At 40.6% G+C, this 72089-nt stretch overlaps 1 protein-coding gene and 1 long non-coding RNA gene across 2 annotated transcripts; both read right to left on the bottom strand.

Moving 5' to 3' along the window:
- Positions 1–32951: 32951 nt before the first annotated feature.
- Positions 32952–35296, bottom strand: LOC146306383 (uncharacterized). Its single transcript, XR_014768969.1, has 3 exons — positions 35167–35296; positions 34556–34656; positions 32952–33506 (listed from the first exon to the last, which is right to left on the bottom strand). It is a non-coding gene; the product is annotated as an uncharacterized LOC146306383 (long non-coding RNA).
- Positions 35297–39929: 4633 nt separating this feature from the next.
- dera (deoxyribose-phosphate aldolase (putative)) lies at positions 39930–56646 on the bottom strand. The gene is made up of 9 exons (XM_084710796.1): positions 56488–56646; positions 53444–53541; positions 51559–51706; positions 50101–50196; positions 49877–50011; positions 47410–47538; positions 42820–42932; positions 41162–41311; positions 39930–41043 (listed from the first exon to the last, which is right to left on the bottom strand). Exons 1-9 carry the CDS (start codon positions 56516–56518, stop codon positions 40987–40989), a joined length of 957 nt encoding a protein of 318 aa, XP_084566922.1. The 5' UTR covers positions 56519–56646; the 3' UTR covers positions 39930–40986.
- Between the last annotated feature and the right edge of the window lie 15443 nt (positions 56647–72089).

Genomic DNA, 72089 nt, shown 5'->3' with positions numbered 1-72089 from the left:
TCACACTGAGGGATCCTTTCATGTAAAGACGTCCTTATTTATAACTTCATCTACTGATTACCTGATACACAAATTCCTACAGACTTGTAGCACTTCTTCTGCAGACACTCTTTTCCAAGCATTCACACCAAACTGTTATCTGATTTCTGCACTAGTTTCACTTTAGCTCAGTTGAGTTGAGCATGGGGCTACAACTTTAGCTAAAAACGTTAGATCAGTGATAGGTGGAGTTCTCTTATAAAACTACTCTTATAAAAAGATGCTCAAAGAAAGGTAAAACTTCATTTGGCAACCCTCCCAGAGTAAAAGTATAAAAGTACTTGATCAATAAAACTATTCTAATATTGTTTAGTGTGAGTAGGCCAGAGATCGTCATAAGAAGTGCATGGAAGTACATGACAAGTTTTGAGTCTTTGAGCTCCAGTCCAAGTCAAGTCTTGGACCAAGTGTTAGCAACTGGTTAATCCTGAGGAATGGTTTACATGTTGATTATCTCTAATTTAGCTTTTCTGTTTCATACAATTATTTTACTTCTTTTTGTTTTATCTACTCAGACATCAATAAGATCACTTTAAAATATGCTATCACGCTGACTGCCTAGCCTGCTATTGTTACATGTATCTAATGTAATCTTGATATAGACATGTGGCCAACCAAATCACTTGCTTTTATATGAAATTTGCTGCATATGATTTCTCCAATTAGCACCAGTACCCAATATGAATTATTATTAAGCATCTATGAACATATTTTTTTATAACTTAAAGAATTATTGTGGCAATAACACAGAGCAGCTCATTGCTGAATGCAGTAGGATAAGCCTATACTGAGGGAGACATGAGTCACATGTTCAGCCCTGGACTGTTCTATCCTCATATATCTGCTCTCTCCCTTTGCTTCACAAGGCTCATTTATGCAAAACATTAGATACACATATCTGTCTGTGCTGTCTGTTCAAGTTGTTGGGTGCTTTTCATTCGGTAGGATTTCATTCGTATCCTTGCCTCTTCCACTCACTTCCTCCTCTCACATCTTAGCTCCTCCCAGAGAGGATGTGAGAGAGCAATACGAGGAAGAGAAACGAGGACAGAGGAGATGAAGATGCAGAATGAAAAATCTGTGGTTCCCTTTAGCGTCAGTGTAAAGCGATGACAGTTACTGATGAAGATATTTAGCTGTATCAGCTGTCATACTGACTGGTACGAATGTCCACAGAAACACTTATTTAAGAATGATTTCAATGCCTGATAGCATTCATTTAGATCTGTAAACTGTTTAAAATAGCTGATTGTTGTCTTCTTTCTGATGTTGATTTTAATCATCATTAAATATGCTTTTTATACGTATCTTATAATTAATATAGGTTACAGATCAGTGTTTGTTTATTTAGGCTTTGTTTACTTGCATTATTGTTATCTGCACAGTAACACACAACACAGCTGTGTGAGAGTATGTGTGGGTCGATTTTATATTATTGTGAAATAAAATGTGCGATGTCACAACTCTTTGCAATGAAATCATCCTGTTATAAAAGTTTTAAACACCGACACACAAGATGACAGCACATCATATCGCAAAAAAAGCAAAAATACAATAAGATGGAAAATTGGCATGTCAAGCAAATTCAGTAATCTGGGAAAACTGAACTGTAGCTATAAACAATCCATCCTGCACTCAGTTTAAATACGTTTGTAATATTTGGGGGATCTATGAGCAAAATATAGCAGAAATGGAATATAATATTCATAGATATGCTTTCATTAGTTGTGTTTGTTGTTGTGTTTGCATTACCTTAGCGTTAGCCTTTTTTTCTCCAAGCCCCCCCAGTCCACATACATACACACCAAAAGAAAAAGTGATTCATTCTTTATTGTCAAAGATTAACATCAAATGACCCTTCACTAGGCACTGCTCTTCTTAATTACTGCTGCTAAGCCTACCAAACATTCTATTCTCGCACTGCACTTATGCAGTTTACGCTGGAAACGGTGGCAGATTTAACATTGAAATTGGGAGTAATTGTTGAAACACGAGGTCTGTGATTCCTTCGAGATGTAAACAAAGGCAGATTCTCATTTCTAGCTGACAGCAGTGGATTTTGTCTGCTAAAATTAATACTCAAGCAGATTTCATAAGTGTAGCTGGCTGATGTAAGCTAATGCTAACTCAACTATTGAGTCAGCTGAGAACTCTGTTGATGTTTTACTGTTTCCATCTGACATGTTTTGAAACAAGAACCCTGTGAAAGTGTAAATATAAAGTTATTTACAGCTGCATAGCATTAATGCTAAAAGACTGAGGAAAAAAGACTAGCGTACATCTCGGCAAACATTGGTCTCATGGCGAAATACAGCAGATAGATCTATATGATAGATGACAGAAATACACTCATTAACATGGGAAAAGGAAGCGCAGGGACTCGATTAGTGCAGCAGACCTTGAGACAGGTCACCCAGCCAAATCAGCCAGACCACAGTCATCACAGGAAGAGAGCTGGGATAAGAGCTAAACTAACCTGGCTTAGACCAGAGGGCTGTACCATGAAGGAAGCTCCACACAGCCAAGCTTTCATTGCATGAGTTCAATCGACAAAACCTAAAAAACCCAATCAGCGATAATGGGTATCATAACAGCGTTTATCGACTTGCTTGGTTAACACAGGCTTTCGTCTTCAGACTCTGTGCGCGCTCACATAAAAAGGGGCGTTGGTTGCATCATTTGACTCTTCTTCTGCATGAAATGAAGTGATTGCAAGCCACTAACTTAAGTCAAAATAATCAAGTTGTTATAATTAGGAGCTGTGGAAAAATATATAAAATACATTACGGCAAAAAGCAACATTTTTGCTGCAAATAAAGCAGGAGAAGAAGTATGCTGTTTGATTACTGATCAACTGAATGTGGTCTTAGTGCTGCCGTTTATTATAACATGACAAAACTGCTTTTTTCCCCCTTTAAACTATAGCTGTATTCACATAGGGTTCCTAACATAAATAATGCTCAACATATTCTCAAAGGGGCTAATATTTGTATGACAAAACTGCCAGTGACCTCTGATGATCTTTTCACCTTCAGCTTCAGAGTGTAGCTAACAAAAAGTAGCTCACATTAATGTAGATATCTGATATCAATGTAACCACATTTCCTTCACAAACAGAGATAATTGCCAACGGCATGCCATACTGAGCGGTCAAGGTGTATTCATCAGCAGCCGTTCTCCCCTCCTCACCGCTGTTTGGCAGAACAAAAGCAATGCACTCTGGGTGATCAGGCCAGGCAAGGATCCTGCACAGCGGGAGGGGCGGCGGCGCCTCATTAGGGCGCTATTTTAACAAAGCACTTTCTCTCTGTGCTGCAGAGAGGCATGTAACCGCAGCTCAACATTCCACGCTTTCCCTCTCAGCCCTCACAAAGGGATATAAATCTCCTTTGGGCAGGATAATTACCAAGATAATTTTATCCATAATGATGCTTGTCAGTCAGGAGTGCTGATGAAATTAAAGAACTTCTTCTCTGTGAAATTTCTCCCCCAGATTTCTCCCCAGATTTATGTGTCAGGGGAAGAAGAAAAGGAAAAGAGAAGCTGAAAGTCGGAGAAACTTTTCCATCTATAATAGGCAGACTCCATAAATCCCTGCAGTGTTAATGGTGCGTACATCGCTCACCTGGCCTAGAGCCAGGAGTCAAGCTCTCATCAGTTTGAAACAAAGGTTACAGGTGAACAAGTGGTCAGTGTTGAGACTGTATTTACATTATTCACACTGACAAAGCCGCTGCAGTACTGTGGCAGAACATTATGTACTCATTGTGTGGCTCCCATCATCACAGAACATCACTCAACTTGACACTTAATTTGCTGTTCACACACATGCTGGTAAATATGCAGACATGTGTGTTGTGGGCAGATCTTGGGAATCAGGACAGGCCTTTTAACAAAACAGTCTACTTGATCATCGTGTACCGTCGGAGAGGAGCTGGAGAAGTCAGCCCTCGCGCACTGGAGAGAAACGGCAAACTTTGATCTTGAATCTGAATTCTTCCGACTTGTCTTAGTGTTTTTTTAAAAAAGGGCTACTTAAATTATTTCTGAGATGCTGTTATGAGGCTCAGTGGCAAAGGTAAAGGCCTCCTGTGGATAAGAGGAGATAAAAGGGAAAAAACAAAAGACATCAATGCCTGAATCTTATAATATTTAGCATAAGCAGTGCCAAACATTTCTTCAAGGAATACATGTCTAGTGCTTTCTTTTAAAAAATTAACGTGGAGGAATTGGGACCCTGTTACCCGTTGTATCACTCAACAAAAGCGACTGAACAATCGCTTATGTCAAAGTTTGACAATGACAGAATTAGAGCAGGGTTTTCTCAGCTCCCTGTCCCCCACAGGGAACCTGGCACACACAACTCAGAAAAGAAGTTTACTTTCATTGTCATTTGAAATTACATTCATTTGCATTTTCTGGGAGAATGGGGCCACATGAAAAACAACGATGCCACCAAGCGGGGTGTAAAGAGATGCGACGCAGCTTTGAAATGGAACCTTGGAGCACTTCAATAGGATGAGCTGTCTGGTGATCACCCCTGCAGGGTTTTAAAGAAGATGGAATTCAAGAGAAGGAGAAACTTCTCCAGATGGCTTCTAGACTTCTGCCTTCTTTCACTGCTTCACTAACACTGGTGGGGGGGGGGGGGTGAGACCATCAGATTGTGTTCTTGTCTGTCCCGTCATTGTATTTAGATGCACATCATGTTCCTCAGCAATTTGGGAGTTACCATTACTCATCTCCTGTCTGTGGCTTCTCTACACTAGTAGGTTTTCAATTTAAAAAAAAGACATGAGTTTAAGTAGTTTCAGAAATAATTTCTATCTATACTAACATATGTGAAAATGCCAATTGAGAGTACAAGGATTCAAGGACATTTATTATCATTATACAACACAGTTACCACAGTTGCACGATCACGCAAAAATCCATCTATCTACGCTTCAACTTATCTGTCTCCGTCTCAAACCAATCAGAGTCCTAGGAGGGACGACTGGCAGCTACAGGTGTGGTTTTGGGTGTGACAACAGGCAGAAGCATGACTCATCTCAAAGCTCCTGAAGAGGTTAGCAGATGTCGCCGGATGGCTTCTCCCTCCTGGCCACTGCATGGCACTGTGCCAAGTTTACCAGCGCCGTGGCTGCAGGGCGGCACCTGGTGCTGGTGCATCTATACATACAGGTGGACGGCCTCACCTCTTTCTCTTTCCTTCCTCTCAGAGATCTCCTCGTGGAGGTGGCTGCAACCTGGTGGAGCAGGTCTGTGGCCTGGCAGTATTTGTCTACACTGCATAAACCACTTGAACAGCTGATTGCTGAGACGCCAAGAGACGGGTCGCTCTGCCCGGCTTGCTGTGGGTTGTGTCTGGTGCCTGCATGTGTATTGTCCTGCGGCTTTTGGTGGCTCTCCTTGACCTGCATGTTGCCACACTGCGTTTCACATAAACAGCTGCAGTCGGGTGTGTGGCCTGTCATAAGCCACCGCTCCCCTCGGATGAACTGCTGCAGTATTGTTAGACTACTGGGCTCTCTGTTCGGTTGTGTTTTGGTTCCGGCTCTACTCGGCTCTGCTAGGCTCTCCCCCTCTTCCGGGGCCTTGGTGTGAATCACAGCAATTTAACTCTGGTTGTTGTCAGACCCGTGAAGGCAGAACCATAGCTGCCAGCTTGTTAAGGCCACAAACTGCAGCCAATATTGGAGCCGATTATTGTATTTTAAGGTGTATTTTTGATTGTTTGAGATAATTAATGAAACTAATGTTCATTTGTATTTCTGTTGAGTAGATTATTATATATTTCATTTGGATTTGGTTTTCTTTTGTAATTTGGTTTCTGTTTTGAGTTATGGTCCAGAGTGAGTGTGTGAGTGAATGAGTTTTATGCATGACCATATTTTAGCTGTCTGGTCACCAGACACTGCTAGCTCCTCATCAGCAGGAGTACTAATTGTTTTATTTGTTTCCCCCAGGTATGGCAAACCTTGGCGGCAGTCCAATCCCCTGGTGGTGGTGTTTCACAAGTCCCTTTTTGGTTGGTGTGCTGTGTCCCGGGTGTAGGATTAATTTAGGACTCTTTCCCTTTTGTTTGTCCCCTGCTGCCATTGGTAAGCCAGCCTGTACCTGCCTTCACCCTTAAGCCCTGGTGGCCTAGACATTTTAATCATTATTGTTTTCTTTTTTGTGATTAAATAAAATTATTGTATTATTGGAATATGTCTCCTGCCATTGTGATATTGAACCTGTGTGCCTTAATAATTGTTGGATGAATCATTAGATAATTTATATACCAGTACTTACAATTTCCCAGGGGTGAAATTCCCCTGGGTGGCGTTATTGCAACACCCTTCGATCCTTCCGCGTCCCCCGCACTGCCACACAGATACTATAATAGCATCACTTATATCAGAAATGGAGAGTATTTCTTCATTTAAAGAACAAAGAATGACACTGAAGGCTTTTCACCATGGAAAAGAGGTTTTCACTTTTCTCCTGACTGACAAGTGTGTGATTTCCAGTGGCATCTAGCGTTCAAACCTTAGATTGCAACTAAGAGGATTTACCCCGACACCGCCCCTCTCTCACCACGAGTACGGTGGCCGTCAGCGGACAAAATGGCGAGCGAAAGCTATCTCACAACAAACTACAATTATGTATGTAGGATGAATTACCTGTCCAGCAGAAAACAGGCAACCTCGGGGTCACTGTGAAAACGTTTGTCCTCCATCAGCGATTTCCTTCGTGTAAATGCTATGCCGATGTTGATTCGTGTTTTTGCCGTTTCCTGTCATGCTTGTGTTTACTTTCTTCGCGTCTCCACTTCTTGGATGACGGGGATTCACTGTCCGCTGCTTTTTGTTCTGGTACAGTGTATGTATGATCCTCCATTTGTCAAAACTGTGCCAGTCAAGGTTCACAACACTAAATGGTCTGCCAGCAATCACCTGCGTCTATCCTCCCCGTCTACTTCCGTGTTTACGCTGCGGCGTCTACGTAAGGTTGCCATGGGCTTCCCAAGACTCACTGTTAGTGCAGTTTGTCCGCTCTGCGCTGCCGTAGACGGCGCAGGATGATGATCTCCGTAAGTCGACCCGACAGTATGTAACTATAAATGGCTATTTCTAAAGTAACGGGAATATATAGATTATGAGTTTACGTTGATTGATAATAATAAATAACATACTTATATATAATATATCTCATTTATGTCCATAAATTCCTGTAATTATTACACACTGGTCCTTTAAGGCTGGTTCACACTACACACTGAAGCAGTGTCTGATGGCACCGTTGTTGAACTGCTGTGGCTCACACACTCTGTGGTGTCCAACCCGGCTGTGTTTCTGCTGTGAGGCAGCTGGTGAAAGTTCCACAGAAAATAGCTGTTTTCAATCAGTGATTTCCCCCTTGTTCAGGGATGAATGGATAGAGGGAGATAAAAAAAGAGAAAAAATAAAAAACACTGCCCTGCACCTGATTTTTTGTCTGTAACATACTGCACAGATGTAGACAATGAAACTGTAGTAAGAGGTGTCCTGTTGCTGATATAATGTCCATATGACTGTCAGATCATTTTTAATGTGTATTATGGTCTGTAGGTGAAGAAGGGCGAGAGCAGCGCCTGACACGCATGAGTCACGCTGCTCAAGCAGGCCGTGTGGACACTCTAACCAGTTAATATGGGTATTGAAATGAAAACCAGCAGGTAATGCCACACACATGCGCGGCTTCATCTTGTAGTGAAAACTAGCTGTTAGCCTGTGTTAGACGTGATAGACAGATGGTTCATCCAATCACCTGCCAAGTGTCTTTTGACAGTGCCTGTCCTTTTCAGAATAGTTTCTAAGGACAACTTCCCAGATGGTTCTGTTAAACCATTAACCATTCTGTTAACAACATAGGGTTGTACAATGAAATTAGTTGAGTTGTTCCTTTATAATGCACAAACAATGCAACATATATACAGACAAAATTCAGAATGGAATAGGGTGACAGTATAACACAAAATAACACCCAGTAAATAATTCTGTAGAGCATTGTTAAATTTGCATTAGGTTGAATATAAACAGCAGCAACAAGTTGTTGATGATCATATGGATGACATTCTCCCAGAAAAAAGTTCCACATCTGGGAAACTGTCCAGCAACTCAGATTGAGTTTGAGCACATCTTGCACTCTCACATGACCATTCACATACATTGGGCGTGTGCATGGTGGTGTAAACAGAAAGGAGAAGAAAAATGATGAAGCAGAGACACACAACAGCTCTTCACAGAATTTATCTGGATATAACAACCCATTCTCATCCCTGCTCATCCAATATGACACTGTTTCATCACAGCCCTCAGCGGCTTATACTGATGCACAAAGTGTATGAGACTGTGCCAGAAAGATGGTTTAGGTTCAGTTAAGTATGTGACAGACATTACATGTGATATGAAGCAAGCTGCAAGTCACATGATGCATGTAACACTATGTTCAATAATATTCTGGTTTTCACATGGGACACAAACCATCTCCAGGACCTCCATTGTAGCTCTTTATATTGTTGTAAACCTGCTGTATCTCATACAGCTGCTAAAGGGTACCTTGTGTGTCTGTCACACAGTGTGACAGAAAATGCTATTTGACTACTTGGAAATGAGAACCAGCTGGATATAATTCTATTTTGATCAAAAATGTCCAACAAAATTGTGTTTTGTCTCTCTTTTCCATCATTGTATTATCAATATGAATATACACAATATAACATCCACTCTGTGTACAAACTCAAATACTCCACAATATCATAACAAATACTCTGAGTTCATACTTGCTAATGATGAATATAGCCTACATAACTTTATTAACACACTATTTTAGTTGGGCTACTCTTTAAACTTCATTTGGATTGTATTTGATTTAATGTATTCTACTATACCATTTTTTGTACGTAACTGCACCATTAAACACCAACAGAAAGACAGTAATTTAGCTAGTGAGGCTAATGCTAAATAACGCCTGCAAAACGGCTGAACGCAGTAACAGCAGGCTAAACAAAGCCATCATACCAGCAAACTTTGATAAATCAAATTCAGCCAATGCTCCCAAGCATTGTTGCATTCTGGTAGAAGTTGATCACAAGGTTCTTCACTTCAGGTTCTGTACTCTGTGGCCCAATTCCAATCCTGCTCCTACACTCTCCTCTCAGCCACTCTCACTCACTTTGTGAGTTCACATAGACAGTTCTCCACATGATTGTTGTTCCAAACCAGTCAGCCTTAAAGGCATGTGGGTCATAAAGTCCTCCATCGATGCAGACTTACAAACCACACTTCTCTCAGGTGCAGCACCTCTTTTGTCTCCAGGACAGAGGAAATGCCATGAAAGTTAGTTCCATGTGAGGTGCAGTTATTTTCAAAGGATAAATAATTAGTTACTTTATCTCTCAACTCAGCTTTATTTATATAGCACATTTTATACACAGGGCAACACAATGTGCTTTACATTAAGGAACAATACACATAACAGGTAAAGCAAATACACGATAAATATGCACATAAGACAGTGTGCAGTTTCACAAAAGTAAGAGCAAAATTTCAATATATATGTACAAACATTATGAACATACAAAATATGTCCTAACATGTACACATGTCAAAAATATACACATGCGCACCTACATGAACATGTTAAAGATAAACAAAACACACACATGCACGAGGAACTTAGCCAAAGGCTGTTTTGAAAAGTAAGGTTTTTAACCTGGATTTAAAAATGCTCAGTGTAGGAGCCTCTCTTAGGTCCTGAAGGAGAGTTTTCAATCAACTTGGGGCATAGAAACAAAAGGCCGCCTTCACTGCTTTAGTGTTTATACGAGGAATGGTTAAAAGATCTTTTTTATTTCTTGCTGGTATGTTTGTAATTAGCATGTCTTTAATGTAGTGACGTGCAAGGCCATTTAAGGCTTTATATACCAGTAACAGAATCTTTAAGTCAATTCCGTTTTTCACTGGGAGCAAGTGCAGAGTTTTAAGAACAGGTGAACTGTGTTTGTACTTTTTTGTTCTAGTGAGCACATGTGCAGCGGCACTTTGGATCAGCTGTAGTTGCCGCAAAGATGATTTTGGGAGGCCAGTGAAAAGTCCATGTCAGTAATCTAATCTACTTGTTATAAATGGATGAATCAGTTTTTCAGAGTATGATTTTGAGAGAAAGCTCCTTAGTTTGGTGATAAGAAGCTGGTCTTGAGAAATTATTTATATGACCTCTAAAATTCAAATCACAGTCTATACACAGTCTTATCACACTCAGACTTCTGGCCTGACTTTTGCACGTCATGGACAGAGAGCTGAGATGAGCTGCAACTTTCTGTCTATGAGCCTTTGCACCAAAGATAAGTATTTCTGTTTTATCATTGTTTAGTTGTAAAAAGTTCTGGGACATCCATAAATTAATATCTGCAATGCAATGAATTGCGGAGTGCATGGGATCGAGGTTATCGTACCACACTTAGGTATAAACATATAATTACCAAAAATGTTTTTAAATTTCTAATCTATTTGGCAAGACCAGTGCCTCCAAGGTCCACTAGATGGTGCTCTGAAGCTCTGAGTTATGTGTCAGAACTATTTCTTGGCAAACCACAGATGAGCACAGTGACTAAGCACAGTGACTAAGCACAGTTTTGATCCGTCTTGTCATCACAGTAAGATGGCCAGGTTTGATACAGTCATGCCGGAGACCAAGGGGCCTGTTTGAATGATCTATAGTGTATGGTCTGAACTGTATTGTGCATACAACTCTACCTTTGCTATTAAAACAATGCATAGTCTGGCATCAATGTAAGGTGCAAGGCACAAAGGGGTTATTGTTTGTCCCTTAATTAATCATAGCTGTGTTTTGGGCATAACATGATTTAAGCCATCAAATTGTCAAATCTCCCATTCCATTTAAGCGCCAGATGCTCCTGCCTCTGGTGCAGCGCTATTGGAGTAGTGGATTTGGCAAGTTGCAGAAGTGAATGGGTACACTGAAATGAGCCACTGGTAGTGATATGCAGAACACAGTTCAAAACCTCAGGCACTGTAGCTAATCTGTGGATCAGGTGGGTTGGGTCATAAAAATTAACATTATGATTAATAGCGGATGGGTTGCAGATGAATGAAATATAATGAAGCATTTCCCCGTTAAGAGAGATGCTATGCACATTTACACACGAGGCAGAGCATAATTTCATTGATTATTTAAATCTCCTGACAGGATCAAGGGCACTGCAGGTAATTTGCTGCATTGCCATCGGTTATAACTGAGATCTGCGCATAACAAGCAGATTTGTACACACACAGTGTAAATCCACCTATGTAGGTGCATCTTACTATCTAAATAATGCATTATTTAATTAGCAGGGAAATACCACGTCATTGACGTTGCACCAGGTTTTGGTTGGCCAATGACACAATCACCCTCTGCTGCCTGCAACTCATTTTAAGACCAACACACCCATGGACGCACAGATGGGCACTACATTTGCTACCCAATGCAACATCGGCACTGGGTGTGAAAATGATGGTTCAGTCAGAAACTAGCATTGACAGTGGCACTGCACTGTGCATCACGTCACGCCAGGAGTCAGAAAGAACTCTAAAACCTGTGTGCATGAATAATGCCTTCACTACACCTGGAGACACTGCACATGCAAATGGATACACTGTTCAATATCATGGAGAAAACATAACCGCAGCTTGTTCAGTGGCAACATCTTCCCTAGTGCTACACTCTTATGGCAAACATTATTTGTAGGGAAGTGGCTGAGTTGGATGGTGTGTGTACAAGGCACACAACTGTCCATCTTTCACGTGTGGTTATGTTTAGGCTAATTAAACACAGTTATGGTTTAGGAAAAAAAAGCGTTCTTTTGTTAAATGTAGAAAAAGTCAGTATGAACTGAATATTTACGCAATCACTGTGCACAACATGCACATCTTTCTTGTCCACATGCTGTCTCCAAAAATTGTATAATGATTTCTGCTTCCCAATGATTGGCAACACTGTACACTGTGCCTTTCATTTCAATTTGTACTTTATAACATTTACTTTGTTTTTTATGTATGACTTTATTTAGAGAAAGTAGGTTTGAAGTCTCACTTTGCTTTTGTCATTATCTGTGATAGCTCTTTCACTTTTTAAATCAATCATCATTTAACCATCACTACAATCTTTTCCCAACCTGAACCAGAATTACTTTAAGTTGCCAAAACAAAACCACAAAAACATGAATCATGATTCAGCTGCCTCAAGTTACGTACATCAGCAATGAATGTTCTGTAAATGAATGAGTCAACATTTTGCATATAGTGTACAGTCATTAAAAATGTTTCCACATTTATATTCATGAAAAAAACATATTTGCAGTTGCAAATGAATAGTAGATAAACTTAGTGAATGTCTAGGAGACAAAGTTGGAACGTGTTGTAATGTAGCATAACGTACAGCAATGCTGTCACTGTTGGTTTCCTGAGCTGAAGATTTGAGTAAAATCACAGAGCTGTGGTGAAGCTGCAGAACTCTCCTCAGTGTGGATAACCTTTGAACAGAAGAACATTTTAAAGAAGGGAAATGAAAGAAAAATCAATGAGGGAGGATTTTTGTTTGAGCAGGCCAGTGTGAAAAATACAGCTGAGCATTTCACATGCTGCTGAGCCCAACGCTGACCTCCATACAGCCGGCAGATCAATGGATAGGACGGAGGCCACCGGGGTATTGATTGATTAATCAAAGCTAATGTTCTTTTGATCAGAAGGGCTGCCCTATTAACCAGCTAAGGCAAAGGAAAGCAGCATGTTTTATTTACTCGTTTTAGACTCCCTTGCTGACTCCTGCTGCAGACTTCAAACATGCTGTGACAATTCTGTCATCACTGTGATTGATAGAAAAAGTTTCCTTGTATTCCCAACAGACTGATTCAGCTGCATGCTTTTGTTTCATCGTAAGCAGTTTGCTTTTTCTTAATAAATCTACCTATTTCCTTCATGCCACATTTTTTCTCCTTTTTAATATGTTCTGTTTTGTATTCTCCATACACCTACAAAAACTCATTTGATAGCATTCCCTTTAACCCATTTTCACAAAGTAACAACATATTATGGGCCATTACCAAAAGCACCAAAAAAGGGATACTGTTTCAGGAAAAACAGGTTGGTGCTACAACTCCTTAAAGCCCAGATTCAGCCCTGAACACACCACATTATTTTTGCCAAACCAGTGAGATCATTCCAAATCTTCTCTGTGCAGTTTCTCTAGAGTCCAAAAGACTGGGTCCTGACCCACAGGAGGGTCAGAGGAGATTTTATTTGGGTCCCCTACAAAATAAGACTATGGAAGGAATTCTGCAAAATTTAAGATTTACTATATCTGCCATACATCTTATAGCATTTCAAATTTGTATATTGTTTTACTTATGAGAGGGGAAAAGACCCTATTAATTCTGCCTAAATGCACTTACTTTGTCTCATTTATGAAGTAGGCAAAAATGTCCTATACTGTAAAAATGAAAAAGTTGAGAGAATTCAAAAAATGAAGGCAACCTGTTTTGAGCCCAACTCACTCTTTTTTTAAAGTTTTACCAGCTAATAGTATTTTGTTGAGATAATTTACTTTTCTTCTGCCTAAATGCATTTATTTTATTTATTAAGTATTTAACATGGACATGCATGTGTCAAGTTAATGTGTGGCGATGTGGAAATGGCAGTAACAATATCTAGGAATGGTCATTAATGCCCAAATTAACTCCTAAATGAACTAGAGTTATTAATAAGGCCTGTGGTGAACTGGGTTGTGATGGTTTGTCATTTTTAAAAAGTGGGTCCAAAGATAAAAAGTTTGGGAAACACTGTATTACAACATTTATGACCTGCTCTCTGAAGGTCAGCTGAAGTGAGAAGGCCACACCTGTGTAGTGTTACTTTAACACTGCAAATATCATATGAATCATATTAAGACACTGATTTTCTCCTCTGTCTGTCAGTAATGCCTCTGTTCCCAGATTGGCTACATTGTCTTTCACTGCCAGTCCCTGTCTGTCATTCAAGTGCAAATATGGAGAAAAGAAGAACAGAAAGTGCTCTTTTTTTTCTTTTTTTTACCACAAGTGACTGTTGTTGTCTGTTGTATACTGTAAGCATTTCTAAAAGAGGTCTGGGTGAATTAGAGACAGATTTGTCACATTGCATTCTGGGCTGTGGCTAAATAACAGAACTAGTTTCAGAGAGAACTGAAATTCAGTATGTGCTGCTTAAGCCCAGTCCAGTCTTAATCAGCCTCCCAAATGTTGCTCCCAGCATGCACAGGGAGACAGAGCAGGCTTCTGACCACAACAAGGCAATCAGCACCACACATGATGTGCTACACGCTGTGGGGGGACCTCAGGCATCAAAGCATTTGATAACAAACTCAAGGTTTTTAATGTTTTCCACAGTCTTTTTTCTTTTGTCACATTGTGCTTTATAAGGGGGCCTCTGTGTTGCTGTGTCACTGTGCTGTATTGAAGAGAATGACAAGGTCCTCTGCTGAATCCCTGCAGTTCACACCACCTCACTCTCCTGCTCTGCAAGTTGTTTGCAACTTGTTTCATTTTTAATGATCTCCACAAGTGTGCATATTCAGCACCCCTCCCTCTCCCGTACCTCAGCTTCTTCTCACTAACTTGACGAAAGCGCTGCTTATAATTTCTGAGCTGAGCTCCATGTTTCTTCATTTGAGAGGCCCCTCATTCCCTCCCCGCCCTTGAGTTTCTCCAATGTCAGCGCTGACTTCAAAAGCCTCAGAATGAGCTCTGAGGACTCCATTGAGATTTCCCATTGCAAACAATTATTCTGTCCATGGTTCTTTGACAGAGATTTCTCTAGATTTATATTACTAGACCATGAATCAAATATCTCTGTGTCTCAGTGGTGCCTCGTGTTCCATGGTTATGCTATTGACCCAAACCTTGAGCTGAATGTAGATTATTTTCTAAAGAGGGATCTAGGAACAAAATTTAATTCCAAACAGCTCAGTCAGGAGTGGGATTTGGAGGGCAGATTTAGGGGAAAGCTGAGAAAAAGAGTTTAGATGTGGGAGATTTTTCATCTTTGCTAGGCATCTTCACATTCAGAGTTTTAGTCTACTCACAACTACTATGTAACTTCTAACTCACTAGTTCTCCTTCCACCTTTCCCTTCTCTCCCTGAAATCCTCCCACCTCCATGGCCTCTGTACCTGGGTATCCACCTGGGCTGGGGGGGGGTCTTTCATGGTGTGTGGCTGCATCATCCAAAATAGATAAGAAAGGCTTTCTGTTGCCACAGGAAGGCATTGTGAAGTCTCCCCAGCAGTGGTCCCAGCAAAGGCCCCACACAAGCGAGTGGTGAGAACAAGGGCTGGTGCTTTAAAAGAAGCTTCAGTACAACACAGCACCCCTCCCTCAGGTAACCACCCACGCTGAGACACACACACAGACAGACGGACGCTGCAGCCATGTCCTGGAGGGGAAATGAATCGGAGTAAACATAACTGAATAAATAAATGCAACAACTTTCTTTATTCTGAATTTCAGATTATTGCTGGAGGACTCTCAGGTTAAGTCTGAAGCCAATCCAAGCCCACCTGAGATAGTTGTTGCTCAGGCAAGTAGGCTCATAAATCCATTTCTGTACTTATGAAAGCTGAGCTTATACCAGTCTTATATTATGATCAAATGCACAATAGTGTGTCTATTCTTTTTACTGCATTATTTTGTAGCTGTAGAATGTAACATTTCCACATTAAAAAATACTAGACATATGCAGTAGATTTTGTTGAGTTGTGTACTTAAATTATTCCAAATGTTTCCAACAAATTTTCAAACTAGAGAAATCTGTAATTTATTCAAGGTAACGGCACATTTATGTGATGTCGAATATCTCAGGCAGTGAGAAAGGAAGTCAAACAAATAAGACTAAATGTGACATGAATAAAAAATGCTTGTGATTTGCTCTAGATCCTTGTTCAGCACCTCGATTTAACTTTATTTAATTTTATTTTGAGAGCTGAATTCTCTTTACTTTTAAAATGACTTTGTTTTTTATTTCTATTTGTCAACTGTAGTCTTTCTTTATTGTCTGTCTGTTCAACTAAACTGCTGTGACTTTATTTGAGGGATTCTTGATTATATGTATCGTATATTGGTGACTCTTACTTTAATTTACACAAAGTGAATTTGTCATTGTACTTAAAGGCATAAAATATAACATTTTCCTTAAAAAAGGCAACAAAAAACAGTGTATCAATGTATCACTCACAAACATAATCTGTGTGTGTCTGCCTGTATTTCCCCATTTTTTCTGTGTTCAATACAGCAGATTTTGAGGTAGGCAAAAACATAGTGACCAACCATTACATTGCATTCTTTGTCTCTCTCCTCTGCTGAAAGCTGCAGAAACACACACTGCAGAAGAGACAAGGACACAGTAACAGAACGAAGGTTCACTTTGGCTGCATTCACACAATTAGAAAAAGTGTTTTATTTTACTTTGCTTTCTCTTCTGATTTACAGTATAAGTCTCTCACCCTACTTTGAATGGTGGGGAAAAAAAACAATGCTGCAGATTCCATCTTTAATCTTGTTTTAAATAAAGTTGGTTCTTTGCATGTAAATCTTCAAAGGCTACTTAAATGCAGTGAAACCAGCCAGGAAGGTGGAAAGTCTGTCTGAAAAGCTATGATCACATGCAACATCAGAAATTTAAAAATCAGCAGGTGCTGCAGGTCATGACAGGTCACATCAGCTACTGGACAAAAAGCTAAACAAAGGATGGAGAACGCAGGGGAGGGAGAAAGGAACACTCTCCAAAGGTGAAAGAGCTGTAATTACTTTGAGTTTGTTTGGTTCCTCCAGAGACAATATATGACTTGTTTCCACCATAGCCAACATGTAGACAACACGGACAACAACAGCTCACTGAATCAGCAGTGTTTGGACTGCAACAAGTTTTTGGATAATCTTGCAGCTACAAATATAGTAATTTTATTTAATCGTAGCTGTGCTGTTATCCACAGACACAACTATTAACTCACTGTCTGATTCCATTATATCAAGTACATGATTTATCATGAATTCATACATGAAAAAACAGAATTCATTCACGTAGGACCTCATGAACTATGTTTGGTGACTGGTCTGTCTTTAAAACACATGAATAACATGATTATTGCTGGCATAACTATGAAATCGCATGTATTAATCATTTGATGGTTTTGCATACATGATACATACAAGTTTTATTTTCCTAACAAATAATTGATGATTCAAATGAAGCCCAAAATATGAGCTAATTTGCATTTGTATTTCTACAGGATGACTAAATATAGAGAAGGGCTGACTTGATTTGCAGGGCCACATACATGATAAAGGAATGAAGGACTAATGCTGAGTCAATCATGATTACAAGACTTGGAATTTAACAGAATACATTAGCACTGCTGTGATCAGACTCATCTATGAAGAAGACATGGACATCATTAATAACTCAGAAATCATGATGATTGAAATCCTTTAGTTGTTGCATTATCTGACTTATTGTTCTGACATGACGTTATGTTTCAGATACTGTTAATTCCTTAATTCTTTTACATTCCTGATAGTTCAAGTCCTACATAATGAATTCATGCTTTTTCATGCATGAAATCATGTATGAATTTACGATCATTCATAGTACCTTTTTATATAGTGTTAACAAGCATTTGCAAGCACAGTTATTATTTCCAAATTCCCTATTATTTCCTTAATCAGGTCAGTCTCTGTCTGTTTTTCTTAATCTTGTACATTGTTAACATGTTTTAATCAGCCTCTCTGTGTGACCAGGACCTGCAACATTTTTCCAACACGGTACAGATCAGTTGATATAAGACTGCAACCCCTCCTTGGTTCTGTGTCCTCCATAATGTTGCCAAAAAGAGAGAAAGACAGCAGTACTTTGTACAGTTCTACTATGGAGGGAAAAATGGAAGGAAAAAAAGAGAAATATGGAGGCACAGATGTCTGGAAGTTGCAGACAATATGGTTTGTCTGTTCTGATCAGTTTTATATCACAGCACAGTTTGAGTCAAGACTGCAGTAACCACACGTGAAATACAACTCTAATAATCCAATAAAACAAGTTCCCTACAGTTTATCATTCATCTTTTGACAGCAGTAATGTTGGGAAATCAAACTGCATGACGTCCAGCTGCCAGTCAGGCAGAAATTCAGCTACATTCTGAAATTACAATTAGAGTTCAAATCAGACTGAATCTGGACAGTGTCTGTCCCACTTTACTGACACTTCATTCATAACTTATCTAATATATTTTGTAACACTTTCTATTATGTCCATGTCTATAATGCACTAAGTCTTACAATCACTAATGCATTAGAACATGGTTATAATGTATTACATGTTTTTTGGAGGGGAAACAATACATTAGTGAAATGTAAATGTCCATCATTTAGTTGTTCACCATCAGTACATTTTGTGTGTTATTCCTGTGTAAATTTACAACTTTTTTCACTTTGATAAAAGAAAACAGTGACCAGTTACAGTGACTTATAACCAGCTTGCTATGTATTATATTTGCCCGTGCTTCATTAATTACTTAAAGCACCCAATGACAACTTAGAATAACTTATACTTACATTATAATGCATTATAACAGTGATTGTAATGCATTACACATGACAATAATGATTATAGTAATAATTATAATACACTATGCTCCTTGCAAAACAAATGCTGGTGAGTAACCAGCAATTATTAACTATTATGGTACATGAATTTTCAATTCAAGGCATTATAAGTATAGTTTCTAGTTATAGTATATATAGTCATAGTTTAGTTGTGTTTATAGGTCATAATATGTTCATAATGCATTTGGGCATCACAGAAAGTGTTACCAATTTGTTATGCCTCATTACGCTGTAATTTTTTTAAAATGGCATTTAGTAACTTTTATTTTATTCTTATTAATTAATTTTAAACATAGTAGATGCTCATGTATATACAATTCTATTTTTTAGGGTTACTTGCCTACATTGTGCATTTTGTTGTGTTATTATTATCTTATACCCTACCATGTTTTTAACATGTGAAATGTGAAATGGGGTTACACACACAGTACTGTGCTTTTAGTAAGGTTTCAGTCAATAAGCCACTCAAAGGACAAATAATCAATGACAAATAGTTAAAAAGTGATCAACATTTTTTCTCGAAAAAAACAAAAATATCAAATTGGTTTCTAGGAACAGCTTAGATTTTGTTTCTTTTTATATACTCAAAATCATCCAAAAAAGTGTGGACTGAAGGAACCATTATTATGTACAGTAGATATGAGCTGCCAGTAAACTGTGTCATTTTTCCACAGAGCACAGCTGTGTCTTGCAGCCGGGCTGAATCAATGCTGATCAACTTCTATAATGAACGTAGGCTGTGAAAACTGTGTGCCAGTGTTTGTGGAGACAGGTGAGCCTGGACTGTTTTGATCTTTCAAACATGTATTCCATCTCTTCTCTCACCACAAGGGAGCCTCCAACCAAGGTCAGCGCTCAAAGGCAGGGTGCACCATGGGAAATGAGCCTGAGAGAGTGTGTGCCAGCCTCCCGCTTTTGTGGGATCAGCACGGCATCAGAAGGATCGGACTGACACTAGTGAAGTCCCCTGGTATCACCTATCACTACCTGTTTCTGCCACAGAGGAAACCAAAGGCCTGCTCTAATTGTATCATTAATATCATTGCAGTCTGAGGGCCAATTATTCTCTCTTTGAGTTTCACCTGCCCCAACCTTGAATCAGGCTCTGCAGACTGGCTGTGTTAGTGATACAGGAGCTTTTCAGCCATCTGTGATCAAAGCTGTGTGGATGCTGGAGTCTGGCCTGAAGATGGAGCCAAGTTTAACACACAACAGTACAACAGTGAAACTATTCAGTGAGATGTATAGAATCTTATGGTGTACATGCACATGCTGACCATTGTCTACACACGTGCTCACACACACCTTGTATTTCATTATAAAGTCACAGTTTGTATAAGTTTACAGTGCAGTTTAATTTTTACATACAATACAAAATGAATGTCTTCTACTAATATGCAACAGCAATATCTTTTGTATGTAAAGTACTGTTACCTGGATCTAAACGATGATCTATTTACATGGTTTATACATTTACTTTCTCAACTCCTTGTGAGTTGCTGGTTGGCCCTATACACACACACTACGCAAATTGCATATGGCCCCGTGAGGTACACAAGGGCCCTCCCTCCCCCTCATGTCAAAGCAGGTGTCAGTGTTTACAACTTTAGAATAACATCCTGAGAGTGAACGGGTTGAACAGTAATCAGGTAAACTTGTGTTTCCTCTTCTCCAAGTGTGGTATCATTCATTCACAGTGACATAAAGTTGATGTGATAGTTTGCAGCATGTGATGCTTCTCTCTCTGTCTGATGTTAGATGTGCTGCAGTCTGTCTGTCTGTATTGTGCTTATAGACACATACAGGGATGCTCTGTGACTTTGTGTCTGACAGAAGTGAGAATACAACCGTCAACATGCAGCGGCATTTAAAATCTGTAGCTCAGAAAAGACAACTGTGTCATACATGAACATGCATTCATATGCACGAGCACATTTTCCTGCAGCAGCCTCTGTGGAGAACAGTCTGTCTGTCTAGACATGATGTTACTCCTGTGAGGTGGCCAGGAGTGTAAAAAGTATTCAGATCCTTTACTGAAGCAAAAGCACTAATATCAAACTGTAAAAATGCAAAATACAATACTACAAGTAAAGGTCCTGCATTCACAAAAGTAGTTGAAGTAAAAGTATGTGAATATTATCAGATAAATGCATTTAAAGTAAAAGTATTCATGTGGCAGTAAAATGTTCCTGTCAGTGTTATTATGTCTGATGTTTTAGGATTTATATTATTGCATTAATGTTACTGCTGTTTATTGCTGTAGGTGTTTAAGGTTGAGCTCATTTTAACTACTTTAGAGGCCACTGTTGGCTGGTTTAATTTACAGCAAAGTTGTGGATTAAAAAGTTCAGTATTTGTCTCTGGGATGTAGTGTAGAAGGATGAAGATGAATAGAATGCGAATTCAAGTAAAGCACAAAATAAGTACAGTACTTGATGTAAATGTACTGTCTATCACTGATTACATCTCTGAACTAATGCAAGATGGAAATTAAGGGGTTAAGAGTGACTAATAATTGATTAAATACTGAATTTAAAAACAATTAACTGACTAGTTGCCGGCCAGCAGACCCAAAGCTCAGTGTTGTTTTAGTGTTTTATACATTCTAAAACGTCTTATTTATGTTAATGTCAATATTCACTTATCTTATGATTCTATACAAAATATTCTATTCAATAAATAAATAAGATTTTTTGTACGTCACTCTGTTCTTTGTAGATCTGCTTATTCTTTGACTGACAGATGGAGCAAACTGTTTTAAAGGAGGGAGGACTGTAGTGGAAACACTGGGGTGTTAGAAGGGCCCCCGAGCAGAATTTTGCTTAGGGCCCCATTGAGGTCAGGCATGCTGGGCACAAATGTCATCTGGCAGTGCTACACTGAGTTGCTTTTTGAGCATGGCCCAGCAATGCACCTTTTAGCCCTGGGTTTAGTCGATTTTCCACGGATAACCCCACAAACAAGAGTTAACCCCAAGAGTTAACCCTGCTCAAGAGCATGGCCAGCTAGCCATCGGCTAAAGTCAGGGTTAGCCCACTTTGGAATGTGATAGGAATGTGTCAGTGTAAAAGCGCTCTTAGCCTGGGGTTAAGTGTGTGAAAAGCTCTAGTAACTCAAATTCCCTCCCCTGCCCTCTTCACCCCCACAGCTCAGCAGGTTGACATAGTTGACTTACCCGCCTCACTGAGCTGGGTTGTTAAGCTGCTCCCCTTGACTTGGTCAACACCCAAACAGGACAGGTTATCTCCAACACAACAGCTGCCTATAAAAAAATGTATTAAAGGTGTTGAAGTCATCTAATGCCATGTGTTACCTAAAATTAAGAAAAGCCACTAGTCATACCTTCAAAACAGATTGTCCAGCCTACAGGGCCTTGACAACAGATTTCTTTAAGTGCCTACAGCATAGCGGTAAAACTGATCAATCAAAAACCTTCAAATTGACCAAATTCAAGAGAAGGTCAGCTTTAAAACATTCCAGGGGACTCGCCTGTTCCCCCGCCTGCGCATCAAGAGTAACTCCTGAATGTTTCCTGTACATGTCAGTCTCAGGTGTGTCAGGTGTGTGCTTGCAAATGAAAGAGGCAGGTAGTGTCTATGGGGAAGGGAAAACGGAGATGGTGGCATAAAGCCTTCCTATCACAAGTACTTTTACTAAAGCACTCAAGGGCACTTTGGGTCGTGATGGTTTGTCATTATTTAAAAGTGGGTCGCCAGAAAAGTTTGAGAAGTTTGGGAAACACTGAAAGTTTGGGACACACTACTGTAATTTACAATAGGCCCTGACATTAACTCTTGGGAAGAGTTAATTTGTGCATAAATTAATTTTCCTGACCATTTTTACTGCTATTCCGCCTTGGCTTGCATTATCTTGATTTATGATATTGAAATCATACACATTTTAAACACTTTATAAATGAGAAATAAATGTATTTAGACTGAGTTAACAGGCCATCTTATTGTTACTTCATAAAAGAGACCAAAAAAAGTTTTTGGTGGAATTAACAGGCTCTAGTTTTTTTTTCTCTCATCAGTATACACATTTCAAATATTAAATTTGCGGAATTTCCTCCATAGTCTTTTATTTATTTGGTGACCCAAATAAAAACTTATGTGACCCACCTGTGGGTCCTGGCCCAATTCTTTGGGAGTGACTGTATTAGAGGGCATGTTTTCTCCACTAGGGGCACCCTGGTGGGCACTACCACATTTTGTCTACCACAGGGGCATCCAATAGGGCACTTTTGCCTATATATCGTTAAACATCAATTATATAGTTCAATCAAAGAGAATTAGATTAGAACACATTTTTTGACTCTAATGTACAGTAGCTAACTCATGTGATCTTCTATTTCAGTACACTTTGAGAATAAATATACAGTCTCTCCAGAAAGTTGCATTTCATGCAAACTCAACCAATCCCCTTGAATTGTGTGCAACCTTGCAATTTTGTCCAAACTCCGCAACTTTTTCACAAAATTTGACCAATCACAGCAGTCCCCCACACAAATGTCATACATGCATATCTCAGACTTAATGTTTTCTTTTATTCGTCCCTACTTTTCTAGATTTCTGTTTTTGTTATTTTATCACAGGCACTGAACAGAACATAACTTTTGCCATTGTTCCTGACATATATCAACACTCCGTGCACTTTTATTTTATAATTCTGTGCTGTTTTGACTGAGCTTGAGCTCCAAAAAGATTCTCCCTTTTTGTGGAATACCCCCCTGGTGCACTTCTTCATTTTACACACAAAGCAGATTTCTATATCTATTTTTGTAATTCTGACTTCTGAGTCTTGTTTCCTCAACATGTCATTAGACACCTGAGAATCCTGCTCACTGGTAACAGGTCTGCTCAGTACTGAGAGGCCTGCTTCATATCACAGCTGCTGGAGACTGAGGGACACGTGATTTGCTGGTCCTCAGACTTGTGTTTTCCCATCATGTTAGCCTCTGTAACTCCACAGGCTGCTGTCCTGGAGGTGGCTGATGAATTTATTTGGCCTAAAGGAGAAATTCATCACAAGTTCTCTTAGAGCTTTTATTGCTTGTGAAGATGATTTATGTTTGGTGGCTGATTCTGTCATTTCATATTAGAAGAATATTTTAAAGGGGAATGACATGAATGGGACATTGATTTACATATCCACTGATGTATTACGAATTTGTTAAAAACAGCTAGATTTATTGATGCTCTGAGAAAATGAAAAAGATACAAATACGTTGGCATTTTGGCATTTTTTTTCCCCCTCAATCAATACTTATATATATATATATATATACAGTTTATGTGTTTGACTAAATGTAAAATGATACTTCATCCACTGGACATGAGAAATATCAGTCACGCACACTGACATCATTGGCCAGTAGGAGAGCTGCATCCTGGGATATTAATAAAAGCATATACATGGTGTTTCTTCTGCAGCCTCAACCAGCATGACAAATCAGAGCTGGGCCTCATAATGGATAGTCAGGCTGACACTGACACTGGCCTCCACCCGCCTGCCCATTTTTTCTTCATCATAAACTACGTGTGGGGTGAAACTCTTGTTTGTCACACCTGCTTCAGGCTTAAGAAACACTGATGAATTAAACAAGAGGAAACCAATCAATCTGAGCGAGCCGATTTGTCAAGTGTGAGCGACCGGATCACCGCCCGGTGACAAATTCAGCCCTGGCTGCTGCCGGCTGTTCATGCACACCGATGGGAAGTGAAAGTGCAAACCGACCTGTGCACTGTCTTAAAACGCACTGTCCCATTCACATCAAACAGCCACCTCATGTTGTCCAACAATCCACACTGCATCAGCTCCAAACCTGAGTGGCCAGTGTGAGTTCAGAAAGTCCCTGTGTAGACAACATGTAACTAGAAAGGTGTGTCAATTGTTTCGACACAAAAATGTGAATATAAAAATCTTCTGTTTCAGTAGAAGGGAATAACTTTAATGGTTTAGCCAAAAAGGAAAGAGAGAAATAACACTGGTCTATTTCATTTTGATTGGTGTCTTTTTGGTTTCAGTTTCATCATTGAGATAAAAAGTATTTTGTCCACATAGATTACCAGTACTGAGTATTAAAGCACCAACATGTACTACTTAGTGACACTGGCATCTGACAGTGAGTATGTAAACTGTAATCAAGTGAATACCACTTGCCTCACCCTCCCCTTCCAAACCATGGAGCTGCTCCCTCTGTAGATAAAAAGGGCTCACTCTAAGGTGACAAAAACAGGTAATGAAATTCTTATTTATCAGGTGATTAAAGACTAATGAAAACATCCTTAATGAATATTGCATTCCAATTCCGCCATATTGTGCCAATACCTCCCTCCAAATCTGACACACTGGGCCTTTAGACACAACATCACACAGACAAAATACATTATTAAATTTTAAACAATTTAATATTCTTATAATTCAGCTCATTATTATAAAGTGTTAATTCTTTAAGTTTCTTTTCACAAGAAGAGTTGATTGCAGCTCATTTGTATTTCATTCCTGCTGATTTTTTTTCAATGTCCTTTTTCCAAAGTCTGTTTTTATTATTTTAAAAGAGCAATGACTGTTTTCATGATTCAGTCACAGAGCTATGACAAACAGGCCAGAGGCAGTTATGTAACTGTCTGTTTCTTAAGTCTTAGTGAAGTCATCGTTATTTAACAGACTGTCTGTATTTATTCAAATAATCTGTTTTACTGCTAAACTGCTAATATGTGTGTTTCACTAACATTAGGTTACAGATCTAATCCCAAAACTAGCAGTTAGTCCAAACCGCAGTCTGGGTAGATTTGGTTTACATAAAAGAAGATAGAAAAACATCTAAATAAGATAAAACACATCTGATAACAAATCTCTGCAATAATCTCCTTATCTTATAATCAAGGAATATGTTGCCCATGATTCATCAATACTGCACCTTATGTGTTTTAATAGTTTTAACAGTCTCTATGACACAGAGTTTGAGTTTTAGGTTTTGAATACACAGACAATACTGGTTAGTAGCATCAATTTATTGTAGACTGTGATCTCTGGGGGTTTTGCAGATAATAATTAAAAAATACAATATCCTTTAATGCTGAAAGTACTTATATTTCTCTCATTTAAATTCATAAATACCTACTAAGTGGAAACATTTTCATTTTCAATCTTAGAAGCCAAGAATTGTCCAAGAAATGAAAGAATTTCAGTCACTCATGACTGGAACAAATTAGGACCCAGGCCATTTGTTTTGTATTTCCTGCAAAACTTTGGGGAAAAGATTAGTGCTTAGGGGAATATTTCACCCACAAATGAAAACTGAGTCATCATCTACTCACTCTCATGCTGACTGACTGTCCAGTTTAGTTTTTTGGTCCACAAAACACTGCTGGGAATGGGGACGGACTGTTTTTGCAACTTTCCGAAAAAGTTTTAGACTGACAGTCACACCTGCATCATGGTAGACACAGGTAGACAGGGTTTGAACATGTTTTTCATTCTTTACGACTCCTGTTACTTTGCTCTGCACTGTGCTTTGTTCTCTATCCCCATTTGTTTAATTCATGTTGTTGACACAGTAGACAGTAGTAGTTGGACAGAGATCAAATGTATGTATGTAGGCCTCACCCTGATGGCTCACCCTGCATTCACCCAGTGTGTGTGTGTGTGTGTGTGTGTGTGTGTGTGTTGTGTGTTTGATAGGGATTTCTATGGATGGCCCCGGGAATCAATCAAGTAAAATCAAGTTCCAGCCTGTGTTGCCTCTGTCTGATCAGGTGGTAGTGTGCTGACCGATGGCCCAGATTTGAGATCATCTACATGCCTTTACGTAAATGGGACTAATCCATCAAGAGCAGACTACAGACGCTCACTCCATCATTCCTGCTAACACACCTCACACTGAGTTCCCAGGAGGGAACAAAAAGAAAAACTATTTCTCTGCTAAGCTATTGAAGAGTTTGTATCATATTTTAACATCATAAACTGCATCAGTCTCAATAAATCTCACAGGTCAAACATTTGTGTAGTTTACAGATGCACTGAATTATATCTGGTAGCTGCACTAAAACTGTTACGTTCTGAGTTTTGGCCAGGACCCCGGATGCAGAGAACAAGATAAGGGAAGTTTTTCAAAAAGATTTATTGTTTCACACAGGGCAAAAAAACAACTAAAGGCGAGGGCAGGTGCTGGACGCGGTCGGCTGGCTGGCGCAGCTGAGCAGGCAGGAGGAGATCCGTGCTGGCGTCGGTTCAGGAACTAGTGAGCTGCACACACGGTCGGGAGGAGCACTGAAGGCGACTGCGACTGAGACTGAATAGTCCGGCACAGGAGTGGTGACTTGGCCGAGCTCAAATAGCAGGGGGAATGTGATGATGAGAGCCAGGTGCGTCTCATTAGGCTGAGCCAGCCAATGACTGCCGCCGCTGCCACACACACTGCCCTGGAAGGAAAACGGGGGAGGGAAGGGGAGACAAAGAAAAAAAAAGGGAAACACAACGCAGGCCAGACCAAAACACCTACAACCATGACATTACCCCCCCCTCAACGGACGCCACCCGGCGGCCTGCCAGGCTTGTCTGGAAAGGCCCTGTAAAAGTCATTAATAAGGTCTGGGTCCAGAATCAATGAACGGGACACCCATGACCGTTCTTCTGGGCCATACCCCTCCCAGTCCACCAAAAACTGGTATCCCCGGCCCCGTCTGCGGACATCCAGCAACCGCCGGACAGTGTAGGCAGGGTGGTCATCAATGAGCCGGGGGGGTGGAGGGGGTTCGGCCGGAGGGCACAGAGCACTGGTGGACACAGGCTTCAGCAGGGAAACGTGAAAAGCCGGGTGAACATTAAGGGCTGCGGGCAATTTGAGTCTCATCACACTGGGATTGATTACCTTCTCAATTTCAAAAGGACCGATGTACCTGGGGGCTAGCTTCCTGCTCTCCGTCTGCAGAGGGATGTCGCGTGAGGACAGCCAGACCTTTTGACCCGGCAGATAGTGGGGGGCAGGAGCGCGACGTCTGTCCGCCAACCGTTGGTTGCGAGCCGCAGTCCGCGTGAGAGCCGCCCTCGCCTCACGCCAGACCCGACGAGCCCGCCGGAGGTGCTCCTGTACGGACGGAACTGCCACTTCGGTCTCCTGGATGGGGAAGAGGGGAGGTTGGAAACCCACAGAGGCCATAAAGGGGGACATACCTGTGGCTGAGCTGACAAGGGAGTTGTGGGCATATTCCACCCAGGGGATATGGGTGGACCACGAGGCGGGATGTCTTGAGGTGACGCACCGAAGAGCTGACTCGAGGTCCTGGTTGGCCCGCTCCGTCTGGCCGTTGGTTTGAGGATGGTACCCAGACGAGAGGCTGGCCGACGCACCCAGAGCCTGGCAGAAGGCCCTCCAGACCTGGGAGGAGAACTGCGGACCCCGGTCCGAAACGATGTCCTGAGGTATTCCATGAAGTCTGAACACATGTTGGACGAGGAGGTTGGCAGTCTCTAGGGCTGAGGGGAGTTTGGGCAGAGGAACAAAATGCACAGCTTTGGAAAAACGATCAATAATGGTAAGAATTACTGTGTTACCCTCTGAAGGTGGGAGTCCAGAGACGAAGTCCACAGCGACATGGGACCAAGGGCGATGAGGGATGGGCAGTGGACGTAGGAGGCCAGCAGGAGTCTGGTGGGAGGATTTGTTGCGGGCACAGACGGAGCAGGCGGAGACATATCCCTTGGTATCTGATGTTATGGTGGGCCACCAAAAACTGCGTCGGAGCAAGGAGAGGGTGCGATGAAACCCTGGATGACAGGCAACCTTGGAAGCATGTCCCCACTGGAGCACAGGAGTCCTGGCAGAGGGTGGAACGAACATCCGGTTGGGAGGGCAGCCCTCAGGAATGGGTTGATCTTGTTGAGCCTCCTGAACCACTTGCTCAATCTCCCACCTGGCCGCCCCCACCACGCAGGAGGAAGGGAGGATGGTCTCTACAGGTGCGTCTTCCACAGGAGGAGTAAACTGTCGGGACAAGGCGTCTGGCTTAACATTCCTGGACCCAGGGCGGTAGGTGAGGGAGAACTGGAACCGGCCCAAGAACAGGGCCCACCGAGCCTGCCGGGAGTTTAGCCGTCGTGCCGATCGTAGATAGGAGAGGTTCTTGTGGTCAGTCCATACCATAAAAGGGTGTGTGGAGCCCTCCAACCAATGCCTCCACTCCTGGAGAGCTAAGACCACAGCGAGAAGCTCCCTGTTGCCCACGTCGTAATTCCTCTCTGCCGGGGTGAGCCGGCGAGAGAAAAAGGCACAGGGGTGCATCTTGTGGTCTACTGGGGAACGTTGGGAGAGGACTGCTCCAACACCAGAGTCAGAGGCGTCGACTTCGACCACGAACGGTAGTGCGGGATCTGGGTGGGAAAGCACAGGTGCAGAGGTAAACAGGCACTTTAACCGGTTGAAGGCAGCGTCAGCCGCCTGAGACCACACAAAGGGGAGCTTGGAGGAGGTTAGCTGCGTGAGTGGGGCCGCTACTTGGCTGTAATTACGAATAAACCTCCTGTAAAAGTTGGCAAAACCCAAAAATCTCTGGAGATGTTTTCTGGTAGCGGGGACAGGCCACTCGGCCACCGCTTGGACCTTGGCAGGGTCCGCCTTCAACTGTCCCTTTTCTACAATGAACCCCAAAAAACTGACGGATGAAACATGAAACTCACATTTTTCAGCCTTCACAAAGAGTCTGTTCTCTAGCAGTCTTTTCAATACCAGTCTTACATGCTGGACATGTTCATCAGAGTCTCTGGAAAAAATCAAAATGTCATCTAAATACACAAACACAAACCTGTTGAGCATGTCTCTTAAAACGTCATTGATCAGTGCTTGAAAAACGGCTGGAGCGTTGGTTAGGCCAAAAGGCATCACGAGGTATTCGAAATGCCCGAGGGGGGTGTTGAATGCCGTCTTCCACTCATCCCCTTCCTTAATTCTGATGAGGTGGTAGGCGTTGCGAAGGTCTAACTTTGAAAAAATGGTTGCCTGGTGCAGAGGACCAAAAGCGGAGTCTATCAGAGGGAGTGGGTACTTATTTTTCACTGTAATGTCGTTTATGCCTCTGAAATCTATGCAAGGGCGCAGGGTTTTATCTTTCTTCTCGACAAAGAAAAACCCTGCTCCCACTGGGGAGGAGGAAGGGCGGATGAGCCCCGCAGCTAAAGAGTCAGTAATGTACTGCTCCATGGACTCTCTTTCTGGTTTGGACAGGTTGTATAACTTTTGGGACGGAAGGGGGGCTCCAGGGAGCAGCTCAATGGCACAGTCATAGGGCCGGTGTGGGGGAAGAGAAAGAGCTTTGTCTTTGCTAAAAACCTCCTGGAGGTCATGGTACATGGGGGGAATGGAGGACAAGTCAATAGGTTTAGGTGGCACAGGTGACGAGGAGGCGCTGGGGGGAATGGCAGAGTGAAGGCAGTGGGAATGACAGAAAGTACTCCAATTGGTTATGGCAGAAGCGGACCAGTCAATATGGGGGTTGTGCAGCTTTAGCCAGGGGAGACCCAGAACCAGAGGTGATGTGGGAGATGGAATAATTAACAGAGAAATTACTTCCTGATGATTGCCTGAAAGCTGCAGGGTCATAGGAGCAGTACGGTGGGTAACACTAGCAAGTAACTGACCACTCAGAGTGAGAACGTTCCTAGGCTCCGGGAGAGGCTCAGTAGGAAGGTTAGCTTGACTACACAGTTCAGAGTCAATAAAATTGTCATCTGCTCCACTATCAACCAGTACTTGCAGGGGTATCGTGTGATGTGGGAGTCTGAGCATACCTTGCAGTTGAACTCGGGTGGAGGGTGAGGAAGAGGAGATGGTACGGCTCACCAGCGCCCCTCCAGTGGCTGATGAGCCTGCCCTTTTGACAGTTGTGGACAGGTGGCGAGGAAGTGGCCAGGCTGGCCACAGTAGATGCAGAGCCGGTGCTGGAATCTGCGCTCCCGTTCCGCGGGAGACAACCTGGCTCTGCCCAACTGCATGGATTCCTCCTCTTTAGGGGCCGAGGAAAAACCCGGATGAGGAACTGGGGCTGGAATGGGGGTGAGGTCCCGGGAGATCCCGCGTGGAGGAGCGGACACAGAGGGGTGGTTGGAAGCCAAGGGAGGAAGGGTGCCCTGTCTCCCAACTCTCTCCCTGCGTCTCTCACGTAGCCGGTTATCGAGTCTAATGGCTAATGAGATTAGTTCATCAAGAGACTGGGTCTCATCTCGTGCTGCCAATTCATCCTTAACATAATCAGCTAATCCCAGAAGAAAAATGCTTTGCAATGCGAGCTCATCCCACCCGCTCTCGGCTGCCAGAATGCGGAAGTCGATAGCGTACTGGGAGACTGGAGCTGAACCCTGGCGAAGGGAAAGGAGCCGACTGCTGGCTTCTTTCCCTTGGACCGGGTGATCGAAAACTTTACGCATCTCACTGACGAAGGAGGAATATGACTGAGTTACCGCCGAATTGGTGGAGATAGCCAAAGCCCAAGAAGCAGCCCGATCAGTTAACAAACTCATAATAAAAGCGATTTTCGATCTATCTGTGGCGTAAGTCTGGGATTGCTGTTCGAACACTAAAGTACACTGAAGCAAGAAACGACTACATGCCCCTAATTCTCCCGAATACCTGACTGGGGTGGGGATGTATGGTTCCCGGGAGAGGCTGGATGGAGGAGCCGGAGACGCCATGGTGGGAACAGGGGAAGGAGGAAGATTCCCGGGCGGAACCAAGCTGGAGATCTGACTGACGGCCTGATCCATGCGGCTGCCGAGCTGAGATACGCTGGTCACAAGGTTCTGGAGAACGCCTTGGATTTCGTGGATGGCTTCCCCCATCTGACCAACACGTGCACCTTGCGAGGATAGCGCCTGTCGAAACTTATCTGTCTCCGCGGGGTCCATGATTTGGCCGGACTATTCTGTTACGTTCTGAGTTTTGGCCAGGACCCCGGATGCAGAGAACAAGATAAGGGAAGTTTTTCAAAAAGATTTATTGTTTCACACAGGGCAAAAAAACAACTAAAGGCGAGGGCAGGTGCTGGACGCGGTCGGCTGGCTGGCGCAGCTGAGCAGGCAGGAGGAGATCCGTGCTGGCGTCGGTTCAGGAACTAGTGAGCTGCACACACGGTCGGGAGGAGCACTGAAGGCGACTGCGACTGAGACTGAATAGTCCGGCACAGGAGTGGTGACTTGGCCGAGCTCAAATAGCAGGGGGAATGTGATGATGAGAGCCAGGTGCGTCTCATTAGGCTGAGCCAGCCAATGACTGCCGCCGCTGCCACACACACTGCCCTGGAAGGAAAACGGGGGAGGGAAGGGGAGACAAAGAAAAAAAAAGGGAAACACAACGCAGGCCAGACCAAAACACCTACAACCATGACAAAAACTACAACTGGAAAAGTTCCAGCAGTGCAAATTAAAACCAGAAGAAGTCTGCTCCTCCAGGCTGCAATGTTCATTTTCATACTCTAAGGCTGCACTGAAAACGCCAGTCCCCCCATTACATGGGGGAGTGGGTTTAGGCTGCATTGGTAGGGACTGTGGGCCAAACAATGATACTATCTCACTGGTGTCCTTGCTTGGTTTATTTGGTGTACCTCACTTTCATGTCTTGGTCTGACTAGTTTATGCTGCAAAATAATGACAAGAATATTCTTTGGTTTGTGTCCATTTCTTTGAGAAAGAGAGAGAGAGAGAGCAGAGTGGTGGTCAACTGAGCTAGAGAGTGGATGAAGAGATGGAGCAGTGGTCACAAGAGAGCTGATGAATCAGAGATATATCTCTGTAATAATATAATAATATAATAATATTACATTATTATGCCCCCACGCTAGCAACAGGACAGCCATCTGTCAGTCCATCAATCCCATTTTTGTGAACACCTTGAGGGAATTTCTTCAAACTTGGCACAAATGTCCACTTGGACTCAAGGATGAACTTACCAGATTTTAGTGGTCAAGGGTCATTGTGACCTCTCAAAATGTGATTTTGGCCATAACTCATAGTTATATCAAAATCTCACTCAAATATCAGTGCAAAAAAGTAGGGAAGGAGGTTGGAATTATAAAAGGGTTCTTTAGATCATGGAGAAGCAATGCCGTAACAACCATAGGAGTAAACGGTAACATACGTCTTCTCCAGCTCTAATATGATTTCAATTTAAAAGCAGAGTAAAATGAGCTGGGTTAGGGTTAGAAATATGGGCTAATTAAAGTCCATGTAAAGGAAAAAGGGAGTTTTTCTTCTAAACACATTATAGGTATTAGAACATAGTCACTGAAAACGCTTAGAACTATATAGTGCTGAATTCTGGAGTTAGGTAAAATGTTCACAAGTTCTGTGTTCAGTATTTTTTGGTCGGACCTTAAACATGGCTCAATCTGTAACAACTCTGGAAGGTTCAGACTCAGGTACAGAGAAACACACAGGAGGCAGAGTGAGGTTCAAACAAAAATCACTATCTTTACGAGAGTCCAAAAAAGGGCAAAACACAGGGAGTCCAAAGAGGCAAACAAAACAGACAGGGAAAAGGCACAATCCTATAATCCAATAAACAGGCAAAGTCCAAACAATCCAGGGAGCCTAACACAGCGAAAGCTAGAAGTAACGTCACAGAGAACAAAGACAATCGGGCAAAGACGGGTGGAGCTGGTGGGGGTATATATACACAGGGAGAGTAAGGCGGGTAATCAGGGGCAGGTGAGTAAGCGGCCTCAGGTGTGGTTGATGAGAGTCGGGAAAACACAGGAAACTGTAATGACACAAGAGGTAGCATTACAAAATAAAACAGGAAACAACATGACAAAATCCAGAATGTTACACAATGACATGCTGGAGCCATGGTTCCCCCACACGATTTAAGCTCCGCAAACCAACACTCGAACGACATCATCTCCCCCTTCCCTCACCCTCGCTAACAGTTAGTTACAAACACTCCTTCAGTGATTCTCTCAGTCCAAATCAGCCCAGCAGTTCACTTCAGCTCACTTCAGTTCCACCAACCTGACTCAAAAGAAAAAAAATACCATCCTGACACCGTCCTCTGGCTCTGATGGCTCAATAGTCTGGCTTCAGGTTGTTCTCAGGTCATAGTGGTGTTTGACACTCTTATTGACTGAGGCTGTTTCGGGGCTGGTTTGGAGCCAGAGCTTTATTTTGAACCAGTTCTTTGTGTTTTGAGAGCCAACAAACTGTCTCTCAGCCTTGAAAACGGTTCACTTAGTAGCCAGTATTAGAAGTAAAAAAGTAGTTGAAAGTTGTTTTGCTTCTTTTTCTTCCCTTATATGAGTCACAGCCAGCGTTACAGCACATTACCACCACCTACTGTGTTGGAGTGTGAAGTGCTTTAAGTTAGTGTTGCTAGGAAACTGGTTGTCTGTACAGTTACATAATGACTTGGCTCTCTAGGTTGTGGAAAAGCAAGTCAGTTCTTAGATTTGCAAGTTGAACCAACTGAGAAGTGGCACAAGCACTGAACTAGCACTTGGTCCTTGTTTGTTGAAAAGGGGTATGAGACAGCAGAGTGGACGCACCCCTGGCATTTCAGAGCAGAGAAAACATTTTTTCATGATTTTGAGACCAAATTTTCATTTGGTGATTTTTTTAATCCTGAAAATTTGGCTTGGTGGTTAATAACATCTTTCTGTGATGAGGCAATCTCAGAACACACATTTTTTTTTGCTTTACACAGTCCTTAAATGGGTCCAACCAAAAAAAAGAATACTGTAACTATAACAGTCCACCACTAATATCAGGGAAGGCTGAAAGTTGAAATGCTACAAGCCACAGCTCAATACTGACCATTACTCCTGTCTTGTGGGTCACGCTTCGTCACCAACATGGTTCCACTGTCTTTCTCCTCAAATGACCAGGAAACAGACCAACTCAACAGTCCGGGACACCTGAAGACAGATCAAACAAACAGTAATAGTGTACGCCAATGGCAACCACCGAGCCTATGTTTCTTATGTGCCTGAGTGTTACTAAATGCCCTAATGGTTATCACTCTGTGAGACAGAGTCTTCCACTCTGCTGCAACATCGCATTTTACCACTCAGGACTTCTCAGTTGGCTGATTCTGTCACTGTCACTCTGACTGTCCCCTTAAAGGCGTCTGCTTCTCCATAGCTCTCAGTTCTGTCCTCTATCCCCATTAGCTGTGCCCTCTATGCTGATTCAGCATGCTGCTCTCCTGTGCTCTTTCTGACCTGTGCTTCTCAACTGCTGGCTGTCATTTTTAGGAGGATAACGTTGGTACTGTGAGCCTAGAGTGTGCTGCCCAGGCTGCATTTCCCTCTTGCCATGGTGTGCTCACACTGCCGGATCCTCCCCTTCCTTCTTCCCCTGTGAATCTGTCATGGTGAGTCCACAGATCTGCACACCCATCAATGAGCACGTGTACTGGTTCTCACCTTAACTGCTGGCAGTGCATGGCGCTGCTCTCCAGTTCTGCTTCCCCCTCCTGCGAATTCACACTGTCAAGTCTCACCGCTGCCATCTTCATCTCATCCTCTACCCTCTTCATTTGCTCATTCACCTCATTCCTCTCATTTCCTCTTGGTCCCTGCAGCCACACCCTCATGTCCCATTGGCTAAAAGCAAAGTCTATCAAAAAGGTAACATCTCCACCTAGTTCAGGTATTTAGTGGTAATTTGTCACATGGCCAGAGACAAGAGGTTCATTCATTCATTTTCTGTAACCGCTTATTCCGTAAGGGTCACGGGCTGCTGGAGCCTATCCCAGCTGACATTGGGCGAGAGGCGGGGTTCACCCTGGACAAGTGGCCAGTTCATCACAGGGCTGACACATAGACAGACAACCACTCACACTCACATTCACACCTACAGGCAATTTAGAGTCACCAATTAACCTAGCATGCATGTCTTCTGGACTGTGGGAGGAAGCCGGAGAACCCGGAGAGAACCCACGCAGACACTGGGAGAACATGCACAGAAAGGCCCTGCCCCGGCAAGCCAGGGGATCGAACTCACACCTTCTTGCTGTGAGGCGGCAGTGCTAACCACTGCACCACCGTGCCACCCAGACAAGAGGTTAACATACATAATAATATTAACAAATAAACTTCAAAATAAAAATCTGAAATAAAACACAGCAATATGCCACCTCACAGCAAGAAGGTCCTGAGTTCGATCCCCCGGCTTGCTGGGTCAGGGCCTTTCTGTGCGGAGTTTGCATGTTCTCCCAGTGTCTGTGTGGGTTCTCTCTGGGTTCTCTGGCTTCCTCCCACAGTCCAAAGACATGCATGCTAGGATAATTGGTGATTCTAAATTGCCCGTAGGTGTGAATGTGAGTGTGAGTGGTTGTCTGTCTATGTGTCAGCCCTGCAATGAACTGGCGACTTGTCCAGGGTGAACCCCGCCTCTCGCCCAATGTCAGCTGGGATAGGCTTCAGCAGCCCGCGACCCTTACGGAATAAGTGGTTACAGAAAATGAATAAATGAACACAGCAATAGTAAAATCACGCATGACTAAAACTATGAAATATAATATATACAATCCTACAGATAAAATAGGCTAAGTGGTAAAATTTATGAAATAATGCAGAATAAAAGGATGCAAGGTGATTTATTTATCATTTACAACAAGGCTGTAAAATAGGATTATGTAATTCCTTTTTTAAGTAGTTGTTACTAATTGTAGAGAAAATAAAAATACAGAACAAATGAACTTTTAAGGTGGAGGGCTAAGAATGAGTTTAAGCAGTTTCACATCTTGAGGGAAGAAGCTGATTTTCTCGCAGTATAAAGTCGTTCTTTGAAATCCTATCAATGATGGTGGAGTCATCTGCAAACTTAACAATAGCGATTTTTTTTATCAAGAGTCACAGCAAACAAAAAATCTAATAAAGGAATATAAGGAAATGCTGTGTGACAAAAAAAAAATGGTGTAGTGATGACATTTTATATTCAAGACATCACAATGTTCAGCTATCTATCAGTCATCTGTCCCTCTCTGTAAAAATAGTCTCTAAGCGAAGACAACATGTTTCTACCTGGAAATTATTCACTGGAATCACACTTGTAGTGAGAACTTCCATTCTGACAAGAAAGGACTATAAATTCCTTCAGTCTTCACTACATACATTACATGTGTCTGGACAGACACGGATGTAAACTGTAACTTGACTGGTTGGATGAGGCATGCAAGCTCAAGGCAGTAATTCTAGTTTTCATTATTTAACCAAGGCCACCATTTCCCTCACATTAACCAAGTGCTACGAGAGCCTAAACAGATCCATCATAATGCTGCTGACACCATAAGAGCAAATTACATCTTGCTCTGGAAGAATATTGTAAGACAATCAAATGAAACATGTTGTTGGTGATCGTGGTGTAGATACATTCTAATGAACATCTTGTGACTTAACAGATACATTAAAAATGTTCTCATTATAATGATGAACAAATGCATTAGACTATCCTTTTTTTGAAAACAAATTATGAATGTAATTTCTACAAAGTTGGTTCTATCTGCAACAACAACCTTGCTCTGCTTCAATTTTGACCTTCTGTCCTGATTTTAGTTGTTCGCCCCGTGTTTCCTCTGCAGTAAAGGATTAGTGAGATCAGTGTTTCTAGATCTTTGCATGTAGGTAGAATACTATCATAACTGATAGAAATGATAGCCAAAAACAAAGAGACATGTTGCAATAAACCCAAATTATCCATTAAAAGGGAGCAACTTCGTTTCATTTTCCTAGTGCCAAAAATGAAAATGGTTCATTAAGCATGCCTGGTAAAATTAATGGCATTCCAATCTGTCTTGCACAAGGAGTTTGTCTTGATGGTGGAGTTTGAGATCTGCACCTGAACCCAATGAGACCTGACGAGACCCGGTGGGTTCAGGTCGAGTCAGACCGTTCTCACATATTTCACAGGCTCATGTCAGGTTTGTGCTGTTCTATATTTATTTATTTATTTATTCATTTTCATTTTTCTCCCCAGTTTAGTCTGCCAATTCCAATTGCCTGCATGTGCTGTCCCTGACACTGAAAAGTCCTACTGTTTGGTGCATAGAGGGGAGCTTGTTAAGAAAAATGCCGGGCTGTAATCAGGTTTGGGCTGAAATATGCTAATGAGGGATGCGTTCGGGTTGGTTTTGGACAGAAATTTGTCAGCATCGGGCCTCAATGGGCTCAACTTTTCAGGCGCGAGTGGGCTTTGAACCTCAAATGTTACAATTATTACAAATCATCCTAAACGCACTTGGGTGGGTGTTGGACTCCACCAGCCTTGCCTTGTCTCCTGTCCTGTTTGTCATATTCATGGACACAATATTAAGGTGCAGCAGGAGTACTGACATGATAGCGTCACACAGTTGCGGCAGAATTGTCAGCTGCACATCCATGATGCGAATCTCCCGTTCCACTGCATCCCAAAGGTGCTTTATTGGACTGAAATCTGGTGACTGTGGAGACCATGGGAGTATACTGAACACGGTGTCATGTTCAACAAAACAATTTGAGATGATCTGAGCTCAGGTCATTCTCCTCCGACCACTGGCATCAACAAGGCATTTTCGCCCAGAGAACTGCCACTCGCTGGATATTACATTGGATATTATTATATACATGCTATATAAACCCTAGAGGTGGTTGTGTGTGAAAATCCCAGTAGATCAGCAGTTTGTGAAATACTCAGACAAGCGTGTCTAGCACCAACAACCATGCCACGTTCAAAGTCACTTAAATCACCCTTCTTGCCCATTCTGATGCTCAGTTTGAACTTCAGCAACTGGGAGAAGACGACGGAACAGACCCAGAACTCACTGGAGGGGATATGTATCTCATCTGGCCTGGGAACACCTCAGGATCCCCTAGAAGGAGCTGGAAGCATTGCTGGAGAGAGGAACACATGGAATACGCTGCTGCCACTGCAACTCAATAAGATATGTTGTTCTGGACCAAAGTGCTGAATGGCAGAATTTAGGGTAAAATTTTGCACGTGGTAGCAGTTCTTTTCTACAAATTTATTTCGAAGCTTCAAGATGTTTGTCCTATAGTCTGTGAAGATAGCACTGGATTATTGACCAGTTCTCTACAGAATAACATTTTAAGTTCTGTATTTGACCATGTTAAAGCACCACCTACATTGTCTAACTGAGCATGGCCTAATTCCCAGCCTTTCTACCAGTATCCTGAAGCCAACCCTCTCCCATGAGTTTTCAATCAAATCCCACATTTTCCCCCAAAAGCTCACATCCCCTTCCCTCCACAATTAATTCACTCATTTATCCTCTGTTCCAGTCAAGGTCAAGGCCTGTGATATCTTAATTAAAGAAGAAAAGGGAGAAGAAAGTTTTCTGTCTTCAAATGAAGCCTCAAATTTGTGAGCTGTTCAATCACATCTTTTAAACTCACTTAACCCCTGATTAATCCCCTGCGCTCTTCAGTTGGCTGAGCTTCTCGCTAATGAAATTAAGCAAAGGAAGCCTCCATAACAGATTCAGCACACATCACTGGGACAGGTTGGAGACTTGACAGCATCTGCAGCACAAGTCTTCATGGTTGTGATGTGGAAACTGTGGATCTCAGAATGCCTGCCTGTTCATCCAACTTTCCAGGTTCCTCATTAAGTAATGCTGGACATACACAGAACAAGAACACATTTGGAAAAACAAAGGTGTGTAAATTCATGCACAGATCTGACAAATCATCTGCATGATCAGCTGTCAGATTATCCACCAGTAATTAAAGGGCAGAGTGGTATAGTGCCTCACTTGACATATTTAATTAACAATCCTACTTAAGGTCATTAAAGTATGACTGAATAACTGACAGCTGTACCAATTTCTAAGAGAGTGAAAATGAAAAGATGGAGCTGCTGATTTGAGCTGCTATTTAAAGCATGTAGAAGAATTGTTGTGTCAGAGTTGGAACTTGAGCTGGGAGAGGGCCCGTCCCCCTAAGGGACAATGACAGTCCAAATAAAGACTTAATAGCTAAAAGTACTAAAATGATTGATCATTCATCAGAACTGAAGCCTGAATCAAGAATTTTATATTTAACCAAGAACACCATGTTCCCTTAACTTAAAGGAAGAAATTTAAATTTTTTTAAGAAATGTGTAATATATTCTAGGCGTTTTCTCTTCACAAGTGATACACTTGCATTACAATTCTGTGTTAGAAAAAATGTACCAGAAGAGGAGTCAGTTATCTTTCCACACACATCTTTTATTTTGCATGAACAGCAAAGGCCAAACTCGATTAAATCATGGTTTAACTTTAAATTATGTTGCACCAAATGTTTAAACTACCTTTAAAAAATTAAGAAAGATTAAGTTTAAATTTGTCTTTAAACCTCAGTTTAGTTCTTCCTAATCTTTATTGAATTGTATACAGCACTTTAAACTCACACTTAAGGATGTAACTTTTTCAAATGGCTACAGTTTTCAGATGTTTTACACAAAGTAATTAAGCTCCTCAAAGGAGGAGAAATTAGAGCTTCTCTGCCAAGGCATTATGAGTAGACTGACTAGGCTAGGTTTTTCGCTAGCTAGCAAACAATGTAACATTTTGTTACATTTAGTTTTAGCTACCTAGCGAACAATGTAATGTTTCGTAAAGGAAAGCAGAACTTTTTCCATTTCCTCCCCTCTTTTTTACTTACTAGGTCCCCAAATCACTTTATTTTGGGTAATCAAGCATCCTCATATTGATTAAACATAATTTTATTTTGGTTTATGTCAATCTTGGATTCACTAACCAGATTTGTTTGTAATGGTGCAACTGAGCTCTGCTTAATATCAAATCTAGATTTACTCATTTTAAACCTAGTTTTGCTAAACTCTGATAAGAACTAATCTTAGATTAAATTAAATTTTGTTGGTGCTACCCAGTCTAATACTTTCAGGGTATTGGACAAAACAAATGGATGAATATTATTTTCTTAACTCCGAATCACTTGTTTTTCCTGTCTCACATGAAACTCATCTTAACTCACACACTCGCACATCCTTCATACAGACAGACATGATAAACTGGTTCATTATGTCTGTGACCAAATACTGAGACAAACTTTATTCACCTGTTTGTATTTCATATGTGCACAGTGTGCATGGGCACATTGGTTTGACAAGAAAACCAGTTTTCCCTGTCACAGATACTACTCCACCTGTGGCTAATAGAATAGATGAGTACGTGTGCTGCCTGTGTGGTTTGTGGTGAGTCTGAGGTTCTGATTGGTCACTGCAACAGGATGTCCATATCTTCAGGCCATTGGGAGCTCATGATAGGCTGCATACTGTCCAGTAACATGATGATAGATCTGTTATAACAAGAAAGAGAAAAACTTACTTAAATGCAGAAAAGTATGAAGTGTGGTGCTGTGTGTGTGTGTGTGTGTGTGTGTGTATGTGTGTGTTTGTGTTGGTGTGAGTCCCCACCTGCCTCTCGATGTCAGCCAACAGGCTGCTGGCTCCCAGGCGGAACAGGTGAGGACAGAGCCAGTCGTTGCCCAGCTCCTCTTTGATCAGAGTGAGCCACACCAGAGACTCCTGAGCTGTCCGGATTCCTCCTGCTGGTTTAAAACCCACCTGAGGGAACATGCACACGCACGCACGCACACGCACACACACACACACACCAGTCAACAGGACAGACATTTCATTTCATGTAATACTTTAACTTCTATGTAGAAAAAAAGGTCATGTAATATAGGCCAAATGGCTCCCAAAATATTTTTTATTTGAAGCCATGACTTAGAGGTTAGCCATGTCCCATTTACTCTATATAATTAACACCCTGACACCAGAACAGAGGGCACACAGACAGAGCACACACATTACAACATGCTGTGCATGAATACATATTCCTCCTTTTGGACACACTAATAAAAGGTGTTTAACAGTGGTGCCAAGGAATGGAAAAACTATTTAAAAAAGCAGAATATAATGATCAACATTCAGTTGACACTACAATGGGATTAAGTATGTAACAGTGTGTGCACATTTCAGGACCACTGGAGAAATTAGGTGATGATGAACATTTCTGTTTAAGCCATGTTTGTTACACGTGTCCATGTTAGAAATGTTTATGTTATAATTTAAAAAATGTCTTTCAACAATTACCTTGGCTAATTTTGATCTACATTATTCACTCAAATAAATGATGCACATGTAAAAAATACAATATACAGGCTAGTAAAGAAAAAGCATCAATTATTGTAGTTGAAGTTTTAACATTTTTTAGACTACCCTCTCTGATGAAGGACACACTTGTGTTGACTCTTTGTGTGACTGCCAACCAAACACAGCTTTAATCCACCTTCTGCCATGATAAATGTGGAGAACAGCATGCCACTGTCTAGTGTTCAGCGTGGGTAATAGAGCCTCTTGTGTTTGTCACTTATTATAGGATGAAATAAAAAACAACTGAAATAAAAAAAAAAAAAGAAAAAGTAGACTCTTAAGTAACTTTGTATTTTTATCAAGATGTGCATGGTTAAATAGATTATTGTCCCATCCATAGCCTACACTGATGGTTAACTGTAAACGTTTTTTTTTTTGTTTGTTTGTTTTTTCACACATTTACAGATCACTGGTCCATCTAATAACTGAAATTACTGAGCAAATCAACTTTTGCTGCTGAGCCTGTCCACAGCAGTAGCTTCTTTCCCTTTAAATTCCTGTCTGGTTACTGAATGGGACTAACAAATTGAGCTGAACTGAACTTGAAATTTTTCATATTGTGCACCTGCAGTTTAGCTGATTAATGTGCCCTAAATTTGAACTGTTTTTATTATTGATGTTTTTAATTATTTTTTAATTTTTTATTGTGGCTTGTTTCTTTTTACTTCTTGTTGCCACTTTGTTGTTAGTTTCTCTTTGGTGTTTTCTGTGTCTAGGACTTTTTATTTTATTATTTTACTTGGCTACATTGTTAATGAGGTCTCTACCTCAATGTATTTCTGAGCTGAAATAAAGCTTGAATGAATGAATGAATGAAAATTAAAGAATTTGGTTAGTAGAGAAGAAAAAGCCCATGCAGCCAATCTACAGTGTTTGGCCCAGGAAAGCAAAAAAGCAGGGAGTCAGTACTGTACCTTGTGGCCTGTACACAAGAAGTAGTCACGGATGGCCCTCACCATCACTATGGCGACAGGGTAAGTAGCATTGACAGACTCCTTTCCTGTGGAGGTCTTGATGAAGTCAGAACCTGTTGGGTTTAAAAAGGTGACAGGTAATGTTCAACACAGTCATATGCTCATCATTCATCTGTTTTTATTCAGCTTCCCTTTCAGACCTGCTCAGGAAGATTCAACCTCCAGCTGAAGTGAAGCAGAGTCAGCGACAAAGCGAGGATGGACAGGGCATTACTCTGACAGTCTGGGCCGGCCAGACAAGAACATATGCTGCTGCTGATGGCTAACAGAGGGCAGCTGCACGCTCATCAATAAAATCCTTCATTTTTCCTTCCCTTCCTTCACAGCCAATTATGTTTTATCAGCTTTCCTGATAAAAATAGAAGATGAAATGAAGCTCTTTAATAGATTACCCACAAACTGTGGGCTGCAGGAAAGAAAAAAAAAATCAGCCCTTCTGCCTCCCTGGTGTATAATGACTGTTCATTACTGAACAGAGCAAGATGAACATTTTCCAGTTCATTAAAGACATGTTCTATGTATTTTTCCAGTCAGGTCTTTCAGCCTCTCTCCCCTCGTCCTCAAACTGGCATAATCCTTAAGATTCGTTATGGGGAGTCTTAATTACCAGATAATGGATAACGGTTATTAAATGCGGGTGGCGGTAATGAAGCTCTATTCATTTGCGTGGGCAGGGGGATACTGGCGGGGAACAGCAGAGTAAAATAGCCTGCATCAGAGATTAATAGGTGAAATTATCATTCAATTTCAGGAATCTCATACGCAATTCATAGGAACAAGGGGAGATTAAGGAGTGAGTGTGGTGACAAAAGCAATGCATTTTAATAATGATCTCTATCAGAGCCCCTGACAATTTGGTTCTGTAATCTGCTTATTATGTGATGGCTAGTTAAGCATACTGCATGTGTGTGAGTGTGTGCATGCAAATGTGGGTGTGTGTGTGTGTGTGTGTGTGTGCACATGAGAGAGGGAGAGCTCCACTCATCAGGTTCGCCTTTATGAGAGAAAATGCTGAGCAGCAGCGCCACAAGCTGGATGACAACAGGAACTGAACCAAGACTTTCAATAGCTTGGACTTGAGACTTTTTAAACCTCCTCAATCCCGCATGAAAATCCAACCACTGTCAACACACAATAAGGAAAAGTCTCCAGGCGACAGCCCAAAAACACACGTGGTGGTTTTTTAAGATGGCAGCCTCTTTCCATAATCAGTCCCTCCAGGATTTTGCTGGCCTTTATTAGGATTGTTGCAGCCAAAAATGCCTGATTCATGTCAGCTTTACTAAAAAATTGCGATTCATGTTGCAGTGCTTTTAGGCATTTTTTTGCACTGAAATAGTGGTGGGATCAAGTGAAAACTGCAGGAGAAAGTTGTGATTTTTTTGTATAATTGATTAAAAATTGAAGGCAATATGTTCCAGGGAGAACAAACCACATGCAGTTTTCTAACTGACCTCACTAAAAAGGCTCAGAATTACAAAAAGAAAAAGTGCACAAAAAAGCAGAATCTTTTTGGAGCTCAAACTTGGTCAACAGCAAAAAAAAGTCAAATTTAAGTGCATGGATAGCTATGATAAATGTGTTCTCTTCATTACCTGTAACAAAATTGTAAATGCAAAAAATAGTGAATAATAAAACAAGTTGGTTCACTGACTGACATGTCTGACGTTTGAGCAGGGAGCTGCTGTGATTGGTGGAATTCGCAAGAAGCAACAGTGATTGGTCAAACTTGCAGAAAAGTTGCGGAGTTTGGAAAAAAATTGCAAGGTTGCACAGAATTCACAGGGATTGGATGAATTTGCGTGAAATGTTGCCAGTAACTTCCTGGAGGGACTGCATCAGAGTGAGCAGGGCACAAAGCTAAATATGCAAGAGTCTGGTGGATTTGCTTCACTCACCAGCCATCTAGTTGTCTAGTAACATTCACTAGACATTAGGCTGGAGGACAAAAAAGTTGATTTTGCATTCTGATGGTGTGATACAGTGGTATGTGCAAGGGCAGCAGTCACAGGGTTGAAAATGTGGTAGGGCTATGTATCAACAATAATATGGTGATACAATACATATTATCATACATATTGCAATACTGTAAGTAAGGTGATATTTATTTTATTAATTCTAGGAGATATTTTATCAAAATCTGAAATCTGAGTTTAAAAGTTAAGGCCACCTTCTTTATGCAATCAGAACAGTGAAGATAGATAACAACACCGCTATCTACTATTACAAAATGAAGCACAGCCACAAATCTTTGAATGTATCACAATATCACGATTGTGTTTTGAGAATTGATTCAGTATCACAAAACATACTCAGGTGTATTGACATTTTCTTTACACCCCTAGAGGTGGAGCTGATTAAATGTATTGAGCTTTGGAGGTTATCTCGTCTATGATGAACCTCATCACAGTTTAATTAAAGTTTATCTGTAATATTTACGTTCACCATGGAGATCTCATTCATTAAGTAATATAGCTCATTTATCCAAGTGTAATTCTGTTTGCATAAAAACAACAAACAACAAACTATGTTTATCACCTGGGCATGAGCTCTGGCTGAGTACATCTACAAGCGAATACACTGCAAGTGATGTCGCAGCAGCACTGCTTGTGTTCCATATATTTACAGAGGAGTAAATTAAGTGTTTATTCTATTTATTCATACTAATGTAATTTTCGTCAGCTTTGTTTCCGTACAGTTCAAAAACAGTTTACGTACTGTTTATTTTCATATAAAAAGGCTGCCGTGGATCATAGAAGGTGTGCTCTTCTCAACACTGTAAATTAGTCTCTTGTCCTCTCTATTGACTGCTCTGATGTGAGGAAACAGATACATCAAGGACATCAGTGTTCATTTTGACAGGAGGAAATAAGTTTGAGGTTAAGCAAGTGCACCAGACTTAGCAGAAACAGAGCCAGAGTGGTTCATAAAACAAGCGACATATCGCTCAGTCTGTTCACTGATGCACAGAGCTGGTAAGGACACTGTTCACTTGTTTGCATCACCTCCAGTTAGGAAGGTTGCTGTGTATAGCCAAAACAATGTTGGCATTGGTAGGTAATTGTTAGCTAGCTGGCTAACACTGTTAACAACTGGCTCATTTCTGAAAACAGTCAGTGACCTGCATGTAACAAGTTGTAATTTATGTTTTCTTGCAGCAGACAATAAATACATGTTACATGTACAATATGTAATATATGCATGAGCTAGCTCTAATCAAAAGCAGAAGAAAACAGGACTAAAGGAGTTTTAAGGAGTTTTGTGCTGCTTGTTTTTACATTAACTAGTCTACCCTCCATTCAACATGGTGGATACAACAGCTGGCAGATGATAGACCAGATAAATTATCAAAGCCACTGACTATTTTGCTGGCTTGTAATCACTAACTGTGAATAATGTGTTAAGGTTTAGTTTCTCTTTTATTGGTCAATATTGCATTTGGAGCATTGATACTGATCCTGGAAATGCAATTAAATGCAGCTTTTGCCTTGAATTATTCTAATGAATTCATATTAATTACACTGCAGGGGAGAACAGTGTAAGATGAACATTCATTTACATTTTAAACAATAATGGCTGAAAAAAAAAACTGATCTAATAATAAAGTTAATTATCTGTTCCATGTTTTGTGATCATCCTTATAACTCCGTTTTGTCCTGTTTTCTTCTGCTTTTGGGTAAGAGCTGACTCATACATGCATTACATAATGTAAACATTTATTATTCTTCATAATAATGACAATATATTATTTTGCCAATCTTGTGATTCTGATATCTTTTGATGACCTCCAGAGTAATCCTAAAAGTCACCAAAAATATGCATTTAGTAGCTTATTTTAAAAAAAATCCCTTGGGAAACACACCCCTCGACCCCCGCTAACTCTGACCAGTTTGTAGGCCTGAAGTAGTTAATGTCAGTTAACTGAGCCTAGAGTTCAGAACAGCCCACTTTACTTTCTGACTGTTTCACCTGACCTACAAGAGGCATGACTGATTTCATTTCAAGATTTGAACTTACATAAGATAAATTCAGAAATGTTAACACTTGTCCAGAACTTGCAGCCAGCCTGCTGTTATAAAGTCACAGCAGCTGTTGTTCAGGTTCCAGCCTCTTTCTGTTCACCTGACTCCTATAGTCGCTCTATTAACACGCCCAATTTAGGTGCCACACATCTGCAAAGTGTTAACATGAGATGCTTTGTTAACAAAATCAGTCATAGACAGTAGATCCATATGTGACTGATTACTGTACACTATGGAAACTGTGTTTTTTCTGTACCCATGTGCATCTCAAACTTGAAAATGAATGTGGTGTAATATGAGTGTTATTTATTGTTGCAGCAAAATGTCTCCATGCTCAGATTTAACACACAGACAGACTGATAACAACCTCCTCATCTCACTCTTGGAAAGAAAAGAGTATCAGCCTGTTTGCAAAAATACTAAATGTTGAGTGAAAGGAACGCTCTGTGTGGAAGAGACATGAAGTGGAACTGTGACGGACACTCTGAAACATGTTGTTGAGACTGACCAGCCATCATAGCAACCAGGCTGGCTTTGTAGACATTGGTGAAGGTGCCCAGCTCTCCGATGGCCAGGATGGTCTTCATGTGGGCGTCACCACAGGCCTCCCGAAACTGACGGATCTCGTTATACATGGCTGTGGAGAGGGACAGGAGACAGTGAACTGAACATACTGTATCCATGATCAAATGAACAAAAGGTCATCCCATCACCAAAACTCAAAACCCAGATCCTGTGAAAATTCCTAAAATTACTGGCTTCAATAAATAGACCAACAGAAAAAAACAATAACAGTTTCAGTTGTGATCAGCTGAGATATATACAAAACTTTTAAGAACTGATTATTATTTGTTTTTGAAAGTCACCATGAGCTACCCTAGGAGGACAAAAATAATAAAATAATAATTTCTCAACAGTTGATTATAAATCACAATGATTGTGACATAAAACATTTATTTTTGCTTTTGTTAACTATCACAATTTGTTTTCATATTTTCTGTGGGGCTTGTTGTTTGTGACCATCTGATTGCAAACCAAAGAAACTTCGGAAGTAAACCAAAGATTCCCTTTTTACAGTTAAAACATGTTCACTTTCTCATCGACCATTCACTCTTAACCTTGGAAAGAACAGTTGACAAAACAATCTCCACTCATGGTCTTTCATGTGCTGATGAAGATCATATAATATGAGTTCCAGAACAAGTAAATAAGTGGACCTGGAGAGGATATTGTTTATTTAACTGCCATTTCCAAGATTGAGAATAAACACAAACTGTTAAGCTCAGCGTTTAACTTTTCACCATCATGGATAAGAAGTCTTCAACATGCTCAGCCTGACTTAAGTTACACCAATGACAACGAAGCAGATGCATCTGCTGATGAAGACTATGTCATGCAGCCAAAAGGTCTTAGAAAAACACCAGAACCTTGAGCTAAGATTGTTTGTTCAGATTTCAATTTCCTTTACAATGATGGGCCATTCACATAAAATGTCAAAAACACCAGCTACAAAACACGGATAGAATAAATCTAAATTAAAAGTTTCTCTTTTTGTGAATAGTTTTTGAGCTTTTAATGGCTTTACTTAACTGAGCAGCTGACATGAGGACAGGAAAGGGGGAGAGAGAGGGGAAATGACACGCAGCAAAGGGCCACAGGCGGGTGTCGAACCCATGTTTGTTGTAGGGGACTCAAAACCTTGTTACATGGGGCACAGGCTCTACCAACTCAGCTACCAAGGCACCCTTAAATTAAAAGTTTTCTTAATTTCCTTGCTCTTGAGAATTTGTTTTAAGCTACTGGAAACTCAAATCCACAACAATCTTTTAACTATGTAATTTAGTGTCTTATGTATATATTAAAACAACCCACATCAGTTGTCCCACCAACCAGATATAACAAAAATCTCTCTGCTCCATCTCAATCTGGAGGCTGAGCAAACTCAGCAATGGGAGCTGAAGCCATTACATCGCTCCAAACAAAACAGCACAGGAGTTGTGGGTCTACTGCTGCCTCAATCTGTTGCAAGGAACACAGCAACAAACACCAAAAGTAACACACATACTCTCTCTCTACCCTCTTTCCTGTCATATCTTCAGCTGCCCTATCACAATAAAGGCAAAAGCCCAAAAAATAATCTTAAAAAAAAAAAAAAAAAAAGAAAAGTTCAACTAGTCATATCGTCTGTAGTCAGTGATGAGATTTGTTCAGTTACGATAATACAGCAGGTTAAACCATTTTGTTTATAGTTCAACAGCATGGGAGTACATATGAAAGTGGCCTTACAAAAAAGGTTTAAATGCTTCTGATTGTGTTGGGTATCATTTGGATTTTGATTCCTATGCAAAAAGTGTTATCATTATTATTATCATTATTATTGGTACAGTTTATGTGTATGTTGGTACATTTCACCACTCCAGCTGGGGCTGCTATGATGAGGTAGGGACTATTGTTCCCAGCACATTATAAATGCTGTACGAAGTAAAAGATAATGCTTCATTTTGTGTTAAATGTCGTAGTGAAGAGAAGCTTAGTGGCATGTGCAGAACAAAGTTACGCACAATTTTAATTAGTGCACGCGAATCGATAGTGGAATTGAAAATATAATTTCTTAAGGATGTCTATGGAATTGTAATTTTGGAACTGGTTCTAAAGTGGAGCTGGGTCTCAATGCCAAACCCTAGGGTCAATCAAAATGTGTTCTATGACACCTACACAGTCTCTATGGTCTGCACTGCTAAATGAGCTGTTTTTTTAAAACTGGGTTTATACAGTTACAGTCATGAATGCTTATTTTCTCTGATTTTTGTGGCTGCTTTATCACACTGTCAACTTTGCATTTTTACTATTTCAAGCCAAATTTAAAAAGCTTTAAAAATACAGGGCTGTAAGTCAAAGCACATGTGTAGTCTGTGTGTAGTCACATGCAACATGTGACCTTTCTGTGTCTTTGCCATTATATGGTCACAGCATACCTTCCCACTGTCCTGTGATGGCGAGTTTCCGGTTAATGACGATGTCGATCTCAGTGGCACCATCAGCCACTGCCATGCGGACTTCCTGGAGGCGAGTCTCCAGTGGCGTCTGGCCTGCTGGGAAACCAGTGGCCACTGGGAGAGGGGGGAGAACACACTGTCATTTTCTACTACCACACACTCAGCTGAGCATGATCTCATTCCTGCAGTTTCTGGCGGCTCACCTGAGGCAACAGGAAGGCTAGAGTTGGCTGCTTTTAGTGATGTGATGGCATCAGCCACTCGAGATGGATACACACACACTGCTGCAGTAGTCACTCCTGTCACATAACACAGGCAGCAGAGCAGAGATTAACTGGTCTGTGTCACCCTCTGCAGGTTCAGGTCTGCACAGACAGTCAGACATCCTGAACAGGTTTGAGAGCTGCTGATGGTCAAAGTTTACACTTCACCTTTACTGTCTTGTCCAAAGGTTTGATTTAACACTAACTACCACAACCTGTCTCATCGTCTGACTGACTGACTTTGTTTCAGTGATGTCACCATGTTCACAGACCTCTGCTGTGGACCTCCTTCACTAACGTGTATAAATGTTCTTCCTGTGTGCACAAAATAAGCTCCCACGCAAACTTTGTGTCCAATTCATGAAAACTGCGCACTTGTGGTGCCTCTCTGAATTCAGTTTGAACTGCAGACACATAGCCATGCAGCTCATGTCTGAGGAAGAAGCCAGAAAAGGTACTTTTCTGACTCATAATAAGAATGGGCCTCATTTACAAACTTTACGCACAGTTTAAGCACAGATTTGTGTGTATGTGTGTACTAACATTTTAGGCACAAATCTGGGTTTAATCAACATTTCAAATGTACTAAATGGACAGTGCATGCTGTCTAGCACATTTGAAAGACATAATCCTCAGTGCACACACACACAGCGCATTAGTATATCAGCTTGCACATTTGTTTGTGGGTAGTATCAAGTTTGCACATTTTTTCACACGCAAACCTTTAGTAAATCAGGCCCCAAGAATCAAGTATTTCCCCCACCTGTAATAATTATCTGCTCCAGAACTCAACACTTTTAGTTTTGTGACAATAGCAAAATTTTGACTTTGATGCTTTAGTATCACAACACTCAACACCAGAAAGATATCTGACACTGAAACAATACTGGATTGATACTCAGTATCTAACAGATCAGACACAGAAAGTCCACAGGAAACATTAATCATGGACATACTGTATGCTGCTGCAAAACCATGAGACTCATAAAGTGTAGAAAATACATTAAAAAGGAAGTCTATTAACACTTTAATTTCATACATACAAGGGCAATTTGCTAATCTATGGTTATATTTAACTGTGTTCACCTCAGTGAAAGGCTAAGTTGAACACAAATGCACACACACACCCTCAGTACCTGCCATTTCTCAGCAACATCAGCTGTAGGCAAGATGAAAATTAGCTTCACTTTTTGTGTGATTACACAAATGTTGACCTACAAGTACCAAATATTGAGAAATTCTAATACCACACCACTTTCAACAAAAAGTATAAAATAAGTATCTAAATTTCACTATTCTATGCAATACTACTTGTGTTCCAAGCCACGTTTAACCAATAAGCAAAATTATTTTTGTTCTTTGAATTTGACATCATTGTGTGTGGCAGCAGCACCAGACCTTTGTCATGCATATCCATCTTCTTGAGCAGGTCATATCGGATCGGCTGGATGGCTTTCAGACACAACCGGTGGACATTGGACGGTGTATCGTCTCCAGCCAGAGTTGTCAGGTCAATACAGGTGACAGCCTTCAGCAGCCAGGCAGCCTGCGGGACAAACACATCGAAATGACATCCAACATCAGAGAAAATAGCTGTCTCCATGTTCTGAGATAAATCCCACTGTTGTCACATGATTTGTCAAACAAACAGTGTGGACATTATGAGACGTATGTTTTCTTAGATTATTTGTAGGGGTGGGCGATACAAGGATATACTGTGATTGTGGTATCCCCTAGATATCAAAGACAACTATGAACAATGTTTCAAACTTTCAATTTGCAGGACATTCCTGTCTGATTATTTGATCAATAAAGAGTTTCTTGATTGATTTTCCAGAAAGCTTACCATATCACCATACATCAATACTACAAAATAAATTTACAGGTACTGTGATAGAACACTGTATACATATCAGTCCAAATTAAGGCCCGAGCACCAGCCTCGGTGTGAGGACCCTACTGGATTTGGTCGCATTATTTTTTTCCCCCCTTTCTTCTACACAATCTTCACTCACATTTTTGAGGGGCTAAACATGCACCATCGCACATGAAACACACATTAGCCATGGTGAATAATTTTGTATGATATAACTTTTGGCAGTGGGCCAAATTAAACCTAAACTCAACAGAAAGTCGGCCATTTTGAATTTCGTGGTCACTTTTGGCGACTTCCACAGGTTGTATTATAATGACCTCCTTCTACAGAATTCATCATAACGACTTCAAAATTGGTGTGTGTCATCTAGACTTTGTTTTCAAAGGTTATTAAAAGATTAAGCGCTCACTGAGAGGCCTGGCTCAAATTTTGATGTCTTGCAATGACACATGAAATTGCTATAACTTTAGTATAACTGAGCCGATCTCCATCAAACTTCACGTTTGATAAGAGTCCCACCCTGAACACATCTACATGACAATATTCAGTCATAGCACCACCTACTGGAAAGACCTTAAGACCTTGGAAATGCTATATTGTAAAGATCATGACATATTGTCAAAGGGCGTTGCCATGACAGCGCAGCAAAGATCAATGTTTCACCAGAACACAGAAAGTTGCATTAATGTCAGTGTACTTGGTCCAGTCTGCCTGAAACTTCACGTTTGTTAACAGTCCAGGCCTGAACATATGTGACTGTCATCAAGCCATTTGACCACACCCTTTAAACAGTAGCCCCCATGGCATGTATCACTGACATGCACGAAAATCTGTACGCACATGTATCATGTACAGCACACAAAAAGTCTCTTAGACCTTTGGCTAAATCCAACAGCCATTTGAATTCTGTGGTCAATTTTGGCCATGTTCACGTGTTGTATTTTAACGAACTTTAGTACAAATGATCTGATCTACACCAGACTTCCCATGTTTGATAAGAGTCCTGCCCTGAACACATCTCCATGAAAATCTGGAGTTACAGTCATAGCACCACCCAGGGGAGACAAGAAGTGACAACAATAACCTTCCTGCAGTGTCAAAGAGGTGTGAAAATTCAGCTCCTCATCCACCTGTTGGTGTCTGGCAACATGGTTGTGGTCACAGCATGCCACAACGGGTGCGGGGGTGGGAGTGCACGTCCAATGCTGCTTGCAGCTTTTATTCCTGTTGTTTTCTGACCACATTCTTTATGAATGGTGTTACTACAGTTGCACAGAATAGATAAAAACATTACTGTGTATTTGAGTACAGACATATAAATGCATATTCTGCCTGTCACAGTAGAATGGGCTTCTTGTCATCATGTCCCAGTATGTCCAGTGTAACACAGTGAATGTAGAGGTATACCTGCCACTGTTTTTTCGGGGTCTTCTGTCCTTGGATGTGCTGAGCTCTCTTAAGCACAGCCTGTGTGTTCACTCTCACTTTGGATATCCACTCCAGGTCTGCCGCCCATGAGAAGGAAATGCAGAAGAAAACAGATATATCATGTACCTATTTACATTTAATGATTTTTGTCCTTGATTTTTCTTTCACTATTTGCCGTGTTTGCTTTTGTCAGGGTGTAAAAGTTGCTGAAACGGCATTTATGACTCCAATGTGTGGGATTTTGTAGCATCTAGCAGTATGCTTGCGTATTGCATCAACATCTCATCTCACTCTCCCGTCTAAGTGTGTAAGAGAACCTACGCTGACAGTGAAACTTGTGCAAAATGCAAAAGGCCATATCTTGAGCTAGTGTCTGGTTTGTCCATGCTAGGCTACTGTAAAAATACGCTGGTGCAACACTATGACCTCTGTGGAAGCTGAGCTGCTCCCTCTGTCGATATGAAGGGCTCATTCTAAGGTAACAAAAACACAACACATCTTATTTCAAAGTGCTTAAAATGGACAGACAACAGACAGACAACTTTTCAGCTCCCTAGTGTCTCCATGTGGTATTCCTGTGCCACTGTGGCAAAGACAATAGGTGTTGAATTTTCTTTCCCCTTCAATATGTGTTCCCTCTTGCATTACCATGGTATACCTAACCATAACAGGCACCATTACGCAAAGCCCTATCTGACACACTTCGATACAACACCAGATCATTATCTGTTTCCTTGGAGCCTAGCTCCTTGAAGAAAGGGTCACCATACCTTTAGCAAAAAGAGAGAAGAAAGAGCCATGTTCATGTAAATTAAAATTGTCAGAATTTTATATTGGAATTTGTGAACAGGCAAAACCCTGCAATGATGTGCATTGTATAGTATTATTATAGAATGGGTTACATTATTAACATTATTGCTTCACACCAGAAGGGGTTAGGAAGAGAGATGAGTGGAGGTAGAGGAAAATATTAAGAGAGCATGTGAGTTTGTTTGTTCATTTAGTGCATAATGGAGACATCATTTTCCCAGAAAAGGCAGACACATGAAAGCAAAGTTAAACACAAATGGTGTCATTATTCTACAGCCATTACAGTGTGCAAATTAACATTTACTACATAATGATAAACTAAAGCAAAAAAAGTTGTCTATTTCAATTTTAACATTAAATTCCATTTCTGCCATATTCTTTTGAGATTTTCCACAGCCCTTCTTTGTAATAAACTATTTTAAACTATTTTAGAGTACGGAGCCTTTTAAATGAGCTCTTTGCTCTATCATGTTTTCACAAGACTATCATCATGGTGCATCTAATATAGACAAGCTTCCACAGTGTGTTTAGCCTCATTTAGCACAAAGCACAAATACACAACTTACAACACATAAATAACGTTGCATTGGACAGGTTCAAAGTTGGATTCTTTTAAATTTTGATCCCCTTGCTTCTAGTCTTTGTGCTAAGCTGTGCTAAATATGTTTCAGATCTATCATTCTACTGCACGCACAAAAACTTGAATGATACTGATTTTGTCATGTGACTCTGGGAAAGTCAAAGACAAACAGGAAGATTTCCAAAAAGGTGACACAATTTTTTGACTGAGGCTGGGTTAAAAAAAAAATAAAATAAATTAAAAAAAAATAATAATATTTTAACATCTTGTGGATGTGAGGTACAGCCTGCAGTTTTAGCCCCACTGTCTCAGCTTTTGCCTTTGTTGTGGTGTAAAACTGCAAATCAATGGTAGAGAAAACACTGTTAATGTAACTGCCCTGAGGTCAATTCTTTATTTAAACATTAATATATTTAATAATGCACCAGGTTATAGGATTCCTTGAACAATTTACAGCACTAGTTCTCTGAGAATCTTTTTCATATCCAAGCACAATTGGTATTGTAACTGAAATATCCCTAACTGACTCAATATCAACTTGAATCAGGACCTTGTGAATCAAACTAAATTGATCTTGGAAATCTGAATCAATATCCAGCCGTTTGTAGACATGTAAACAAAATTAAAATTTTTTACAGTACGGTTTGGTGAATGTTTTCACAGCTCTCATTTGTTTTACTGATGTCATAGAGGGGCTGATGTTTGAGGTTTAACACCCAGCATTTGGGAGGCATGGATTGAATTTTTTTCCATCAATGCTGATATAACTAATAACAAACCAGCACCTCATGGCTGATTATTTCAATTTTTTGTATTTTAAAAAGAAATTGATATAACCTGTAATTTATGCCCACCTGAGGGAAAGAGTTCTGACTCTTCTGATTTTGCATTTTGCCTGACAATTCAAATGCATTTCAATGCTTTGACATAATCTATAAAATCAGATCAGTGTCACCAATATTCATTGGCTATAATTTTAATATGTAGCGAATACTTTATGTGGTCCAATATTTATCGTACATCCTTTTCCAGCAACATGAAAACGTGGCCAAAAAACCTGATGTTAAGTCAGTGTAATCATGTGTAAACTATGTCCTGTCTGTATGAGAGCATGTCAGGGACCATTTCACTGTAAGCTGTGAGCTGAGGTTCAACAGGTCAGCTGAGCAGAGAGAGATGGGCTGTCATGAGTTCTTAATTACACTCTCGCTGTCTGACTGCAGTTACAGCAGCCTTATCACAGCAGATTTCACAGCAGGTTTGGTATTTAAGAGTGTTAAAATAAGAGACAGAAACTGTCTAACATAGTTCGCTTCATTTTTACGGTTACAGTAGGACTATGAATGCTGCAGTGAGTTACACAATAAGATTTCGATGCTCTGCAGGTCAGTTCCCTCTGAACTTATGTAACTCTGAGTTACCTATTTAACTTATGACTACGTCCAGTTTAAACACATTCTTTTATTAAACTCTGCAGGGTGAAAACGGGTGCGAGGCAAAACACAGTTATTCATTAAAGGTGAATAAAATACGAACTGGGTAAACTGACAGTAAAACGTGTATTACCACACGTGTTTCTAATGAACACTAACCTACAGCGACAGTTTAACGGAGGCTGAATTTTCATGCTTACCGAGTTTGGTCCCCAGGTTCCTGGCCGCCATGTTGAAGGATAGATAGTATTTATTTGTTTTGTGCAGATATTGAAATAAAACGTAGCTGCTACCACTATCCGAGGCGACTTGTCAACAACGCACTTCCTGATTACGACCTTGTCGTTCAGGAAGAAGAATCCCTCCACAGTAAAACGCCGCTTCCGGTGGACCACTCTGGGACCTAACTTCAGAAGAAAAAAAAAGAACTGTAGTCAATGGCGACAGACAAATTATATTTTGATCCTGTTTGAACTGCGCCACAAATCACACATATGATATTTGTCAACTGAAAAGGTGATTTTCCAAGTGACGAAAGTCAACGTTTGTTATAAGACTGTGAAGAGACCTTATATGAAAGACTTAACACCCAGAAGTCCCGTAAGTGACGTCATGACGAAAAAAAAACATGCCGGGGGTCCGGCAAGATGGCAATCTGGTTAGACACATCCTTCTGAGTCCCTCAGTATTCCCGAGTACCGGACTTTTAAATGAACTATTAACACATACTCATCTTCAGAAAAAGAAGTGGAACATTTTCTTGCGTCCGAAGCTTCAAATGTAGGCTTACTCCACCTAACAGCCAAGTAAGAGGACTTTATTGTATCTCCCAAAGCTGACGTCACTAGCTAACTATTTAGTTAGTTTTTAAAAGTTTTTAAAGACTGCTGATGACACTGCTTTATTTCTAAGGGATAAACAACAGATTGAACATGCCATATCCCTAATAGACAAGTTTTCAGCTGCATCAGGTCTAAAACTGAACAAAATGTGAAATTTTGTGCTTATTTCAGACTGGGGACAAAACCTTGCATAACGTGCTTGTTAAAAATTGTGTTAAATATCTTGGAATTCATATTTGTAAGGACCCGATGGAACGACAGCTTCTCAACTTCTCTCCCAAACTAAACAAAAGCAAAACCATTTTAAACGTGGCTCCAAAGACACCTTTCAATCATAGGAAGGATACTGTTAACCAAAGCCGAAGGAGTGTCACGCTTTGTCTACCCTGCTCTCTCTCTCTTAGTCTTCCGGACTCAACTTGCAAAGACATTAATAACATCTTCATTAAGTTTGTGTGGAAAACAAACATCACCACCTGAAGGAGGAGATTTTGTTTGGATCCAGAGAGGAGGGTGGCTTTGAATTCTTGGACTTTAAGGACTTGAAATATATTCAAAGAAGTGGGAGGTCTACATTTTCTGTTATTATGTAATTATAATGTTTCTAAACTTCCTTTATGTCTGTCTAAATTTTATCAACAAGATTTGTTGGCATGAAAATTGTGCTATTCACATAGTTTCTAGAGTGTAGAGCATGGCTTGTCCCCTTTAAATTCTTGTTATCTAACAAAATTAGAGAACTGCATCTTGAATTGTTACACATCTATCCAACAAATATATACATGTTCAATTTGTAATCTCTCACCACAGACTTTGGTTCATATTTTTCTCCAAAGATAGATCACATCGTGGGACTTAGGCTCACTATTTCATATGATTTTTAGAATAAAATTACTTTCTCAAAAAAAAAAAAAAAGAACATTTACCAAAGACTTACAGTAATATGTTGGAATAATTACTATCTCAAAATAATGAACAGTCATATCAAAATTATGACTGGGTATTTAACATTGAAATGTGAACTTATATTTTGAAATATTAAGTCATTCTTTTAAGAAAGTTTCTCATATTTTGACATTCTAACTCATATTTTAGATACTAAGTCATAATATAAAATACTAACTAATAATTTTGAGATAATGTGTCATTTAAATAATGTTTCTCATTATTTTTATATACCAAATGATCTGTTTCAAGAAAGTTTCTCATCGTTTCAAGATACTAGGTCATTATTTCAAGAGACTAATTCATTATCTTAAAATACTTATAAAATACCTTATTATGTGACTGTTTCTCATTATTTTTAAATGTAATTATTTTTGATAAGCTTTCTCATCCTGACGACTTGCGGGATCTTTTTTTATCACTGTCTGACAGAGTGCCTTGAAGGCTAACTTCTCCCAACATGATTCTCATTTCCAAATAATCTATGTAAGACCACACATAGTAGCACGATTATGCTACTTATTTACTTCCAGTTGTAATAAATGTAATAATTTCCACGCTGAGTAGCAGGACAGAGGAGGTTAGACTCAGAGAGCACTTTCTTTCCTCCATATATCACAAGTGGTGTGTTGGTATTTGGGTATACTGTGGCTTCAACCTCATCCATCAGTAAAATGCTGCCTTGAGCCATTGCACCTGTTTTGATTCCCACAGAAACCAAAGCCCGGAGTTGTTTACTACTCGACTACACTCACAGAGCTGTCACTTCATGAAATACTGCTACTGCTTGATATCTGTCAGATGAATGCAGTGGGGCTTCACTGCTGCAGGCCAAGCAAGTTTCAGATCCAACTGTTTTTATAGTGTAGGTCTAATCAAATGAATCAAACTAATGTAACATAAACCAAATCATTAAGAGACAACCAGTATAGCATGCTTGAGAGCATGACTGGCAGTTTAGTCAGTTCTACACCATTTTGTGATAAATGAGCCTAAACATGCAAAAACCTTAGTCCTTAAATGCTTTGAGCTGCACAAGCACAGCTCGAGGAGATTCATGACTGAACTCTAGCTTTGGCCAAAACAATAGACCACCGCACACAGTACAGTAGACTTTTCCATTACCTACCCAGGAACAATTATTTGGTCCTTTCATCTTGTACCCAGAAGCAACCATGACATCCAACCAGATAGAACCAGACAATAATATAATAAAATAGTTGATTTAGGGTTATTGTCAGACTAAAAACAGCTCTTTTTTGTTGTGAAAGCAGTAACTATTGTTATCATAGTCAAGGAAGACAAAGCTATGACTGTTTCAGTGTCATCCAGAATTACATGAAGTTTGTTCCATCATTTTCATCAGTATTAAAAACAGGGGAGAGGCCTCATATTCAGTTTGAATGTCCAGTATTTAGACAGGCTCTCACCCTGCAAACACTTCGAAGCTTGCAGGAGCAGACCCCACTACACTTTTACATGCTTGAATAATTGTTGCATACCAGACGTATGCAGAGGCACATATAGGATCTGTGGCTGGGAAAGCCAAGGCCTGAGCCAGACCCTGCCCAGTTACCATGGAGCTGCTGCATAATATTATGGAGACGTATGTTAGTGAGGCCTTGTATTGTATTTTTTTTTCACAAGGGTTATTTAAGCAGTATGTGCAAGAGTGAGGCTACAATATTCACGTTAAGCTTTTTCCTTTGGTGTAAAGTTTCCTTAGCTTGCATATGCACCCAGTTCAGGCGGTGTGTACACACACATGAACGTGGCTCCAAACTAGGAATCTACAATGAAGATAAAAACATGTAAATGGCCTCTATCAAGTCAGTTCGGCATGTCGGGGCTTTAGGAGACGTGGATTACACCAGGTGAGCAGTATGGAGGCATTTTATGTTTTGTTTTGGTTTTGGTTTTTTTTTCAGCCCTTTTTTCCATTTGAAAAATGGTCACCATTCACTTCCATTGTTTGGGAGATTCTGCAATGCTGTTTTATTGTGAAATTACAGCAGTGTTTTGTAGACTAACAAAATAAACCTGACCTTCAATCAGTATGAGGGTGAGTAGATAATGACTTAGTGAGTTTTCATTAGTTTTCATTTTTAGCTGAACTCTCCCTTGAAATATCTTTTTTTTTAGTATTTATGAAGTATTTTTGTAAGTACTACACTCCAAGTGTTAACATCTTGGAGCAGTCTATTTAGACTTAACACAAATAGATGAGTCAAGAATCAAAACTGGAAAACTTTTATAAAATAAAATTAATGCCATCATTCTTTCCACAGAGCTGCATTAGCTGCTTTAGATAGAGCCTTTAAAAATTAGGACACATGACACTCAACCTTCACTGCTTCTACATTTATTTGTTCTTTATTATGTCTTTGTGCTGAGTCCTGTTTGTACTACTGAGTATTTTTTACATTATTAGTGTAAATAACACATTTTATTTTATACTATTACTTATATTCATCTTATTATTATTGTTTTGTCTTTTATTGCTCAATTTACTCTTTAAGTTAAGTTTCCCAGCAAAAGTTTTTCACACAATTGTACTTTTATAACCAGTGTGACAATAAACATCTTGAATCTTAAATCCAAAATTCATGTAAATATACACATAAAAACAGTATATAGTGGTATTAACAGTTTCAGTGAATCTGCTAATCAGTGTGTTTAGTTTGCACTGAGGATGTCTGAGCTGATCTGCAGGTGACAGCATAACTTGATTTAAAGATTTTTTAGGACTCAGTAACAGATAAAATAACTAATATTATTGTTTTTCAAATATAATGCAGCCTTGACACAATGTGATGGATGTTAGTTTCTTCAGTTACTTCATTTTCATTGTTTACTGCTGTTCCAAATGATGGTGACTTCATCATGATTCAGCTTCTTCTGCAAGGAAATAATCAAAAACAACAAGCTGTGGATGAGCTGATGATGTTCATTAGCATCCACTAGATGTCAGCGCTGTCATGGATTTTGGCCAATACTGCATCTTTTAATGTTGTTTGAACTCCAATAAAAAAAGAAAGACCCACATTTTCATACAGTCAAACTTTGTTCAAACCCTCCAAAATCTCAGTATCAGGCCAAGTGTGTCAGGTTGAATGTAGGGAAAATGTCTTCAATAAAGCACAACAATATTTACAACCAGCCTGAATCTCACCTTTTTATAAGAATATATTACAAAAAGGTGACAAATCAGACAACGATGTAACATAATATATATACACAACACAAAACAATAAGGCATAAACAGACAATATGGTTGGAATTTGGTACAGATCTTCATGTTTTTTGTCAGAGGGAGAACAATTTACTGATATTTTGTATTTGTATGTTTCTGTGCATGTATAAACATGTGTTGTGTATTCAAATGTATGTATAAGTGTGCCCAGAGGAATATGCAAGTATGTGTGACTATGATGACAATGACATTGTCGAGAAATAAATTAAATAAATATATAAATGAGGAATTTTAGAAAAGAAAAAGTCAAAAAAGAATATTCATATATGTGCACATACACACATTCACTATAATAATACTAACATTTTGCAGGAGTTTAGTTTGTTCTTTTGCCTGTTTAGTTTTATTATCTTTATCTTATAGGTGTCTTTGCCTTGCGCCCAGAACCAGACGTTCAGGAGGGATCCCCATGGAGGGAGCCAGTTCACTGTTGGTGAGTTGTTATTAGGGTTCTGGGGGCGATTCACGTGTTTGAAAAACCTTGGAAAACTTCTTTTATTGGCTGCTCTGTTTTATCCTCACTCCTCCTAACCTGTCAGTAGGGGTCACAAGTCAACATCTGCTAGGCTAAAAACAAGGTTTACTTAGTCTGTTGCAGGTCCTAGTTTGGCCTTTGTTCTGTTTCAAAACTGACATGCATAGAAAAGTTGTATTTCATCTTAAACTGGACCTCTTTTGGTACCATACACCAGTTATATTGTTTAATTTAATATTTGAATAAAGCTGTTTGAAACCAAAATTGTTTGTCCCTTGTCTCCTTCAGTCTTTATCTTTCTACATTGAACTTCCTACAACTGACTAGCACATGTTCAACAGATTTGCTACTGTAACAGGTCTCACATGTATCTCACACTGTCTTCTACATGAAGTATACTGTGTCTCCAAGGGAGCCAAGATGGACGATTAATTGAGATTCATTTCTTCTGTGAGAGGTGAGGGGGAAGTAGGTAGTGGTTTTATTTTGTGTGGGGTGTTACAACAAAATGTTCTAAATAAATTACAGTGTTTAAATTGAGAAGTTTGGATTCCTGTTTATTGTTTCCTTATTAAGTTTATACAGTTACATGAAACCAGGACACTCGATTACAGTACCATTGCACTATTTATGCATCTGAAATAAAACTGAGTCTATGCTGTACAGAAATTGAAAAAAAAGAAAAAAAAAAAGAAAGAAAAGAAAAAGAAAACACGATACTACACTATACAATAGGGCTGCACAATTAATTGCAGTTGCAATAAAATCATAATATGGCCAAGTGCAATATCCAAATTGGAGAATCATAATCAAAACGCAATTTTTTGAAAAAGGACAAATGTGTGAGAAAATAACATTATAATGAGGTACTATACTGCTGCAGAGATGACCTGACCTAAAAATCTTGTTCTCCAGATGAAAAAAAAAATGTGTGACTAAAATGCCATGAACTGGAATGAGCTAGAAATATGAAACTTGGCCCAATAACTTAAAATAATGTCCACGTGCTTCTCAAGGCCAAAATTTGTAATGTGGAAACGCCACACCCCTCACACCATAAGTCTGACTGACTTGAAATTTCACACAGAAGTTCAGCTCAGTGATGTATTTTTTTGTTAATTCCATAAACTAAAAAAACATGGAGTGAAAAGAACTTTTGATTTAGATTTTTAAATCTTATCAACACCAAATGGGTGTAAAGCGTTGTTGGACTGAGATACACATTTCCATTATAAATGAGCTAGATCAGTCAAAAAACATGGCCACCATCAATCAAAAAACTTTGCAAAGGGCTGGGCTTAGCAGGAAATTAGCCATAATCCATTGACCATTTGTCCAACCATTATAACTTTAGAGAATAGGCCTAACAAAGCATTTTCAGCCTGATCCATAGGAGGCACCACAAAAACATGCATGTTCTGCCTCTATAAATGTACTGTAGTCTAAATGATTAATTCATATAATTGGTTACTTACTTATCTTTGTGCCCTTTCACTTCCTGTGTAATCAAGCAACCAGATAAATGGAAGTAAGGCCAACTTCTCTGATTCTTACCATTTGTAGTCATCTGCTCTCTGTTTCAAACAATGTACTGAAATTTTCTGCAGGTGCTGTCTTTCGGCAACACAATATGGACCTCATCAGCAGGTTATTTAGTTTCTGTACAAATGCTGAATTATATTTTTGAGTAGTTAAATTGCTGTGTGGCAGGCTCCATATCCCTATACTGTCTGCCTATATACATCACTTTACGTTACATGATCCATGCTTATTGTTTGGTATTCTAGTGAATCTGATACTACAACTATATTGTCCTCACACTTTCAAAAGATTCCCAGTAATCTTCATGAAACTAACACCTAACACAAAATGTTAAACACTTCTGTATGTCTGGCTCTTGGGTGCACTGCATTCTCAAACTCCAGTGTCCCGTGTGTTCTATCATGAGACACGAGGTGGAATTCCCCCAAACACAGCCTCAAGTTACCACTGAACAGAAATCTTTCTCTGCCATCTTTAAACATCTCGGTCCTCTTTGTGCATAGGTTTCCCTTCAGTCAAGTCCTGTTGACTCATCTTCCTGTTCAGCAGCCAGAGAATTTGCAGAAGCATCTCTGAATAGCAGCGTATGTCTTTGATTCTTGCGGAAATGTGAATGATGCATAGTTATGCCACTTAGGAGTGGTTTTGAGCAGCAAGTGGAAAGGGAGGCTCCTTGCCATTGTGGTTGGGTCAACCCTCCCAGTCTGTGCTTCATTAAACTGAGGTCATGCTCAAAGGCGAGGAGGAGGAGGAGGAGGAAAGGGAGGGCCACTGTGAGAAGTGAAGCAGGGGGCAAAGTGAGGCCCAAATGAATCACAGAAGGAGGAAGACAGGAGGATATGGGGAAATGGTTCCTCGATGACTTGGCTCTGGTAAAAGTGACGGGGCAGTGAATCACTGTGAGATGGAACCAACTGGAAGTGAGTCAGTGGGCTTCCGTCACTGAGCTGCATGCGGCCCTTGTGTCACTGTTCCAAGACTGAAGACAGTCTGTCACCCCACTACTGTAAATAAACAGTTACTCACCTAGAATCTTGTAACTCCATGTATTAATCAGTCTCTCCAAGAGTTCACAGGCTGTTTTGGGGATTGTTGTGACCCAAAATGCCTGATTTAAAAAAAAAAAAAAGCTATGCATGTTGCCATGTTTTCAGACATTTTTTGCAATGAAATTGCAGGAGCGGGTGAAAATTGCAAAAGAAAGCTGCATTTTTTTCATATAATTCATTAAAAGTAGCGTGTTAATAATGCATTAACACAAATTCCTTTCAATGCAAAGAGACAGAAGTATATGAGGAGGGAGATGAGCAAGTGCTAATGGAGCTGCAGCTCCACCTGAAACCAGGTAAAAGTAAAAATAAGGCTGACCCACAGCAGAGAGAGAGGGAGCATGTGAATATGGACAGATGTGTCGACTTGATACAAAAACTTTTTACAATCATGAATCATAATATTAATGTACACTTCTGTCATACATGATTTTTTACCAGACTCATCTTTGCTGTCTGCTGTGGTCTAAAACATCCTCAGTGATGTAAATGATCCTGCTGCCTTAATACAAAAACATGAATATCACGCAGTGTTTCATCATTATATCGACTGAGCTGAATAAAGGTCAGTCTATATAATGGTCAGAGGACAATATTTTATAAAAGAAATAAACCATTATTCACAATAATAATACTAAATAAACAGCGTTGGACATCCTAAATTCATCCTAATACATTATTATTATTTTTATTATTTTATTATTTATTTTATTATTATTTTATTTTATTAATATATTATTAATTACTGTCATTTGAAAGTAAGTAGTTACAATATTACTGTCTCTGAATTGTAGTGCATTACACTACTTTTGCATTACTTTTGAGTTACTTTTACTTCATGGGAAGTTTATTTTAACAGAGAGACAGAATATCAACAAAAAATCCAGAAATAATATCATCATATAAAGGTTAGAAATTAATTTACATTTGATCAAATACTTATTTTCCCCACTGTATATTCGGATTCGACCCTGAACCTGAGGTGCACAGATTCACTTCTCCTCAACAGCATGTGGACTTGCGGTTACACAGTAGATGGCCACATGGCCCACTCTCTATGACAACATTAGCTTACCTTATCATTGCTGGTGTTCACAGGGATTTTGTTGAACGCCAGTGATTCTACCGTTGGTAGGGGGAGCATGTCTTCCACAATATACTCTGCCGCCAGTCTCCTCACTTCTCTCGCTTCAAGAAGTATGGCAGACTGAGAGAAACTTAACTTTTGTTGCTTTGTCTTTCCCGTATGCTCATCCTCGGTTGTCTTTCTCTTATCCACAGGTGTATCTCTCTCATTTAGCTTAATGTTATTTTTTTGAAGTAGAGAGTTCCCTCAGTGTCGCACACAGATTGCACTTGACCATTATGTTCTTGTCCTTTTCTCTGAAGAACTAAAAATAATGTGAGTATGTCCATCTCGCAAATGTAGAATCCGTGTCTGTAGTCATCTTTGCGAGTTCCAGCAACAGGGAATGACTCTCATGGATTTTTTTCTGTTGTCGGGATGTCTTGCGGTGTTGGTGAATTCTTAAAAAAACAATACCTAATCGGGTTAAAATGCTTTGTAACGCGCGTTACTTAGATTGTAACTGGTATAATATTACAGAAATTTTACTAGTAATGTGTTATATTTCTGCGTTACAGCAAATAGTAATACATTACTGTAAATGCGTTACTTTTGTAACACGTTACTCCCAACACTGTAACTAAATAAATAAATAAATGCATGTAAATAGTAACCTTTTCCTAAAATACTGCTGGTTCTGTGATGTTTGAATTTTATATCTGAAGCCTGCAGTTCCATAGAAGCTTTAATTGACTTTTCTGTTGAAGTTTTTAGTGCATTTTGGCCTTAATGTTAAATTGAGCAGGTCAATATGCTCATCTGTGCCTGATGGACTTGGGTTTGTCATGTTATTATTTGAACATATTTTTTCTGCAGTGCCTTTGAGGGTTTCTGGACAATATTTGTGATTGTTTTTGGTTAATGTATTTGATTTAATAAAGTTACATTTGAATGACATTTTAAACACTTGAAAAATATCCCTTTAAGCTACATTTTTAACAAATTAAAAATGTGTGATTAATTTGTGATTAATTGCAATTAAATATTTTAATCTATTGACAGCACTTATTAAAATCAAAGGTAACAAACAAAATATGCTTCATGTCTAGATGAAGAAGTGCACCTGGGGGGTATTTGACAAAGAAACAAAATTTTTTGCTCAAACCTGAGCAGTCAAAACAGCACAAAATTATAAAATAATAGTTCACAGGACAAGAAAGGTGAAGCTCTCGATTTTCCGGTCAATCTACGTTCCTACCCTCACCTATGGTCATGAACTTTGGGTCATGACCAGAAGGACGAGATCTTGGATACAAGCGGCTGAAATGAGTTTCCTCTGCAGGGTGGCGGGGCGCTCCCTTAGAGATAGGGTGAGGAGCTCTGTCACCCGGGAGGAGCTCGGAGTAGAGCCGCTGCTCCTCCACGTCGAGAGGAACCAGCTGAGGTGGCTCAGGCATCCTGGGTGCCTCCCTGGGGAGATGTTTCAGGCATGCCGCACTGGGAGGAGGCCCCAGGGAAGACCCAGGACACGCTAGAGTGACTATGTCGCTCGGCTGGCCTGGGAACGCCTTGGGATCCTCCCAGAAGACCTGGAGGAAGTGTCCGGGGAGAGGGAAGTCTGGGCATCCCTGCTCAGACTGCTGCCCCCGTGACCCGGCCCCGGATAAGCGGAAGACAATGGATGGATGGATAGTTCACAGGACATTGATAAATGTCTATAACAATGGCAAATGTGTTCTTTTCAGTACCCATGATAAAATAAAAATAGATATAAATGCAAAAAGAAAAAAAAATGTGGATAATGAAACAAAACACATGCATGACGTTTCGGGACTGCTATGATTGGTGGTGCTACAATGATTGGCCAAATTTGCAGAAAAGTTGCAGAGTTTGGACAAATTGCAAGGTTGCACAGAATTCACAGGGATTTGAAATTCAGCCAGAATTTGTGTGAACTGTTGTGATCACAACATCACAACTAGTTAATGTGGTCTGTTTGACTTGTGTGACACCGCCACCACGGAGGGATATTTTTTGTTCTTAGCAGGAGTGAGCAGTGGAAACTACCCAGCCCAAAGACTTTTTCTGTGTATACAAAAGGTTTATTTCTTTCAAACTTTGTTCACAAATTTGTTAAAACCCTTAGTAGTGAGCACTTAACTGTTGTGGCATATATTGATGCTAATTAAACAACAGGGTTATTGCACAGGTGTGTCTCAGACTGGTCACAATAAAAGAACACGTGCCAGTCATCACAATGGAGTTTTGAATGAGCTGTTGTCCATGAATTGAATGTTAATTTCACTACCACTAGCCATCTCCAAAGCCATTTTAGACAATTTTGCAGTACATGCAACTGACCTCATAACCCCCTGTAACCATGCCAGCCCAGGGCCTCCACATCCAGCTTATTCACCTGCAAGATGGTCTGAGAACAGCCACCCAGATAGCTGATGCAAGAGTTGATTTGAACGACCAAACAATTTCTGCACAAACCACCTCAGGGAGGTTCATCTGAATGCTTGTCATACTACATAAAGTTTGTGTTGTAACCGCCTTGACTGTCACAGTCTATCTGTGTCTATCTGCCAGCCATTCCCACCTGATCACCTCACTCCAATTACCTGCCAGTACAGCTGCTGTGCATCAGCCACTCAACCCAGTACATAAGCCTCTCCAGCTCACTCACTTGTTGCCAGATTGTTCTTCATCTACATGCAAGACTCCAGCATTCCTCACTTGCCTGATCTCCCATTGCTGGCTCTGCTGCTTCAGACAGGCTGATGAAAAAAAAAATGGTTAAAATCATTATGCTGTGGGCAAGGGTTATCAGAGTAGGCTATGTTTGTACAATACAGACTCTATTCAACTCTATTCAACCGCTAAGAGCGAGGTGCACAAAGTTATTCAGAGGGGGTGGGGCAGCATTATGGATAATCTTATGTACTAAGTTAACATCTGAAAACATGATTAAGTTATCAAAGCTTAACATTTTATATTTCTTGTGTACAATGATGATGCTGTCATGTTTTTTTTATCTAGAACTTTCAGGGCTTGATTATAAAGTGACTGAATTGGATTTAAAGCAGAGGTACATATATATTATATATATATACATATATATGTACATATACGCACTATACGCATACATATACACACACATATATATTATATATATATACATATAAGCACTATACGCATACATATACACACACATATACATTATATATATATATATATATATATATATATACACACACACAACCAGTCAAAAGTGTTTGAACACCCCAGTTTTTTTTTGATTGACTGATTGTGAAATGTTTTTATCTTATTTTATTGATAAAGTAGAGAAAATAAGAGCCTCCATTATGACAAACATAGCCTACTCTGATAACCTTTCCCCACAGCATAATGATTTTAACCATTTTTTTTTTCATCAGCCTGTCTGAACTTTTAGATACAGTGTCACATATAAGAGTGTCTTCCAGCCCTCTTGATGTGATACCAAGTTTTTACTGAAAATAATGGACTTTATTGGGCCCCATTTGCTTTCTGTTTTTAACAGTTCCCTATCTACGGGTTGTGTCCCTGATCATTTTAAAACTGTATTTTAAAAAAAAGTGGTCTGGACCCCTCCCCCCCCGAAAAATTACAGACTGATATCCAAGTTGCCATTTATTTCAAAAATTTTAGAGAAAATAGTGTCCAAGCAATTTCTATCGGCACTGGAAAATAATAACACTTTTGAAGAATTTCAGTCTGGTTTCCGGAAGTTCCACAGCAGAAGACTTCCATAGAAGTCGACGCTAAAGCTTTGATTCTGATGCCTCCGCCTGCAACAGTTTCATACAACTGTGACTTTTTGTGTTCCCTACACCTGACTGAAACCATTGATTCATTATAAATCCTATTTGCAAGTGTCCCAGGAGTTTGAGAATTATGGCTCTATTGATACAGTATACAGTTAATGAGAAAAGATTGCAAGGCAAGAGCTATTACCTTTATTACCTAATAGTATCCAACATAGTTATTCAAAAATATATCAAAGTCAAATATAAAAAAAAGCTTTAAAATTGACCAAGTTATTGGCATAAGTGTGTTTTTAGAGACAGGTCTGTCAGGCGGCCATTTTACGGCCATCTCGAAAGCTTTGGTCTCCAAAATTTAATCAGTTCATGTACCTGTTATAGAGTGTTAGCACACAAGATTTGGTGCAAATCCATCCACCCGTTCAAAAGTTATCGCACAAACAAAAATCTGTGACGGACGGACAGAAAGATGGACGGACAGAAGGACAGACACATGCCTCTGGCCTGGCACCTTCGGTGGGCGGAGGCATAAAAATCGTGTTGATTGGGCCCCAGCAAATGATCACACAAATCCCACCATTTGCTGGTCCCCTAACAAATCATATCAAGCCAGCTGCTAGGAATCTGGGAGTGTGGTTTGATGTTAACCTGAATTTTGAAAATCATACAACAAAGCTTGTGCAGTCATGTTTTTATCATCGAAGAAATATTTCAAAAATACGTTCTATACTATCTTTTAAAGACAAAGAAACCATTTTACATGCTTTTATCTCATCACACCTGGATTTCTGCAACAACCTTTTTACCTGCCTGAACCAAAAATCTATTAACAGACTTCAGAATGTTAAAAACTCAGCTGCCAGACTTTTAACCAGAACTAGGAAACATGATCATATCACTCCTGTTTTAGCAGCTCTACATACATTTTAGAATACTGGTGACTAATAAAGCTCTCAATGGCCTCGCTCCCTCATACATCTCTGACCTGTTACCCGGGATTTACACCAGGCGCGCGTGCACCGCGGAACGGCTGCGCCGCGGTTTTGCTCCGTCATGCACACTACTTCAATTTACACCAGCAGCGTTTCAGAAGCGCTTCAGCAGCGGAGCATTTTGCCTGTCTGATTATGTTATTTGCTCTGATTTTGTTGATTAAGTCCTCTTTCCTTGCTCTTTATGCTTCCACCATGGATAAGCAGGCTACGTAGTTAAATTGTTTATTTTCTGTCTGTCTTTATGATCGCGAGTCTGCACGGGGTCTTTTATTTTGAAAATCAACCGGATTCTCCCCTGTTTTCCGTGCCTGACTTCCTGCCTGTTCGACCTGCTCTGTGCCAATTGACGCGCCATCCGTCGAAAATAGACCTGCTGCGTATTCTCCGCGGAGCGGAGCGCCGAGCCGTTTCTGGGACGCTGCTGAGACGCACCGCGGCGCTTCTGGTGTAAATTATAGCATTGACTAGAATGGGTTCTATTTCCCTGCGTGCCGCGGCGCAGCCGTTCCGCGGCACAGCCGCGCCTGGTGTACCTTACATACCAGGACGTACCTTGAGATCCTCAGGCAGAGGTCTCTTGTCCGTTCCACAGGCCCGGCTGAAAACTAAAGGGGATAGGGCCTTTTCAGTCAGGGCCCCAAGGCTCTGGAACAATCTGCCTGAGGAAATTAGGTCAGCCAAGTCAGTGATCTCCTTTAAATCTCTTCTTAAGACATACTTTTACCGGAGAGCCTTTCCTGATTTTATCTAATTTTGAACTGTTGTGCACTGTTTGTATTTCTTAAAAATGTTTTTACCTTCCTATTTTGCACTGTAACATTTTATTTTAGCTGTTTTAGCTGTTGTGTGACACTTGATCCTGTCTGTTTTATTTTGTTGCCTTTGTGAAGCACTTTGTAATGTGAATTTTGAAAAGTGCTCTATAAATAAAGATTATTCTTTTTCTTATTCTTCTTACTATTATTTGTTCTATGCTTTCATTTCAGAGTACAATGAGTCACTAAACTGCATAATTGGGGTGTTCGAAAACTTTTGACCATATATATATACATATATATTTATGTGTGTGTGTGATTACTGGAACAGGAACAGGAACTGGTGATTACTGCAGCGGCGGCGGCCCAGCTGGAACAGGAACTGGTGATGGTGATGGTGATGGTGATGGCGATGGCGGAGGCTGTGGCGGCAGCGGCCCAGCCAGGGCAGGAACTGCCGATGGCTGCGGCGGCGGCCCAGCCGGAGCAGGAACTGGCGATGGCGATGGCAGAGGCTGCGGCGGTGGCGGCCCAGCCAGAGCAGGAACTGGAGATGGCTGCGGCCGCGGCCCAGCCAGAGCAGGAAATGGTGACGGCAACCCAGCCGGAACAGGTGATAGCTGCGGTGGCCCCACCAGGACAGGAAGTGGTGGCGGCGGTAGTGGCAGCCCCACCAGGACAGGAAGTGGCTGCGGCCCAGCCAGAACAGGTAATGGCTGCAACCCAACCGGGACAGGAGTTGGTGATGGCAACCCAGCCGGAACAGGAGATAGCTGCGGTGGCCTCACCCAGACAGGAAGGGATGGCGACGGCCCCACTGGGACAGGAGATGGTGGCGGCGGCCCCACCGGGACAGGGGGCGATGGTGGCGGCGACCCAGCCGGAACAGAAGACAGCTGCGGCGGCCCCACCGGAACAGGAGGCGATGATGGCGATGGCCCCACCGGAACAGGAGATGGTGGCGGCGGCGGCGACCCAGCCAGAACAGAAGACAGCTGCGGAGGCCCCACCGGGACAGGAGGCGATGATGGCGATGGCCCCACCGGAACAGGAGATGGTGGCGGCGGCGGC

The sequence above is a fragment of the Lutjanus erythropterus genome, chromosome 22 (assembly GCF_056507025.1).
Source record: "Lutjanus erythropterus isolate fLutEry1 chromosome 22, fLutEry1.hap2, whole genome shotgun sequence".
Lineage (NCBI taxonomy): Eukaryota > Metazoa > Chordata > Actinopteri > Lutjaniformes > Lutjanidae > Lutjanus > Lutjanus erythropterus.
This window is presented reverse-complemented; position numbering and strand designations above follow the sequence as displayed.

Excerpts from the sequence above, each read along its gene's own strand:
- dera (XM_084710796.1), bottom strand. The coding sequence starts at position 56,518 with ATGGCGGCCAGGAACCTGGGGACCAAACTCG. Across the intron at positions 51,707-53,443 it reads CCCCGAAAAAACAGTGGCAG|GCTGCCTGGCTGCTGAAGGC; the intron begins GTATACCTCTAC and ends TTTGTCCCGCAG. Across the intron at positions 50,012-50,100 it reads TAGCCTTCCTGTTGCCTCAG|TGGCCACTGGTTTCCCAGCA; the intron begins GTGAGCCGCCAG and ends CCCCTCTCCCAG.